The 60,948-nt window shown below is 24.8% G+C and overlaps 4 protein-coding genes across 4 annotated transcripts in view; 2 read left to right on the top strand and 2 right to left on the bottom strand.

Moving 5' to 3' along the window:
* The first annotated feature begins 241 nt into the window (after positions 1 to 241).
* LOC145836484 (solute carrier family 22 member 21-like) lies at positions 242 to 11,704 on the top strand. Its single transcript, XM_082944282.1, has 13 exons — positions 242 to 417; positions 2,415 to 2,481; positions 2,545 to 2,712; positions 4,147 to 4,250; positions 5,700 to 5,854; positions 7,486 to 7,675; positions 7,985 to 8,108; positions 8,692 to 8,842; positions 9,485 to 9,655; positions 9,839 to 9,947; positions 10,262 to 10,361; positions 10,938 to 11,080; positions 11,487 to 11,704. Exons 1-13 carry the CDS (start codon positions 242 to 244, stop codon positions 11,551 to 11,553), a joined length of 1,725 nt encoding a protein of 574 aa, XP_082800408.1. The 3' UTR covers positions 11,554 to 11,704.
* A 9,355-nt stretch (positions 11,705 to 21,059) lies between these two features.
* On the bottom strand, positions 21,060 to 25,318 carry LOC145835393 (large ribosomal subunit protein eL30-like). The gene is made up of 4 exons (XM_082942962.1): positions 25,254 to 25,318; positions 23,364 to 23,509; positions 21,886 to 22,016; positions 21,060 to 21,158 (listed from the first exon to the last, which is right to left on the bottom strand). Exons 1-4 carry the CDS (start codon positions 25,269 to 25,271, stop codon positions 21,112 to 21,114), a joined length of 342 nt encoding a protein of 113 aa, XP_082799088.1. The 5' UTR covers positions 25,272 to 25,318; the 3' UTR covers positions 21,060 to 21,111.
* A 7,508-nt stretch (positions 25,319 to 32,826) lies between these two features.
* LOC145836483 (fibrinogen-like protein A) lies at positions 32,827 to 34,537 on the bottom strand. The gene is made up of 7 exons (XM_082944281.1): positions 34,523 to 34,537; positions 34,319 to 34,459; positions 34,099 to 34,218; positions 33,740 to 33,836; positions 33,557 to 33,653; positions 33,345 to 33,418; positions 32,827 to 33,071 (listed from the first exon to the last, which is right to left on the bottom strand). Exons 1-7 carry the CDS (start codon positions 34,535 to 34,537, stop codon positions 32,827 to 32,829), a joined length of 789 nt encoding a protein of 262 aa, XP_082800407.1.
* Positions 34,538 to 59,289: 24,752 nt separating this feature from the next.
* LOC145835955 (equilibrative nucleobase transporter 1-like) overlaps positions 59,290 to 60,948 on the top strand; it is a 6,979-nt gene continuing 5,320 nt past the window's right edge. The window contains exons 1-3 of the mRNA XM_082943725.1: positions 59,290 to 59,357; positions 59,885 to 59,998; positions 60,676 to 60,745. The gene's annotated coding sequence lies outside the window, so the exon portion shown is untranslated. The remainder of the gene's footprint in view (positions 59,358 to 59,884; positions 59,999 to 60,675; positions 60,746 to 60,948) is intronic.

Genomic DNA, 60,948 nt, shown 5'->3' with positions numbered 1-60,948 from the left:
CAAAACTACTGAATTAAACACCTAGTGTTAGCTTTTAGACAGAATTTGGGAGAAGTTACGATTAGTAGGCAAAAATTGCTTTGATTTAAAAATTTTTATGGTTTAATTTAAAGCCTTTTGAGTTTTTTTTACTTAAATTACATTGACTGAACTTGACTGAACTATTGAAAGTTTACAAAAAAAAAGCATTAACATAAAAGTAACTACTTATCTTTTTGTAGTTAAACATATAGCTTTAAAAATGGAAAAATCTGACAAAAGAGAACAAGTTAATTTAGACCTGGACGATCTTCAGGAGAAGTTGGGAGGCATCAGCAATTATCAGATACTTGTTATATTTATATCTTCAGCCATCGCTTTCGCTTGCGGACCGGCATCTCAAATCGCTCCATTTATTGCTGGGACACCTCAATTCATGTTGGTTTATACTTATAAAATAAAAAATTCAAATAACTAAACCAAATACATTAAGAAATACAACAAGCTTCATATGTTTATACTTTATCTTTTTGCTTTGTATCATATAAAAATGTTCTTATATTACTCAGCTGTAAAATGTACCTGTAGCTTTAATTAGAAAATTTTAGAGCTTATTAGAAATATACATAATGCACCTTTGTTTACAAACATTTTTACAAACAAAAATAGTTTTTTTATAAACCATTTGAAATCTTTTATTTATTAAATGTTGTCAAGTCAAAAGGTTAAGATTTTAAAAGTATTTCGAATTATTTAAAGCTTTGTAATAAAGCTTTGTAATAAAAGATAACAATTAAAAAGTTTTTTGATTATTTTGGAATTTGCATATTAGAATTGACTTAATATAGATGCTAATAAAAATTATAAGTTTAAAGTATTTAATAAAAATATGTGCATCAATCAAACGATATATAACTTATATATAATAGATAACAACTCTTTAACCTTAGTAATTTCAAAAAATTAAAACTTATAAATAAAAAGTGTTTTAACGCGCTTACACTAACCATCTAATCAGATTAGCAAAATCAATCTTCATAAAGTTTTGTGGTAATTTACTATAAATTAAAATACGCCCTTTTACTTAATGTTTTAGTTTTATACATCAAACAAACTTAAGCTAACTTTGTTTGAATAAAAATAATTTCTTACATGAGTAATGTAAGGCTTTTCATCAAACAAGAATAAATTTACTTAAATTTTATGCTAACCACATAAACTTAAAATTATTTGCGTTGTTTATAACTTACATCATAACCTTTGTTAATATATAACTAAAACTAACTTATGTTTTTTTTTAATCTTAATACTTATTAATAACAAATAATTTCTTTAAAAAATAAGCTTTGAAAAGTAGAAAAGTTGGTACAATTTATCTAAATAAAATACTCATTTTCATTGCTTATCAAAATTATTTTTCTTATTTCAACAGGTCAATCTAATTAATTACTTTTTCTTTTTCCATAAAGTTTATAACATTGAAAGCCTCTCAGTCTTAAATTGTAATTCAAGTTTTATAACACAATAACGAACTAACTATCGTAGCTTCTTAAAAAAGTTGCATGTCCGTCTAGTTTTTACAATAAAATCTTAAAGTTTACAGCTTTAAGTTTAAAGCTTGGTAATTTTTTTTTTGTTAAATGAAAGAAACTAAACTAGTTACCAGTTGTTACGATTGCAGCATTATGATTTAAGATACATATTCTCACTTGTATCCGTAAAAAAACAGGCTAAAACCTTGTTACAATAAAAAAGTCATTAGTAACTTATTTTTTAACAAAATTAAAACTAATGAAAGCTGACAGTTTTTATTTTTTGCCTTTTACTCAGTGGTTCTCAAATTTTAGAAAGAACAGTGCAAGTTTAATGCACACTAGTTATTTATTATATTCTTTTTTATTACGTTTCCTATACTAAACAAGTTTTAGTAGTTTTTTTAATAATTTACTAAAGCTTGTAAATAAGCATCTAATCTAGATATGTTAAACACATAACTTGAAAACATTTCTATTGCTTTTGAATGCTTCTGTACATGAGGAGTAATTTATAGATATAATACACTAAAAACACTGCTTTAACTAATTAGAATAAAATTATAAAAGCGCTTTTATCTGTTGATACAATTAAATCAAAGTATATGATCTATTCTAAAATAAAAATTGTAGTCAAATGAACTTATTAGTTTAACTTTTGTAGTTGCAACATTGCAAAACCGTTTTGTTTATTCCAATAATTTTTTACTATCACTTTTAACTAATTTTTAAAAAAGTTTGTAGATTTGTTTTGAAAGTTTAGTTTCGTCGATGTAATACTATTAGCTTGTATCAGCCTGAATTAACATTTTTGTTATCTGTATATATTTTGCGGTAAATCTTAAACTAAGTCAAGAAAAAAAATCAAAAGTTCTAAACTTTTAAACATATATATTAAATTAGGTGTTCAGATTACAACATAGACCTTAACAGAACAAATGTAAATTGGACAGCAGTAGAATCAACTTCCGTAAGTTTAAGTAAATTATTTCAGTAAAAGTAAAAAAAATATTAAAAATCAGTTGAAAAACAGGCTTTTGATCGCTGTAAAAAGTACAGTTTAATAAGCGGAAAAAAATGCAAAAACTCCATATTATTAAATCAAAATGAGACAAGTTGCATTGATTTATCAAGCACTAGTGACTGCAAAGACAATTTTCTGTTCAAAAATGACGTGTTTAAAAATTCTGTCATTACTGAGGTTGTTACGTTAACTTTGTTATACTACAAATAGTTAAACTAGCTTGTATAAAAATAAGTTCAGTCCTTTCTGTTTTTTACATTTTCTTAAAACTATTCTAGATATGTATAGATAGAGTGTAAGCCTTTAAATTTTAGAGTTGAGCATTATGTTTTAACAATTTTGTTCTATGTCTGCGTGCTTTAAAAAAATATTAAATCGTTTCATACAACAACATTCCTTTTTTTAGTTTTAATAAGGTGTTCTCGAACAGTGACTAATATCATAAGTTTATGCTATTTATTAAAATTTTTCTTTTATAAGATCTAAAACTTGTTTTAATGTAAAATATCTTAATTACTTTTATAAGCTAAAACTTATTCAAAACTTTAAAAAATATTAAAAAGAATATAACTAATTAAGTTATTTTTTACTCCAAACACTTCTATTCTATATTTTTTAAATGCATGTTCATTTATATATACTGTTGGTTGAACGATAGAAAAAAGTGCTCAAAAAGTTTAGTCTAAAGACCTGGTGTACGAAAAAACTTTTCGGTTATCGAGTCGTACACCACATATATAAAACGGTCTAGTTTAAAAAGTTGCATTTGTAAATTTTATTCTATCGTTTTTTAACCAGCATTGTAATATCAAAATAAATATTGTGTTACAGGGGCGTAGCGTGGGGAGGGACACTGGCGCATGCGTGCCACCCAAAAAAAAAACGAAAGAAAAAAAAGAATGTAATACCTTTATTCTTATTGTTTATTTTTTATGCTTAATTTTCCTTTTTTCAACTATATTTATCTAGTGTTCGAAAAGTTAAACGAAATTTTGAATACCAATTAGTCACAAGTTAGGGAAATTACTCAGTATACTGATTCGGTTCGCAAGCGAAAATGCGCACCGATGTTGATTAAAACTCCATAAGGAAAAATTTTATAACTTCATGAACTTCATAAGAATTTAGACTCAAAAAGCACGCAATTAATGTAGTGCACCGCTGTAGTATAGCCTTATGACAGATTTTTCTACAAAAAGTTTACAAAAATACGTCACGCTTAAAGGAAAACTAAAAAATTTTAAAAGTTTTTTTTTATGCTACAATAAATGTTTAGACTACTGCTAGTTTTCTGATCTTTACTTTTGTAAACATACAAAAAAAGCGTGTCGCCCTATGAGAAATAAACTTTGTTTGTGATTTTTATTTCAAACAAATACAATCAGATAAATTAAATTTAAAAAGTATACTTTTAACTTAAAAACTTTAAAGTAACAAACAGTTACTTCGAACTTATTTTACTTAATGAATTTATTACTTATTAAAAGATTCATAGCTAATTACAAAAGGGGATTTTTTTAGAAAAAGTTTGCGCACCCCCTGACCAAAATACCACGCTACGCCACTGTTGTGTTACATAAACATTTTTGTTATCTTTATGCGTGATTTCAGTTCAATGTCGTGTGCGACAAAGAAATTTGGAACACGTTGGCCAACAGTTTGTTTTTTATCGGCTACATGATTGGCTCTGCGGCAACAGGACCCATCTGTGATTGGTTAGTTTTTTAGGTGATGTGGTTTGAATAGGCTAAAATTTGTATAGCACTGTTATTATTGTTGAATAAATATTATTGTAAAGTAATTTCACTAAAGCGTTTTTATTATTTTTATTTCATTATCTTTGACATCTAATCTCACACCGTTTTACATGTCTTTATTTTTCAAGAAAGCTAACAATTTACAAATGATTTCATTAATACTGACTAAATTATTTACTAAACACTTTATTGGTAAAAAAATTAAAAATAAAAATATTTTTTATTTCACACGGCTTATCAGTAGGCTGAAATTTTAACCTTTTTTAATTAAAATTATTTTTTTGATCTAACATTGATAACTTTAAACTAAAATGCGAACTATTTAAGTTTGAAATAGTTAAAGTTTTTTTGACCAGTTAAAATCAAACAAGTAGTTATAAAACAAATAAAAACTTAATTAGTTTTCTCAAACATAAGATGTAAACAAAAGTCTTTACTTTTGATTTTTTGTTAAAATTTTATAATCATTAATGACAAATTTACCTTGTATTAACTATAGTTGAGTTATTAGCTTTAAAAAAAGAATTAAGTAAGATAACTTAGATCAAACATTTATTACCATTATAAATAGTATATCGGGCAAAAAAGAAGATTTGTGCAAAATTGTCACCTGTGCAAAAATGACGATTGTGCAAAAGTGACACTCTGTGAAAAAGTTTCATCAGTTCTATTTTCCAGTATTTAATATTATATATTACAACTATTTTAAACTAAATTATGATAAAAGATTGATTTAAGTTATAATGTGTTTTAAATAAGTAAAGTTTTACGCCTTAAGTTCTAGAACATTTAAGTGTAAAATTATTTAAACTTTTTTATACAAAATGTTTAAAACTAGCTTTAATTGTTTACGTTATCTCTATGTTTAACTGTTATAACTAAAAACATAATCGATATATCTTTGCTAAATTAAAAGGACTAGTGGTTGATCAATTTCTTTTGAGTTTTGTTATAGTTTGGACTTTATATTGCTTGGAAACAAAAAATATTAATCTAGAAGTCAATTAAAAGAATAATAATAATAAGTTTTATAAATTTGGTACGTTTTTTTGATGAGTGTTAGCTTAATTACTTTTTTCTCAAAGTTGTTTGTTGTTTATATAATAGCATCATGTTAATCATCTTAAATCAAACTCACTATATTTAGTGTATTTTTATAAACGATATAGTTATAAATTTGTTTCGTTTTTTATTTTTTAACACAATAGCATAGAAGTAAGACTTTTTTTAAATGGTAGAAAACTTTGAACGCACTGTAAAAGGTTGATTTAAGTCTTTTGAAAAATCTTAAATTTACTTTTCTACAAAAAATGTCAACTTAAAGCTTAAAAACTTTTTTGGTTTAATTTTTAAAAACAGTTGTTTGGATAGACATTCAAAAGTTTATTTATTTTAATTTGCTTAAAGGTTCGGTCGTAAGAAAGGAATATTTTTGTGGTGGGCCCTTTACTGCATATTCCAATGTGCAATTGCTACAGCTCCTAACTTCCTGGTGTACACAATTTTGAGAATTTGTGTTGGTGCACCCTACGTGGCAGTCTACATATCCATCATTACTCACAGTTTGTTTGCTGTTGATATGTACAATACTATTTTTTAGTTCGCAGTATAAAGTTAGTTCAATTTTAAATGCTTACAAACTGAATGAACTATATCATGGCTCATATATTTTTTAGATAATTGCTTTTTCGTAACTTTTAATTTATATTTGAAACTGTTTTAATTTCTAGTGATTAAAATGTATAAAAGCTTATGATTACTTATATGGTTTATCTTATCCTTGCACTACAAAAGTACTTTTAAAGTAGCACACTAAAATGTCTAAATTATAAATAAATTTATTCTTTGAAGCAAGTTAAATATCAATAGCAAAAACTAAATTAAAAAATACTAAATGTTTGTTTATTTTTTAACGTTAGGATTACAATTTTAGAGAGATCGTTTACGACGAAAAATTCATAATTGGTTATCGCTACACCTAGTCTATATTATAAGTAATAATTATCTTAAAAAACTAAACCAAAACTAATAAACTTAATGTGTAAAATATAATAGAAAATTTCAATAAAGTAAACTTTAAATCAAATTGTTTACTAACACATTTTCATAAAAAGTAAATACAATTGTTTTAAAAAACTTCACATTGTAGAACATTAAATTTGTTTAATGAGTAAAAAAAATTAAAAAAAAATTTGTCTTAAAGGAATTCCATCAAATATTCATTGTGTATAAATTTCTGATTAGATTGAATTTAGACTAATCAAATAAATAAATAAATGAATATATAAAAAACTTGCTTTGTTGCAAGTGTTTTTTCAAATGTGACATTGTCAAAAAGTCTGCATTAATTGTATTAAAACTTATTTATAACAAAAAAAAGCCCTTTGTTTATGGTATAAATTAGTTTGAAGAAATGAGTACAAAGTTTCCAAAACAGTTATTTTTAAATGTACAGAATACCTTTAGGCGGAAAAAAGTTGAAAACTTTCAACCACTAAAACAAAACTGTATTGTAATTAAAATTTTTAGAATATTATTTACCGCAAAACCTACCTTCTTAATTATTCGATGCTTGTAGTCATTTTTTTATAAGACGATTTTAAAGGATGTTTAAAAACAAAATTAGAAAAAAATCTAAACTTTTATTTTAATTTTAAAGTATACATTTTTGAGGTTATTAATATTCTTAGTTAGACATTTATTTTTGACATAAACATTTTAAAACTACGTATATGTTTCATATTTATGCCTTTGTCTATTTAATTCCTATATTTTTACTTTAAAATTGCTACTCTTGAAACAGTTGAACCGTTTATAACCGGGTGAAACAATTGTACAACTACTGAAACAACAAAAACTCTGAAAAATTAACTAAATTTACTACGTGTTTTTTATTAATGAAACTATTTATATTAAAAAGACGAAAAGTCAAACCAGCAAGGAACTTAAATCATAAAAAACACAACAGTTCCTCTAAGAGTAAAATTTGAAAAACTAATATAATAAAAAATTCCAAAACAGTGATTGAGATGTCACTCACAAAGTATCAAACTTACCAGGCCATAAAAAAAACAAAAATAAATAAATAATAAAGATACTGAAACAAAAAATATAACTAACTGGTAATAAAACAAAAGCTACCAATTAGAACAAGATAATCGTTGTTTAAAAATTAATGAAAAATATCCAACAGTGATTGAGATGTCACCTACAAAGTACCGAACCTACCAAGCGATGTGGATCTCTCTGATGGCCACATTTTCCCACACTGCACTCCCATTGGCTGCCTACTTCTTCAGGGAGTGGAGACAGCTAGAATTAGTGACGGGTCTCTTCGTACTACCCTGCTTGGTTCTGTTCTTCTTCATTCCAGAGTCTCCGAGGTTATTTTCATTTTATACCTAAGTTTAATATTTTAAAATACTTTTTAAATTTGGTTAGAATTTAAGTCCCAAAATTTTTTTTAAAGCTATCAAATTTTGTAATAAAAAAATGCAACTATAGTTAAATTTTATTGTTTTAAGGCTAGTTTGAAGTTTTGTATCTATTTGCTTATTTATGATTGTGAAAAAAATAAATTTGTCTAGATCGCAACAAAATTTTAAGTTCTCCACGATTTTTGTGTTTTAAGGTTAAAAAAAAGTTACTTACCTAATGTTTTCAAATTATTTATAGTTTATTTATTTATAAAGATGGCTTCTATCTGTCGGAAGAAACACAGAGGCAAGAAAAATAGTTGAAAGATATGCAAAATCAAACAAAACTGTTTTAAACGATTTAGATTGGGAAAATGTTGTTGAAACTGAACGTAAAAAGGTAAAAAACATTCTTTTAAACTTGTTTATATACTTTAACCTGTTTATTGATTTGAACTTTTTAGGTATTCTTCTGCTAATTTATACGACAGTTTAAAATAAACTAACTACCCACACATGTTTTAATTATTTCTTTATTTTCACCAACAGTGTTTTTTTATTTTGTCATTTAAACTTAAGGTTTGAATTTTATGATTTAATTTTTTTTTAATTGAATGAATGTCTTATGTATTCATTGCTTCAAAGATTATAGTCTACGTGAAATACTATTTTATTATAGTTAGAAAGTATTTTGTGTCTATAAATTCAATCAAACTATAAAAACAAGCAAAAAACAAACTCTAACAAACTTGGATTATTTAATCGAGACTACATTAGTAAACTTAGATTTTTTTTCTACAGTTTTAATTGTTTATATTTTGTTTTCATTAAAAGTTATTAGAAACTATGAAATGCTAAGCAAAAGTATTTAACTAATAATCTTAATTATTGATTATTAAATTAAGCATTTAATTTATAGAAAACAGGCATCTGAAAACAATTAATAAACTTGTACAAAACGATTAAACATAACTAAATTCCAGAGAAACAAAGAAAAGTTTGGACAAAAATACTCAATGTTGGACCTTTTCAAGCGCCCGAGAACAAGAGTGATATCAATAGCGGTTTCATTCGCTTGGTTCACAGTCTGCCTTGTGTTTTACGGTCTCATACTAAACGTACATAACCTTGCTGGTTCGTATAATGAGTTTTCATGCATAGTTTATATAAAGTTGTAACAGTACGGTGGTAAAAGTTTTTTTCAAGTTTTGACTAAATAAAATAAAATTAGCTTGCATTCCAGAACAAACTGTTTAACAACTTTTTAAAACTATACTTTAAATAAATTATAATTCAATGTTTTTAGAACTTTGGTTTTGTATTTTTAACACGTTCACACAAACCTTATCAAATGTTTATCTACCATCAAAAAATATCTTAATTATTAAACAATAGCTATTGTATAATTAAACATTTCGAACTAAAAAAGTTTCCTTTTTGTTATGAGTTAAAGCAATTATAAATTTCGTTTTACACAAACTGTAATCATCACAACAGTTTAAGTAATTTAAAACTAAAAACAATGCTACTAAGCTGTTATATTATGTACAAAATTTTTATTTTTATTGACGAAACTGAACTGTACTTGTATGAGATAGAAAGCATACTTAATTTTTAAAGTATTTAAAACAAAAAAAGCAGTTACAAGTTTTTTAACTAAATAACTAAACCTACTACGTTTTTAACGAAAATGTTTCATAGAAAAACAAAAAATAATAATTCTTCATATATGTACAAAAAAAATTTTTTTTTTAATAATTTTAGCACTTATTTTAGGTGATATTTTCATCAACGGCCTGTTGAACGCGGGAATCGAAGTAATTGGTAACCTGTTGGTTCTCTTCGTTAAATACACAGGAAAGAGGAACCTGACCACATTTTCCTACCTCCTGTCAGGATTCGCTTGTCTTGGATCAACATTGATCACCACTATATCACCATCTAGCGGTTAGTTTGAAAAAAAAGTTTAAAAGTTATGTATCAATATTAAGTCTGGTATAATAAATTATAAGGTTAAGTTTCGATATTTAGTTTTTCATGACAACTTGGTTAATCTTGAAAAATTATACTCGTTCTTCAAAGTACGTTTCAACTTTATGGCCAAAATTTTAAACAAAGTTTATTAAACAGCTGCTAAACAACTAAGTAGAATTTTTGCCATCATTGGAAAAATGGGAGCTCAAACTTCATTCGCAATTATATACAGTTTGACTGCAGATGTGTACCCCACTATATTGAGGTTTTATACTTGGTTGTTATTTTATTTTTAAACTTAAGTATTTATAATAGTTTGTTTAAAAAGTTATACTTGAGCTCTAGTTTAACTTTGAGTTAAGTATTTCAAGTATACGTTATAAGTTTTATGTAGTATTTTTTTCGAGTATTTTGATGATTAAACTGGTAATATGGATAGAAAAACTTTAACTAACTTTACTATTTGTTGCAAAACTATTGCTAGTAAACAATAAAAACTTTAAACTTATAAGCACCTAATAAATAACTTAAACTGTTTTATTTTCTGATCAAACTGAATACCTTTTATTTCCTTCCAAGGAGCACAGGTATTGGTTTAGGGTCAATGATGGCTCGCATTGGTGGAATAGCGACGCCGTTCACCATTCAACTGCAAAATTCTGTTCCCTGGCTAACTGGGGTTTGTATTTGAAATTTAATTTTTAAGCATTAATTTAGTTTTTTGTTTTTTAGTAAACACAATCACTAAAATACTTTCACGAAATTTTTTTAATGAATATCTCCAAGCATTTCTTAGAGGCCTAGATTTTTTGGTCGTCGTAACTACAGGAAATATAAGTACAAAAGTATTAAACCAATAGAAGAATATATAAAAGTTTTGTAAGATATAATTATATGAGTATACAAAACTAAACTTTTGTTCCATTGTAGTTCTAAATACTTCATATTTGTTGACATTTGTTTCATAATATGATAGTATTATCTAGAGAATTTAACAGTAAAGCTAAGATTATATACCAGAAGACATATTGTCATCAGTATTAATCGAAACAAAAAAGAAACTTTTAAAACAATTTGGTTACAAACAGTTAAATTAAACCAGCTACTGAACTTACTTATCACAACTCATTGTAAAAAACCAACGGATAGTTTTACAAAATAAACAACTGTGTATTAATAAACTGACAAGGTTATAAACCCTTCATTCAGTTAGAAATAAATGTAATTAAATAAACATGTAACAAAAATTAAACAGGTAATATTTGGAATAATGGGATTGTTGGCGGGAATAGTTTGCATGTTCTTCCCCGAAACTGAAAATTCTGTTTGTTTGAGCACACTTGACGAAGCTGAAGAATTCTTTGTGGAGAAAATGACCCTTTACAACAAAGTTTTTAAGTTAGTAGATATCTTAAATAAGTTTATACTTAAAAAAAATATACTTTGATTAAAGTAAATATCAATTTTAAGTTAACCTAAGCTTCTAAAATAGTTAAGAGTTTATAAAAGAACTGATTAGAATTAACTTCATTTTCTAAAGGATTTTGAATGTTTATGCACTTGTTTAAATATTTTTCAATATACTAAAACTAACTTTTTAAACATCTTTACATAAATAAAATGTTTATAAATAATTTTTAACATAGCAATCAGGTCTTAAAAACTTACATAATTTATTTGATCTATTGTTTCACTAATATTTCAATCTATATAATACTATCATAGAGTAGAAATTAATGACATCAAAAAATAAGCATTTAGATAAGTGGGTCACAACTATATCTACTTAACTATTTTTTTAAAGTAAAAGGACAAAGTCTGAACTAGAAATGGAAGATATCAAGGAAACAAAAAAAGCTCTACTGCCTTGATTTTTAAAATCTGTTTATTTATTTATTACAATTTTATATTCTTTTTAAGGTTTGAAAATGAAAGTATTTTTTTTTTACTTTCAAAGTATATATTTGAAATGTTTATAGTTTTTTTTTTAGTTATTTATAGAAAACTGCCTTCTGTAGAACACTAAATTACAAAAGTGCTCTTGTTTTTTAAGATTTTTTAATTTATTAATTTAAAACCTTAAAAGTTACTTTGACGATGAATAAGTATAATATACATTTATTTGTTACTAAAAATGTCTAACTTAATTTCCAACTGATGTATAATGTATATGGAATAAAGACTTAAATCTACTACTTTTAGAGCATTAATTAATTTTTAACTCATTTTTTTACTTTGAGAGTAACTGTTTAAAATAACATTAGTCTTAAATAAAATAGGAATTCCTTAAATTTATCTACATAGTTTTTGTGCAACTAGTATATTTTTTTAACTCAAATTTTTAAGAAGCAAAAAAGTTGTATTAATAGGTTCAAAACTATATTACTGCATATTTTTATGCAAAAAAGAATGAATGTGTATCATTTTTTTTAAATCGCTTAAACTTTTATTCAATTTTTTAAAGTTTAAATGCATTTAGTAAGTAAAGACTAATGCCACAATTGCTTTAAATATTTTCGAAGTATATTTAGACATTTAGAAGTTTAACAAGCTTTTTTTTTTGATTTCTTAAAAACAAATTTGCTTTTTAAACTTTTTTAAACAAAAAAAAAGTTAGATTTTACTTTATTATTTTCTGTAAATAAGAAACTCTAGTAACTAAAAAGATTTTATAGTTAGTATAACTATTCATTTTTGAATAATCTTTATTATTTTGGTCTATCCTTGTGATTACTTATAAAAACTTATGTATAAAGATTAAACAGCATTCTAATTTTCTTTTTCAAAAATATACAATGAAAACTTTCAATAATACATAATTTCCTATGCTACTTTACGCTGTAAAAAGTTTCTGAAATTAAAAGATTCTTTTTAATCCTGTCTTTAGTTTTAAGTCTTTTCATAAAAACTAAGTGTAATAGTCGTTTGTAGTAAAATATTTATTATAGAATTTAGAGCTTAACAATTCTAAACGGAAATTAAAGTTCTAAACATTATAAAAAATATTTTGTCTAAACGAACCGTACTTTAAAAAAAAATTGTTCGACTACTAATCAACCGAATTACAAAAATTTTGTTTACTTAAACTTAATATCATTTGAGATAAAAGGATTTAATACTATTCAGCATTAAAATAAAAAATATTTTGTTACTTTTTTAGTATTCGATGAATTAAATAATCTTATTTACTGTTACAATAATATCACAAAAAAACGTTTTAATCAAAGTTTAAAAAAATATCTTGAAAGTTTTCATCGCTCAAGTCTACTAAAACTAAAATAGTTAATAAATTATGTTATATATTATAGAAATTTTTGAAAACAGTTTTAATAAATATAACAAAACTATGAGTCTGCATAATCAGTTTTTGAATTTGATAAGTCAATGCTGTTGAAATTTTTAAAAACATTGTTAAGCATTTAAGATTCCAACCAGTTGAAAGTAACTCTTATTAAAATAAACAAACGTTTGAATATTATTATTCTGGCAACTATGCTATTAAGCAAGGTACATAATTCAAGTTTTTGTAAAACTAATAGTTGTAACTTCTTTACTTTTTTTAAATGGCTTGAACTTAAATGTTTACTGAACCATAATTGAACAATCTATGCGTACTTCGCTTGGCAACTTTAAATTAAAAGTTATTTATTTTTTCTGCTTGTTTTCAATAATAACAAAAACTAAGTAACGTTTTTAACACTTTCTAAACAAAAAAAAAACAAAAAATAATAATAGTTTAAAAATGTTTTTTCTTGTATAATAATATTCATATATAATGTCTATATATATACTTTTTTTCTAAACGGGTGTCCAAGATAAATGTGAACTAACTGTTAAAACAGCAAACTAATTTTTTGGTAAAGAACAAAGTGATTTAATAATTCAATTTCACTGTCGTATATATTGTAACGAAAAAACACTACTTTTCCATAAGTACTTTCGTTTTATTTACATGACATTTTCGAATGAAAACGATTTATACAAATAAAAATAAAAATACAATTTCTCCTAAGAGTTTTAAATTGTTTGTGATTTAATAATTGTGAGCAGAAAACAGTTTGTACATAAAAGATCCTCAATGGTTTCAGAAACCCTTGTTATCTCTAAGTACTAATCTAAATTTTATTCAAAAAATGATAATGTACTATATTTGAGTACCTACAACTATTGATACTATAAGCGTGAACAAAAAACATCTTAATGTAAAAAAAACACAACTAAATGTATCTGCAAAGTACAGAAAGAAGAAACTTTTACCTACAACTTTTTTTAACTATTTTTATACATGTTGAGTAAATTATGCTTTTTTTAAGCAAGCGCAATACAGTTTTTAATATTTAAAAAAAAAATTTGTTTACTACTTGATACTTTTATTAAAGAAGTTTTTATAGTTTTACGTCGTACCTTTAAATGTGGTATACAAGGTGCAATAAAACAATAACAATTTATTATTTTGCCATAAAAATACTTTACTTACTAAATAAATAAAGTATTCTAACATGCATATGCTCTTTTTACTTGTACAAAACTATAAATTTGATTAGCCAAATATAACATTAAGAAAACTTTAATTCAAGAAATTAAAGAAAAAAGCACAGAAATTTAATAATAAACTGTTTATGACTTTTGAGGACCCTGGCAAACAAAATAGTTGATGTTGGTGCAGTCCACAACGCTGGCGTTCGTTTTAAAGTCATACTCAACGCAATGGTCTTGATCCTCCGGCCGATCACCTACATGCTTGTAAACCCAGAACTTGAAGTTGTGTCCTTTTTTTGCCAGACCACCAGTGGTTTCAACGCTTCTCTGAAAGTAAGAAATTAATAAAGTGATTTAAAGAAAGTTAGTTTTGTGAGTGCTTCGAAAATACTTAATATTAGCTAAATATTTTCTTTTGTACAATATAAATAACTTTAAACTTTGTACTAAACAGTATTGGTACCAATGAAAATAAAAACTATTTATAAGACGTGTCTGGTAACCCTGAATTACAGAAAGATAAGGCAATTACTATCAAAGACATGAAACCTGATATTATCCCAAGATTTCTGGTCGGTAACTTGCCAATTGTGTGCGACAACCTGCGTGTAACCCTCATTGAACACCGAAGTGTACTGGAAGTAGTTCCCGAAATCGACCACATACGAAAAAGGGGTTCGAGAGCAAGTGTATATCTGATAAGTTTGTGTTTACTGTTTTTTTTTTAAACACAGTTGTAAATATGTATGCTTTTTGGTAAAGTTGTTAACATTGAAGCTTGCTTAAAATGTTAAGAAACTTTGCTTAAAAAAACAATGTAACTGATTAGTTAAAAAAAATCATTATGGCTTAGTTGTTAACAATGGATTCAGATTAAACGACAACAAAACTTTATTAAAAAACAAAACATTCAAACCATTTACCATAAAACTTCTTATGTATGGCAATGGTGTTACTGCTTTACACAAAGTAAGTTTTTACAACTGTTACTTGTTAAAAGAAAAACTCCAAAGCAACCGACTATCGCAATAGTTCCATCTCCCTTCTACCTCCTCGGTGGGACACCACGGCAGAACGGAAACAGCCTCTGACTTCTTCACTTCCCGTCCCAGGTGATCGGGAGTCGTCAGGTTGGAATGTTTCCTGGTGCAGGTGTCGCGGTTACGGACGCCGACGACTTCCACTAGCTCCCACTTGTGGAGGTCGCACCTTTCGGTGTTCATAATCCATACTTTGAGGTCTTTGGCCGCTGAAAATTAAAATAATTCTTGTTTCTTAATTAGACATGGCAACGAAATTGAAGCTGAAGAATTTGATGTTTAAAAAACCCACTCGGTCATTGAGATACACTTCACTTTTTTTTTCAGTTCTAGAAATTTTTTATGTTTTTGTCGTTGTTCAAATTCAAATTTTTTTTATTTTATTATGTTTTTTTCTCATTTTATTTATAGTGGTTTAAGATATACTAAGAGTTGACTTACGTTTTTACACTACCTGTTAATACTGCTGTGTAAAACAAACAATTTATTTTTAACTCTATGAACTTACTTACAATCTCAACTTGACATTCAGTACTTGAAATCCACTCCATTAAGACCTGTCAAAATACAATAAAAAATAAACTAAAAATTACTTACCATAATTTTTAAATTTTTGTGTTAGTGAAAGCTAATACAATTGAGTACTTGACATGTTTTTTAGCTGTTTTAAGTGTTGTAACTAACAAATAAATTCATTTAGATTAAAAAATTGCTTATCTACAACTTATAAGCACAATTTACAATTAATAAATGAAATATTGATTAAGCACAATACTTAAAACTAACAAAAAGTGCCAACAACTTTACCGGAGTTTTTAATTTTTTTAGTATTGCTTTTATTTATAAATAACTATTAAAATCTTTAACAACATATCCGTCACAAAATTAAATCATTTAAAAACATAAGCTTCAGTTTTTGTTTAGTATATGCACAGTATTTTTTTTTTTTAATTATCACTTTTAAAGTATGATTAAATGTAACAACGTAAGTTAATATTCAAAAACAAAAACTTTTATTTTAAGCAACATTTTTAATGTATACTTCGACACTTTTATGTAAATTAAAACTGTTGCTGTTATTTTGTTAAATAGAAAAAAAAAAACTTGAAGAAGCATTTACTACCAGAGAAAAGTCTTGAAGTAAATTACACCAAGTAATACAATTAAAACTTTAGCTGAGTTAAAGAAACATAAAATAGGTGTTTTTTATTAATATTTACTATTTTGTTTTATTATATTATTTAGTTTAAAAACTTATTTAAAGAATAAAAAAGTATTTAATTTGATGTTTTTACAAACGATAAGTTAAAAATGTACTTGTTACTTAATTATGTTTATTATAAATCTACTTTTTTTAACGAGTTATTGTTAACTAATAATTATTAGTACCTTATTCAAGTATAATCTAATAAAATTTAAACAATAACTATTTTTAAATGTATCGAATATTCTAAGCAGGATTTTTTTGTCAAGCTCTATGTTTATATTTTTACCATCAAAAATCATTAATCAAGACTTGTTTTAAATGTTTTTTATGGGCAAACATTGATACGTAACAGATATTAATTATTTGAAACAAAGTTTTTACTGGTTTTTATAATGGGTATATAAAACACTTTTAATAGTAATAAAAACATAATAATAAATAAATAAATAAATTTAGCATCGTTAAATTTAGCCTAAAGTTATGAGTAGTCTCAATTTTGAATTATTCAACAGTTTTGAAAATATTGACTTAAACTTTCGTTTTTCAAAAAAAAATCTAAACAAACTTAAAGTAACTAAAAATGTTAAAATTTTTGTAATCGCATTACTATTTTAAAGCTTCTATGGCCTAATAAAAAGAAATATAAAATGTTTGATTCAAGAACGTATTTAAAACGAATGTTATTATCAGAGTAAAAGATTCAAAAACTAATTTTCGTTAATCTAACTACTAACATTACTAAATATTTTTAGTTAAATTTTAAAACTATTATATCTAGATAGAATTACTTGCACAAAAACTAGTACAACTATAAACTAGTTACTAGAATTATAAAAATTTATGTGTTTTAGAATTTGTGTTAATTGAAGACTAGTGAAACATATAGTTTGATATATGAAGACAAGTGTTTATTCAAAGCACTTAATTTTTTGAATTTGTATTATACAACAACAAAAAGTTAATAAAAACGAGCAATCTTTTTAATTTAAGATATAATAGAAACTAGTATACAAACTTTTTGCATAATGCACAGATAAAAATAAAATAAAAAATACAATAACTTTTTTCATCAATAATTAAGCTAATAAAGTTTGCTAACTAAAGCAATCAAAACATGACTAAAAAACATTGTTTTTGACAACTTGAATAAGTATAGCATTCTTTTTTTTATTTTTTTAAACTACAAGTATAAGCGCTTCTACAATATTCAAACTACCATAAACATCTTTAACTTATTTATACAGATGTTTTACTCTTGGTTAGTAAGTTAGAACAAGTAATAAACAAGTTTACCTAGTTTAATATCTGTATGTAGGCTACAATAATAAATAAACTCATTTTTGCTAAGTACCGGCCAAAAATCTTAAACTCTGTAAGCATCTGTAATTTTTAAGATTTTTTATCAGATAAAGTATAATACATGTTTATACTATTTAAGATTTATTTATCCCTGCTGATTACTTTTTATTTGTTTATAAACTTCTTTTAATATATCAATATCTAAAAGTCACAGTCAGAAATTTTTTAAAACTCTTAAATATTTTATACTTTTTAAATAGTTTTACAATTCATTTATATTAAACTTCTGTTTTTATAACTAAAACAAATTAGGTAAAACTGTAACAACTTAAAAGACATCAGTTTGTAGTTATACCACATATTTGAACGTTATAAAAAAACAGATAAAAATGAAATTATTATAACTTAACCTTTAAATTCTATTTTCAAAGATTAGAACAGATAAAAAAAAACTAAAACGTTTTTTTCTTAATTGTAATTTCCTTTAACTTGTGCCTGAATCTTCCTTCTTGCCAATCAAACACAATCGTGAGGCCGGCTTTCGTGACTGCAAATTTTACATGATCGTTTCTTCATTACTTTTGGAGAGATAAGATAATCGATTTATTCTTTGAAATACCGATAATAAAGATTGAAAACTTTTATTAAGTTTAATAGCAAAGAGAAAAACTGTTGAAAACTTGATTGTGCACTAATAATATGTAGATTATTTTCAAAGAATCATTCGATTGTTTTTTATATTTGAAGCCGTGAAAAAAAATAATAAACGAACGTTGACTGTGGATAGGATTCCAGATTTTTTGGTTACAATAATGAAAGAAATATTTCAAAGAATTTTACAAAAATATTTTTTTAAATATGGGTATAGATAGATATCTAATAAATTTAATATTATTGCATTTCTTGTTTCTGCCATCATCATTCAAAAACATATGGAACTCTATGGCTGTGCTTTATACTTTAGGTGTCTTAGCCCTCCTTTATACATTTAAAAAACTAGATAAATGTTCGATTTTTTATAATATTTATGCCATAAACAGGGCAGCCACTTATTTTCTCAAAATTTTCTACAGGTTAACAAATTTTCTTCCGGGTTTTTTAAGAATACACATTTTTGGGTCTATTTTCAGTTAAATGTTAAGTTTAAGGTAAAACTGTTTAAACAGTATAAAAACATTGAAAAGGTACTCTAAAGCTTCTTTGAATGTGTTTTTTAAGGACAAAAATTTGATAATGACAAGAACTTTTATCTATATGATGGAATTTTTATTTCAAATAGAAATTTTACTACTGAACGTGTTGAAATTATTAAAAATCTTAAATTAAATTTATTTAGTGGTGTTTGTTCAAACTGCAAGGTATTTTTCAAAGTTTCCAGGTAAAGTGGCAACCCTGGCCATTAAGTTTCATATCCATTTAATAAATTTTTAAGTAAGTTGTTCCTTTGCCATTTAAGTATGATTAAACGTATATTGCATAGTAATAAGACAAGGATAATTCTCTAAAATCGTGCAAGAAAAGTTTTGTCTTAGGTGGGCAAGAAACAAAGAAAAAAGCCTTGTATACGAAAAACAAATGTTATTAAATTAATTTTAATATATATGTACGAACTAAATTAAAATATGCTCTTGTATACAAAAAGATAGTTAAGTTACGCTACTGTATTTAATCAAATGCATTGAAAACAGCCAACATTATAGATATTTGCTATTTCTCGCTTAGTTACGCATTTTTGCTATGTCTTAGTTCGCAAGGCATATTTGATTGTGTAAACTGTGCTGTCTATTAATTTGTTCGTAGTTCAAAGCTATGAAAGGTTTGCTCAAAAGTTTATCTGTACGTCACCTTTTAACTATAAAAAATAACTGGAGAGATAATAATTGTCCTGAAGTTCAGTTCTAGAGCTTATAACATGAACTATTAAATTAAGTTTGTTAAGTCTACAAATTCTTCTTTTGGGGGCAGGAATATTTCAAAGATATATTCCATTCAGCTCAGAGAAAACATTCAAATGTAACGTACTTTTAAAATATTGGGTAAACAAAAACTGTTCTCAAAACTTGTTAGGTTTAAAGTAAGAAACTGTGTTAAAGAGTATGAAAACATTTAAAAGATACTCTTTCTACTTTAAAATATTTATTATTTAAACAAGATATTGATGACAATTTCTTTTTATTTATGTGGTAGATTTTTTAAATCAAATTGAATATATGAAAACTGTTAAAATTCCGGGTTTTATGAAGTGTTAAGTTCGATTTTCCAGGTTCTTTTCGAAATTTCTCATTTTTTCTACCTAAATTGTCAAAATCCAAGTGAAGAAGCAACCCTGGGTTAGTTATTTACTTAAATGCTGCCTTTTCGATAAGTATTGATTTAAAAAACATATATAAGTTAACCATAAAAACATCATTGAATACTCTTACAAACAAAAGCTATGTCAAAGTTCTTTAATTTATTAGATGCTTCAATCAGGATTACCAAATGTTTAGGGCAAGTTTTAAATGTAGACATTTTCTGGTTTGTATTTAGTTTAAAGTTAAGTTCAAAACTGGGCTAAATAGTGTAGAAATACTAGCAACTTCATGTGTTTTACAATTAAAGTTTTCATGGCAAGAAATTATCTGTATGAATTATTTATTGTGTCTATTCAATATTTTCCTATTAGCCTTAATTGTCAATTTCAAGAAACCCTGTTCAATTTATAAATAGCCGGTCAACTTCACACCAAACTGGCGTTTTAATTAATAACAATTTGTAAATGCAGTCAGGTTTAACCAGATTTTAGGATGTACAGTCCCTTTCATGACAGCAAGGTTAACTTCTTCCAGTTTTTCGTTTATTGAAATATAAATACTCTTAGAATATATTTAGTTTCAATAAATTTGCTTATATTTTTATATCTTTAAGTTTAGAGGGATATCAGTAAATTGAAAAACTATACTCAGCATGTAATTTAATGAATAGTGCAGTTTAATCAAGAGTGCAGCTAGGGACAATGATTGATTACAAGTGCCAAAACTTTATTTTTTATAGATCATAGATTTTATTTAATATAACTTTATCTGATCATTTAAATTTACTTAACGCTAAAATCATTTAACATGATTTGACTTTGTGCCATTCATATTCTGCTTTGGTTGTCAATTTAAGGTATATAGATCTATTAATGTAACATTTAGATAACTTTATCTTACAAACCTTAACTATTTAAATAAAACTGGCGAAGTTCGAGAAGTTTTATTGCAGTGGCAGTAAATCAAAACGGCTTATAGGACAACAGCAAATAATTATTATAAATATACTACTGTCACCTTCGCACTATATTTTATTTACTATTAAGTACAACAACAAATGTAATTTTTCATAATTTATTAAGCGAATTGACTAAATAAAAACTAATTAGTTTATTTCTGCTCAGCTGATGGCATGCTCCTGATGATATCACTGTCACCTGTAAAAGAAAGTGTTTATGATTTTGTATGAAACATTATTCATATACATTTACCTTTAAAAACATTGCAAGAAATAGTGTATTTAAATGTATATAAATATATTAATTAAACAGAGTGAAAAACTTAATTCAAATTTTTCATATTGAAAGAGAATTTAAGTAGTATCTGAAATGTCTTAAAATTTAAATATATAATTTGTTATCTTTCAAATTTTAAATTAGGTTTTGAAACTTGATAAAAAAAATAATTATGGTTGCATAGTTTTTATACATCAGAATAAAAGATTAATCTAGTTTTAAACCTTTTCATAATACTAATTATCATTTAATTGTTTATTACTTAGTACAAATACTTGATTAGTTCTTAAAATTAAAATAACCATAGAATGTATTTTTAGCAATAAATGTTTTCTTGAATAAGTGACAATTCATTAATATATAAAACAGGTCGCCACCAGACAGTTAAAAGTAATTTTTAAGCAATAGCATTTAAGTTGTTTATAAAATGGAAAAAATAAAAGGTCATGGTAGAAAACATTTAACTTATTCTTATAAATACATATGAAAACTTGAATTAATAATTTTATCTCAGCAACTATAAACAAATCAACCAAATTAAAAAAAATTAAATATATCACCTGAAACAATGTAATCAAAGTGTTGATAAACCATAACAAAATCTTAATGTCAGCAACAAACTTATTAATAATCAACTGCAACAACTTACCGGGGTCGGTGATGGCAAGGGTGCACACCCTAAAGTATTTACCGCAGGCGGTTCCCAACTCGATGTTGTTGCCGGTGTAGTGGTGCACTCCGGTCTTGGCCAGCATGGCGTAGTACTCGATCTCTGACCTCCTGTTGGTTGAAAAACATTGGTTAGTATATGCATACAGATTGTTTTTGTTGGCGTATAGTCAATGAGAGGTTGCAGTAAGTTTAAATATTATCAGCTCTTTGATTAGTTGACTTAACAAAACATGTAAGCTAAATTCGTTATAATATGTGACATAAGTTTGTTTGAACAATATTTTAGGATTTCACTATCCACAAGGTTATTATTTGATGGGTAATAAGGTGAGTAATCATTTTAAGTGGTTGCAAAATAGTTGCCATTGTTTTGAAAATTGGCAAAAAAAACTTGTGATAGTATGTGAAGCTTTGAAAACTTCAGAACTTAAATTAAACTTTTTTCAAAAAATATGGTAAATGTTTAGCACTAGACCATTCTCGGTTAATGCCACATGAAATAAAAATATAATTTGTCATTGAGGCAAAAATGTTGAAATAAAGTTTTAAAGTTTAATAACATGAATGTATCATACAGCTAAAAACACTTGCAACAGAAAATAGCAAATGAAAATTAGAGTATTGAATTTAATTTACCTCACTTTTTTACCAAACTGCAACATATATACAACCTGGTCTTATTCTAGAGGAACATATTTGAACAAGTTATGTGTTAGATAATTTCTGGTCAAGTGGTAAGTTAAGTTAATTTTTAATATTGAAGACCTTATTTGACTATTTAAAACTTATTAATAAGACTAATGCATCCCTGGTGGTGGCCCTGAGTAATAAGTCTCCAGAGGTTGCACAATTAAATAGTTAAATCTTTGTCCTTTGACATTACTAATTTTGCTGAGGTTGTTTTCCAACAATTAGTAAATAATTTATTGGTGAGTTTGAGTTGTGGTAAAATGAATAAAAATTTCTTTTTGAACAATTAGTGGTTCAAACATTCATTTATTATTTCAACTGAAATGTATTAATTAACCTTCTTTTTATTCTCATTTTACAAGTATTTTTCAATGCTTTTAAATTTCCAAATGTGGATCACACAAAAACATAGCTGCTGCAAGAAAATTGACTTCAAGTTAAAATATCTTAGTGATGTGTCTCAGATTTCTCTCAACATCATATATAAACAAATATTTTAGTAATTTAAAATTAAAACAAAGAAAATAAACAAATATTAAATTGTTTTTAAGATAGCTTGATTCTTATTAATGCTTAGTGTCTAACAACATTTAGTTAATATTATTTTTAAAGAAACATATTTGTAAATTACACCTAAATATTATATTATTATTTATAGCAGTAATATTAAACAATGAATAACTTAATTACACCTCACAAAAAAAAATTAAATACCTAAATAAGAGGTATTAATCAAAAACCCAAAATTAATAACAAATTAAATACCTGATGGCGGGGATGTTGTTGGCAAGGATGATCAACTTGGCTTTTCCATTCCTCAGATCCTTGATGGTCTGGCGGAAGCCCAAGTGGTACTTTCCACTCTTCATGACCAGGCGGAGGCGGGAGTTGATGTTGTCAGCTGACTTCTTCTGCAATAATGGAATAATACTTGTTAGAATGGTCATCAATAATAAATATTAGCATTAACCAAATATCAGATTGGTCAAGATGATCATTGAACATTATCATACAATTAAATTTGTTAAATATCTGCATAATCTAACTATTTACTTGAAAACTGAATGCTCTCACATAATTGATTATTAAAGACTATGGAGTATAAATTACAAGCAGCTAGCTAATCTAATAACTAAGCTAAATTTTAGATTTGAAATACTGATTAAGGAATGCTGATGAATATTATAATACTTAGAGATTCAGGTTCATAAAACCATTTACTACAGAATTTCATTTATTTAATACCTATTAGTAACTATTTTTGAATTTAAATTGGTTTCATTTTACCATTTAAATAACAGCATAATTTGCAAGAGTCATTAAAGAATTTTTTTAAGCCCTGCTTGAATACTTATATTTATACACAATTTTTCTTTGTATTTTATTTAAGCGCCATTATTCTGGCATTAATTTGCAATCTGGACATTTCAGTCTATTATTTTGGTGTGAAAACTACCAGTAACACTAGATTTACTTATTTATACTATCTTTGTATATGAACTATATTAACAATTATCATACTAGATGGGACTTTCGTGAATTAACATGGAGTTACAAAATAGAGCAAACAAAAACTTAAACACTATGGCAATTGTTCATTTACAAGTAATACATAATCTATGTTTTTAACAATAACAACTTTATTAAGCATTACATTAGTTTGACTTCTTAGTTCCATCAGACCAAACAACCATTTAGTATATGGCAAAAATATCAGGTAAGATGGTTTAACTAATAGTAATCTAAGTAAATATGAAGAATGATAAAACAAATTATTTTTTCATCATATAACATTTTGGTACTTTAATTCTAATATCTTATAGTTTTTATTTAAAACTTCTCAGAGACTTTAATCACAATATATTCTTTGAGTTCACTGATTAGTAATACAAATGTTGTCCAAACTTTATTTCTATATTATTCACATACTATATAAACATTATTTTACAAACTTTATCTTTAGAAACATTTAATAGTCTGGAATTAAATTACAAAGGACAATGTCTATTTATATAGATTTACTAAAAGCAGATAAAATAATCACAACTGACCCTGGGACATCACCAGAATTAAATTTTACTGAATAGTTTATATCCTTTTATATTTTACAATATTTTGAGTAACTACTGCAAATTTTTCATATTATTGTCATAACAAATTTCATAATTCCTACAATATACACAACTATAATATTATATAGATAAAAATTTACTAAATAAGAAATAGTTTTATAAAAATGATAGATAATATTGCTCATTGACAGTTATAAAATTAAATTATGTAATTTTTTAATTTGAATTTAAAATCAATAATTGGTACTCAAAATATACTGAAGATTCATTAAGAAACTAATTATGTAACATATTCTTTTGAGATTTACTAATCAACTAGTAATTTTAAAGAAAACCCTGTATTATATTAAATCTAAGGCTTGTAAAGCACATCACATATTAGTATCATACATATTTTTCTTGTAATTAATTTGCATATGAAAAAAACTTAAAATAGATAACTACTATGTTATATTTGTTTTATTTAAAGACATATTTATGTTGAAAATGAAGATAACAATTGTTCTTATTATCATGAACCTCATGCTTCTCTTGGAAATAAGTTAGAATTAGTCTACAATTAGTTAAATAACAAAAAACTTACTTGCTTCTTGACTGCCATTTTAATTTTCTTCAATACAAGGATCACAGCTCCACAAAATTGTAAGAAATTTTTTGTATAACTTTTTGGTGTTTTAATTTATTTTCACAATGACTCAAGTACAATTAACATTCATAAGCTGCATCATAGATTATCACTACCAAGGGCTTAATTAAAGGTATTGTAAGATTAATTTATAAACGTTATATAAACACATAAAAAAGCTATACTCATAGTAATAAAATAATACATTTTAAATTTTCCTTATAAATTTTTATTTAAATTTTATTTCAAGTAATTTTTTTTACCTACAAATTGTATCATTTTATCTAATTTGTATAAAAGTATAACAAAAAAAAAATTTTATTACTAGTCATTTTTAGTTTACTAACAGTATAAATCCATTTCTACAAATTCTAAAAATTATTATAATTAATCTTTTTTTGACCGATTATGCTATAACTCAAATATTACTTATAAATATCTTTGTAATTTTTTTTTTGTTTTAATATTAAAATTATACACGTAACTATACTAATTTAATTTTGACTGAAATATGCTTATAAGCAGTCTACATTATAAATATTTTTACAAAAATACTTTACATACATAATAGCCATATATGCCATAGTTTTAGTATAGCGTAAATCTCGCGGTTATCAATACTATATAGCTACTGAAACTTATATCTTAAAGCATTTAATCAAGACAAACTAAGATCGAATTAAAATAAGTTTTAAACAGCTGTATTTAATGAATAATAACGACTCTGCTTTTTAAAATATGATTGGAGAAAACACTAGCAATTTTTTTTCGCTTTGGCGTACAAAAAATTAATTAAGCTTTATACTAACTGTAGAATAAAGATTTATCTACCAAATATTATGCAAATAATTGTTAAATTAAGGTCAACTATTTAGTTTAAACAATTAGCAATAATTTTTAAACATAAAAGATATAAAGATTTGTCAACACTCAACACTGAATAAACATTTGTTTAATTAAAATTAAACCCTAGTGCTTAAAACTATGTTGCGATTTTCTTATATTAATCTTGAATCTGTGCTTAGCAACATATCGCCACACAATAAATCAGGCATAAGTTTTTAAGTTAGACAAACGAATGTTTCTGTATTTATGGTTAAACCAGTGGTATTCACAGTCCGTGCAAAGAATTTGTCTTACTGTGCACGTAAATATTAGTAAGGTGATGTTTTTTTATGAATTTTTTGGTTTTTTAAAGGAAAAGGAGACATAAAAAAAAAAAAGTTTTTTGTCACATTATTTTCGCATAAAAAAAATGAAAATTAATAAATAGCTATTTTTCTGATATAAATAGTTTATTTAGTTATACTATAGTGGGCAAAGAATTTGTCTTCATAATTGTTTACTACGCAAAACTTTTGAAAAGGTTGAAGACAACTCGGTTAGGCATGTGAAAAATACATTGGCAACCTTTTGCTTGCGACATAGACCTTTGTGGACTGCTGTACTATTGTAAGCTTATACTAAAAAGGTATTTAATTTGTTAAATCTCAGAATGGAAATAAAAACATAAGAATAGCACAAAAGTTTACTATGAATTAAGTTGATGGCATATCTTTGAAATTTTATTAAAGTTCTTATTTGAATACATAAAAAAAAATTTAACTTAAAACAACTCAAAGGCCGGATCCGATGCTACATATCTCTAAGTTTTTTTAAATTAAATTGAACTTTTATTTTTAGTTTTTATACATTTAATGTTTTTAAGCAGTTGATATATTAATATGTTTTACCATAATCCTTGCATATCACCAAAAAAAGCAAAGTATAATATACTTTTAAGTTAGCTTATTGTTTGGTTATCTTTTGAAATAGTAAAAAAAATATTTTTACAAATTTTACTTTAAGTGTAGAAATTGTGTAAACAAATATTTTTTCTTACTTTAAGTAAATCAATAAAATAGAGCTGAAGCAAAAAATTCTTAAAGTAAATTAAACAGCCTAGCTTAATTTTGGTCAACACAAAAGTTTGATTGATAAGTGTTAATAATGTTTAAGAACATACACTTAAAAATCAAACAGATATAAATACTTAAATCTCATTTAAAAATAAAGTTAGTAAATTGCATAAAATGGTTTAATGTATATAGTTGATTTTGGTGTAAGCACAAATTTAAGTTTAAATTAAAGTATAAATAAATTAAACTAGATATGAATTAACAAATTTTGATAGCATTTAAAATAAAGTAAAAAAGTTAAACTTCATCAAATTAGATATATAAACAAAAGCTTATGACGATTCTCTATGTAAGAGAAACGTATAAAAATAAAATAATATAAGCACTATAAAACTGCTATTATTTATAACCGAGTTAAACGATATTATTTATAAACAAGTTTTTGAAATTCTATGAATTAGAAACTAAAGAGCATTAATAAAATTAGATCATAAACTTTAATAAATTACTTAAACTACTGTTCCTTATTTTGATTTATCTAAGATCTAAGTCAAAGGTATTCACTTTTATAAAAGCGCTGCACAGTGCATTTTTGGAAAATAAGTTATGTGCACACTAAACTATCACGAACTAGTTTCTTTAGCGCTACTTTTTTTTCTTAAATGTCGTAAAATATAAATAACGTGTTAATACTATTAAGTTTCGTTTAAGTTAGCTTTTCCAATAGAAAAAAGACAAAATAAACGTAAAAAAAATTCATCTTAATTTCTTTTTTAGTTAACAGAAGAATAAATTTTATGCGCATTACTATGCACAAGGGCACACTGTGATGACAAAGTTTTAAAAATTTTGCAGAACTAACTTGACTATAAAGTTATTATAATAAGAACTGTAAATGTTGTTTCTGTTGGCACAAGTTCATGTTGCTGAATTCTTTTTCGTTAAATATAGTAGTTAAAAGTAAGACCGAATAATATTGCATAGAAATTTATAATAAAAACAGTACTTAGGTCTAAATCTTTAACTATAGAATGTTTGTGATTCATAGACAAAAAACTTATAGCCATAAAAATATTATTTTGGTTAATCGTCGAATCGAATGAATTGAACACATTTTTTTCAAAAACTGCTGTTACAAGCTAAATACAAAATGTATTTGACGACGTAATAGTTCTGATTGATAGCTGCTAATGTTAGAATGTCATTTTTAAAGGTGATACATTGTACAGACTAAAATCCTAGTATAATTCTTATGATCTCAGGAAGTTGAAAGCTTGCAAAGAAATAGAGTTTATATTTATTAATCTTGAGCTGTGTACATATAGCACAGTGGGCTGGCAAGTGGCCATTGAATATTTTCGCGACTAAACAGTTAAAGCAAGATTTTTATTTAGTTGTTTAGAGCGGGGTTTCGTCTTTTAAAAACTGGGTTTGTTTCTGTTCTGCTTAAAGTATACTAAAAGTTATGTAAGCTTAAATGTAGCCAAAGTTTGCTTTTTTTAAGTTTAAAAAAGCCTCAAAAAATGCTTAAATTTTTGTCAAAATTAAGGTCTACATCTACTGTTAAAAAACACCTCATAAGCTTTTATACAAATACTTTTTTTTAAGTTTTTTCATTTCTTTGGTTTAATGTTAATTAAAAAAAGTCAAAATTCTTTAAATATTTAAATGTAAAAGTATATTATTTCTTATTTAAAAAATCTTCTATTCTCGCCGAAAATTCATTGATGATTTCTGGTAATTTAGGGTATTCTTCAGGGTTAATTTTCTCAATTCGCCACCGTAGAACCACCATAATTTTTTTTATAAATAATTTAGTAAAAATGACAAGGAATCTATATACAAATTTACAGACAAATCTATTATGTGGAATATAACTATTTTTTTAGGTTTTGACAAGCGATATTTCTGTTAAAAAAATTGATATAATATCCTATTCCTGGTTTTTTACTGTGACAAAAAAGACCATTTTGTATGTTCTAGAAGGTTCTTAATGTGTATAGATTCACTTACTTTTGTTTACAAACCATATAAGCTCCAAGAATGATGAGAACAGTTAGTATTGGTCAAAACATGGTAGCTTAGTATATGTTTTCGTTATTAAAATAGTTTTTTTTTACCCTTTTATAGCAAATTAAATGTTTTCTTGAAAAACCGTATCCCACAGGCCATGGTGGAACTTCTACAACAGGTAACGTAGTCAAAACTTTGCTAAACACCAATAATAGGACTCTGCTGACGAAGAATATTTCTGATGTTAGTTTAAAAGAAAACATTTACAAAATTATTATGTATGTTTCCATTATTTTATGGCCTATAAATTCTAACAGAAAGATTAATGTAGAGAAATACTCAGTTTTATTTCAAAAAACAATGATGCTGGTCAAGTCGGTTAAATAGATTCGCTTTACTCCAACTGCGCATACTGTTCTTGCACATAGTGCTGAACTAATTGAGCAAAACAACGGTAGAGGTTTGCTAAATTACACCGAAAGTGGATTGGAAGCTAACAACAAGTTTCTAAGACAGTACAGAAAGAACTTTTCAAAGAAAACTTCTCAGTATGAAAATTTAACAGACTGTTTAAAACGATTATGGGACAAGAGTGACTACGATGTTAACAACACTTTAGACAGACTGAATTGAACTTATTGTAAAAAAATCGGACATACTGCGCGAAGTTGTTTGCAGCTAAATGAAAAAATTTCATCATGTAGTTCAGAATGGGAAACTGTGTTACATATGCTTTGTGCTACTGAATAGAGTGTTTTATTTATTGGAGAAACTTAATTTCAAAAAAGGTTAAAGAACTTACTGTTTGACTTATATTTTCTAGTAAATTTAAAGTGCTTTTTTTAATCACAGGCTAAATTATTTTGTTTTTTGGACTGTTTTGCAACGAATAAATGTTTTTATTGTTCAAAATGTTCACGGTTTTTTTCTTTTGATAAACTAGTACAAATGTAACGTTATTAATAATACAAACTTTGATATACAAAGATCAGCCTTAAATTAAAAACAAACTGTATTTAGAGTATAGTTTCACCTGGCTTGATATTGAAAATTCATTCATATTTAAACTAAAATGGAAGTAAATGTGACTCTCTTGAGGTAGCCAATTATAATTTTCTTTTTTTTCTAAATTTCTTTATTTAAAGTTTCATTAAAAATTAAAATTTAACCTATTTTTTAAATAAAAACAAACATCATTATTATTGTAACACTAAGTGTAACTTTAAATTGTATTATAGTGCTTCTTATGACAGTTTTATGTCAATGGCCGCTTGATCCCCGTTTTCAGCCCACTGTGTATAGCCAGCAAGTATTTTAATGCTATAGCTTTGAAGATAACGCTTTTAATAACTTATTTTTTTAAAATATTTGAATCGATAAAATATTCTTTAACGTCTACTTCAAATACTTTTATTTAAACAAATTTTTCCTAAAGAACACTTGAGAAAAGTTTTTCTTTGTTAAAAAGTATATTCCTTTAGCAAGTATGTTAGAGTTAACTAAAACATTTTTTTATAACATTTATAACCATGTTCTTACTTTAAAGTCGCTAAATATCGAAATATAGTTTATGTTTAAACTTTTATTCAAAATGAAAATACTTTGTTTGTTTTTATTTGTATTGTACGTTTGTTTTTTTATTATTTTAAGATACAAATACTAAACACAAAAAAAGTTCGGCATTTTAAACCTAAATTTTTATTAAAAAAATAATTTAAATCTATGTTGAACTCGTTAAGATATCGTAATGTTAAACGTAATATCGTTTCATATTTTTAATAATTGGTTTAAATTTTTTATTAATCAATTTATAATTTTCAAATAAATAATATTGAAAGCTATGTTTACTAGTAATACAAAGTTGTATATGTAAATATATTTTCGATGGTTAATAATTTTTTTATTTACATTAAAGAATACTGAGTTTATATATTTTTACAACTTGTTATAGTTTGAAAATAAAAGGTTCAAGTTTTGAAGATACACCAAATAACGAATAAGTTTGTGAACAAAGTATGAAGAACGATTTAACAATATTTGTAAGTGTTTTAAATTTTGCTTTAAATTACAAATAAACCAATAAAAATCGATTTTTGTTAGCTTGAATTTAAACTATTAATTCATTAAGAGCGTTTTCTTATGATAGTAAGAAATTTGATCTTTATGGATAACCAATGGAATGACTACTATATATTTCAGCGTTAATTTGTGCTGAAATTTTATATTAAAATATTTCAGCAGTTGATTTTTGTAACTGTATTCACTGCTCATTTTTAAGCTTAATACACCTCCTATTGTTTTTTAGTTAAGAATTAAAGCTCATAATATTTAATTTTTTATTGTTTAAAATTTTATAACTCATTTTAGACGCGTTGACACAATACATCGTATAAATATATATTATATTATTTTAAATAAAGATGTTATAAATTTATCTCTAAAAGCACTTGATTTTTCAAGTACAAGCAGTGAATTTTTTTAATTTAGAACTATGATAAATGTTCTATGTACTTGTTAAATGTGAAGATTAAGTAATTTTTTACCTGTATTTATTGGTTACGCTGTAATTTACTTTAACTGCATTTGCTCGTTTTTTACTTTTGTTTAGAATATTTAAAATTTTGAAAAAGTAATGAAACTTTTTGCTTATAGTTACATCTTACAGCTTGAAATATAAAAACTCGTTAAAAGATAAGCGAATTTAAAACTGTTTACTTACAAAAACTTTGAATAAATAGATAATTCACTTTACGTACAAACAACTTCATCTAGTCATTTTTTATGTTATAAAATTTAATAAACACTTGCTAGTAAAACTAAATTCCATGACAAACTTTTAAAATCTAAAATTTTATTCGTCTTAAAAATGATATTTTAACTCCAATTTAAAGCCTGAAAGAGTAAAAAACTACAAAACCTTTTTAAATAATTTCGTATTTAAACGCAAATATTAAGTATTCTTAAACTCTTAAAGACTAAAAACTAAAAATGCAAACAACTTCGATATTTTGAAAGTTTTATATAAATTATCTATATTTTACCGTTGGTTTTATAAATGCTTTCAAAAAATATATACATACATACAAATGTGATTGATATTTAACTAATATAATTTCTTTGATAAAAAATTACAGTATGTATTCCCTTAAAGTTAAAATATGACTTGTTATTTATTTTATTTGATAAAACGATTTACTTCAATATAATATGTTTATCTATGTAAAAACTTTTTATCATATGTTACTTTTTAATGTTAAATTTTAAAATTATAGAAAGAAAACTAAGCTTTGTGTAATAAAGGATCAAGCTTATTAAACTTAAAATAAGTATATTCGAAAAAAAAAAAAAAAAACTAATCTGAAATCTAAATCAACGGAGTATTTTCTAAAAACAAAATTTCTTGTTGTCTGGAATGGTACAAGCAGAACAATTAGTTGTTAGGTTGTGAGAAGGCTAACTTGTACATAAATTTAAGAAAAAAGTTCAATTAAAGTTTTTAAAATACAAGTAGTTGAAATTTTCAAAGTATTATGTTATTAAGCAGAAAAGCAAAAAGAAAAAAAAAAGTATTTACTGATTTAAAATCAAATCTAAAAAATAAAAGTTCACATTTTTCAGTGTCAAGCAGCAGGTCTAACCATTAATTGTGTTTTTGTTATTGAAACAGAATTACTCAAATGTCCCCACCATATAAATTTTTCATGATCACGAAATAATTTTACGTAAGGTCCATTAACGTTTTCCCAGTCACATTTATTCCACCAATTGCCACCTCCACCATCAGCAGCACAGTTATTTTGCCGACTGCTGTGATCAGCATCATATGTGCTAAACTTCATATGGTTTGAATTTTTCAGTGCGTCACCTTACGGATAAAATTATTTTTAGAGACATATCCATTTAAAAACTTTATTTAATTTTTCTTATAAAAGTTTTTGACATTATATAAGCACTATGAATATAGCTAAGTTGGTAAGCTATTGCTGTTTTTAATTTTAATTTTTATGTTTACACTTGAAACCTCTAAAATTTATTTATATTTTGGTTAGTATATTTAAATTTTATTTCCTTTAAAAACAAATTCATACTTTTAAAACTTCAAATTTTGAAATAACTTTGAAAACAACTAAGTATATACTTCCATTTCCAGAGTAAGATCCTTCTTTAAGTGAAAGTCTGTAATATTCCTCTGACCCAGCTACACGAAAGTTTCTGAAAAAAAAAACTACTCTTTAGTATTTCAATTTCGACTTAGTAAATGTTCTGTACATATTTACAAACTTTTACACAATTTTAGCTGCTACTCGAAGCATTTTCAAATAAGTAATTTACAAAAATAGTTAAACTCACTTGTATTCTGTGTAGATGTTTTCACCATAAATTGAACTCATTTCCACTCTCAAGTCACAATCTGAGTCTTTGGTCAACTTATTTAGATGTTTCAGGCCTAAAAAGTATTAGGTTGACAGAAAACTTTTTGTGATAACATTTTAATGGTTTTCCAAGGAATCTTTTTAACAAAAACAAACTCACCCAACCAAAATTCGCCATTAACGCAGCCAAATCCCTGTTCGTAATCATTCCAGTTTCTATCAAAGTCCACTGTTCCGCCAAATCTCCTTTGAAAAACCTGCAAAAAGTTTTTATCACTTAGAAACACCAATAGCCTTAATAATAACATATCACTTTTAAAAATAGCTAATTTGATAGTTTTTCTTATATTTTAACTTTTTTATATATGTTTTAAATACAAATTTAGTAATTACAAACTGTGTATAAAACACTTTAATACTTAGATTTATGAGATTTACAGTTATAAAAAATATATTATTTGAATAGAATGTTTTAAGCTAATAAAATTAAGTCACCAAACATTTTTACAACAAACTTACGGTCCATCCACCTGCGGAACTTTTCATTTCACATCGAACTTCCAAAATTTCCCCGTCAATTTCAATCATGTAACTGCCGCTTGTTAAGCTCGGGTACAAATCTTTTAAGTCTTTGCAACTCTTTATTTTAATCGAATTCCTTACCGAATAAACTAAAAAAAAACACGTATGTATTTATTTTAAATTACATTTAAATAATAGTATTTAATAAACCTAAAACTTTGTTTTGTAAATCGTCTATTTTCTTTGATTGATCCACTTTGATTGATTGAATTTTTGCTATTGCTTTATCTTGTTCCGCTAATTTATTCATTTGGGCATTCATGGTTTTTTTCTGATCGTCTATCGTCTTGTTCAGCATCTGCGTGTATAAAAATATCATAAAATATTTAATTAATAAACTGTATAAGCTAAAAATATTTACCTTTTCAAAATTCATTTGCCCTGATATAGTTTTGTTTTGCTCACTATTTTTTTTATTCAAAACATAATATTTTCCTGCACAATGTACTGCTAGGCAAGAAAAGCAAATAATCATAAAAACATTAAATACTGCAGATGCTATTATTATCTTTTTCGATTGAAATACCATTTTCATCTTTTTTACGAAAAATTTCTGATAAAAAAAGAACTTTACTTTTTGCAGATTGAACTATTTAACAACAATTCAATTATTATTTCTTATATCCAGTTTTACTGTTTGATAAATGAAAAAAGTTTTAAAAATATTTATTCCAAAAATTTTTTGAAAATAAAAAAGAATATATATTTAAGAACTAAATAGTTAAAGATTTTTATTGAATGCACACATGTGCACACTTAGGTTAACATTTAAATTTTAGTGAAGTTAAAAAGGTTTACAGTTAAAAAATGGTCAATATTCTTGTAAATAAGGGCTTATTTTTTAGTTTTTTACAAACAGATGAAATCTATTAAAATAATGTTCTAATAGTTATGATTTCAACTAAAACAATTTTGTAATAATTACGCATTAGAATAATAAACTTTTTTTATTCAAAAAACTTCTAAAAAATCAAAAATAAGCAATAAAAAACTTGTTTAGTACGACTATACTTATATTTAAAAACTAATTTAAAAAAAAATATTTTTAAGAAAATTCAACAAAATTAACTGTTAAAAGCTATAAACCTTCAATTCATTTGATACCTAAAGATATATTTTTTCAGTTTATATAGTTGCTTTTAAAAAACATGAGGTTTAGTTTTAAGATCATACAAGTTCAATCAGAAAAAAGCAAATATTATTACTCAATTTCTTTTTTCTTAATCTGTTAGAAGGGTTGTTAAACTAAGTTTAAATTTAAAAACCTACTGCGGTTTAAGCAACGGTTTGTCATTAAGAAATATATGTTAATATTCTTCAACAAAACATAACTTATTTTCTATAAATAAAACAACTTCTTTATTCATAAAAAAAAAGCTTTACTGGTTGCAGTGATTTTAATTAAACTACAGTGTTTAAAAAGTTGCAACAATGCTAAGCATCTAGTCGTAAAATACAAGTCTACTTTAATATAAGTTATAGTTAAACTTGTATAATTATAAACTTATGTTTTATAACTGAAATGATAAAAAAAAAGCTGTTTTGAAAAAAAAAAACATTTAAATAAACAAAACAAACAAATCTAAAGATATTGAAAAAGTTTAAATGATCTTGTTTTTTGAAACTTGTTACTAACTACATTTTGAAGGATGATTAAAAAGCAACAAGTATAAATAAAACAAAAAAACTTGTTCTTTTGAAAACTATCTTTTTTTATAACGAGAGAGAGGAAAATTACTAAACAGCATAAAAGTTTTTGTAAAACTACAGTAAATTTATTTAACCATTAGAAGAAGGTAATAAAAATCAAATTAAAAAACAACTGGCATTACTGACTTAACTTAAAGATACTTAAAGTATTTTGCATATTCACATAAAAATACACAATTAAAAACTATAAAGTTTAAACGAGCTTTACAAAAAAATATTTCAATAAATAACTAAATTATCTTTTTATTACTTTATGATGCTTTTTGTTCGATTGTATTTTTTAATTGTTGTTTTAACTAAAGTTGTATATTGTTTTTTTCTTTATTCTTACTAAGTGTTAAAACATTAATGTCAAGTGTTTTATTATTATTCTTAACGGATATTCATTACAATTAATTTGTTAAATTAAACGTATGACTTTTATTTAATAAAGCATTTTTTATCTTAATTGTAAGGTTTTGAAGAACTTAAATGAATGAAATAATTAAAGAACTTTTGCTTAATAAAATAAGTATCCTTTGTATAAATTAAAATAAGTATCCTTTGTATAAATTAAACACCTTTAGAATTCTTTTTTTTTGCTTGTTATACAGTGTTTGTAAAACAATATTTATAATATTGTTAAGGACATATATTTCGAAGATACATTGCTTAAGTTAACATTAAACAAATTAAAAATTAAAAATCCTTACGAATTTCAACTTAAAAATATTTTTTCAGTAAAATATGTTTGAAACTTATATTTTAATGTAGTTTGTAGGGCTTACTACTTGTTTATAATTTTGTTAAGTTTTATTTTTGTTTGTACAAACTATTAATGAATTTATTTAATTTAACGGTGTTAGTCATACTTTTACTTGTATTTTCCACCTACTTTTCCTGATTACAAATAATTTTACTATAACTTTACAGTGAAAGTTTTATTTTTTCTGCTTATTTTCCACTCTGTCGATATAAATGAAATATTTTACTTATTTTCTTGTTTTTATAAATATACTAAAGTATATAAAAAATTTAACTACCAACAAATGTACTGTAATTTTCAATTTTTTAATGTAATCTTACAATTAAAATTAAAAATAGTTTTGGTGATTTTCCACTTTCTCAAAATTAATGAAAAAAACTTTTTACTCTTGTTTTAATAAGTCTTTTAAAGTATTTCAAAAATTTTAAATACCAACAAATTTATGTAAATTTAAAATTTTTAGTGTAATTTTACAGTAAGAATTCAAAAATTTTTTGGTGATTTTCCACTATCTCGATATAAGAAAAAAACTTTCCATTGTTGTTTCATTTATGAGAAATTCGCAGTTTTTAAATTATTTAAATTGTATATGCTATTCAAGTTTTAATTTTAAATAAAATATCATTTTATTTCATCCGTTATATTATTATTAAAAGACCGTAAAAAAAGTTTGATTACAAATATACCAATGTTGTAAACTTCTTCATACCTTCCTATTTAAAACTGAATTTATAAAAAGCTGTTTCTAGGAGTTCAAAGCTTTGTTGAAAAAAGAGTTTTATGTTTTTTAGTTTAAATGGTACGAGTTGTTTCTCTAGTACTTATATCAAATTAAACAAATTATGTCGAAAAGATTAAACTACTTAACAGTAATGACTTACTGCATAAAAGTTTGCAACTTAAACATACAGACTAACTTAAAGATTCGATACAACTTAAAAAATCCGTCACTAGTACTAATTGTTTTCATTTTGACTGTTAAAAAAAAAGAGCTGTTAATAGTTACTAAACTATACAAATAAAATTGTTTCATATCAACCAAAGTAATGGTTGATCATGCCAATTCGATCATCAGACAACAATTTTGTTAAACTTGAGCTTGTCTCACGGCAAACGAAAGTCCAGGCTTCTGCTCTGCTGACTATCCCCGAAGTTTTTTGTTGATCGTACTAAAACGAGCGTACCAGATGTCTTGCCTTGTGGACAATGTTTTAAACGTTGCACGGCAAAGACAACGCTGACGTCACTGATCATTGCCAACAAATGGTTGCTTCATGTGAAAGCATGATAAACCGTTTGTAAATTGACGACTGCAAGTTTTACGGTTGAGACTGACTGATGAGTCCTAATAAGGACGAAACCGGTCTCAGTCTACCAAAACTTGTGGTCTGATGATCGAATTGGCATGATCAATCATTTTCTTAAACTTGAGCTTGTCTCACGGCAAACGAAAGTCCAGGCTTCTGCTCTGCTGACTTTCGCCGATGTTTTTTGTTAACCTAAATAATGGTTAGAGTAAGAATGTAAAACTAGCTTTTGATATATACTTGTAAAAGCGTTTTATTTAGTAAATTAATTTGAAACTGACATTATAAAAAGTTATATAACTAGTTAATGTCGTATAGTTCTTATTTAAAAGCTTAACAAAAACAAAGAGCTTTAAAAAAATTGTAACTGGACTAACTAAAAAAAAGTATAAAAAATTTTTTTCTACCGTTTCTGTTAAAATAAACTTATTCTTATACATTTAATTTACAAATTGTACTAAAAAAGCCACTAAATGCAAATAGTTAGCTTACTTGTTTACAGTTTTTGAGTCTAATAACACAACGTATTATTTAAAAATATATATAATGTTAAATAAGATTGTTTAAAATTAAAAAAATTAATTCATGCCTACAGCTTTAAATGAAAAATATATTTAGTAGAATATGTTAAAAGCGTGTATTTTTAAAAGTTTATAGAGTTTACTGCTTCTTTATATTTTTCTTAAGTTTTATATTTTTGTATATATTTAGAATATTTTAGTAAAATAAGCTGATCAAGTCAAGTTTTTACTTGTATTTCTACCTAATTTTTATGATTACAAACAATTTTGTTGTAGTTTTTCAACTTTTTAGTGTAATCTTAAAGTAAAAATTGTAAATTTCTAGATGGTTTTCCACTTTCTCAAAATAAGAAAAAAAAAACTTTCCACTGTTGTTTTTAAGGAGTCATTTAAAGCTTTTAATAATATTAAAAAATTATATCTTTTACTCATATTTCAATTTTAAGTAAAATCCATTATGTTTTTCTAAGAAGTGTTATCAGTAACAAATCATAAAAAAAAGTTTAGTTAAAATTAAATCATTTTCTTAAAGTTATTTAACCTTTATGCTGATTAAAACAAAACTTTTACAAACCTTTGCTAGGAGTTCAAAAATTTGTAATGATAGTTTAAGTACTCAAGTTTAAAGGATAATTAAATTAGTTTCAAATTAATTAAGTTTTGACGGAAAACGTTAATGACAAACTGAATAAAAGGTTATAAACAAAACATTACATAAATGTATAAACTCAATACTATTTTTGAAAATTGGTATATAATAAATTTGAGTAGTGAATAAATAGATACTTTAATATTATTCTTAGTAATCGACTAAAATGTATAAACAACTTTTTGTAACTCTTAAAAGTATAACAAGTATAAAAATTTATCAAATGAGTTTCTTCCTACTGTCTGTGTTAAACAAAGTATATTTATAGTACTTAACATTTAAAGCAAATATTAAATCAAACAAAAAAGTACAAGTTTAATGGTTTTTTTTTCATTAATCTAACTGAATGAACCTTCATATTCTTAAAAAATAATTAGCAATGTATAAAATTCTACTGGTCACAACGTCAAAACCAAAAATTTAAATAAATTTGAGTAAAAATTTTTTAATGGTAATTCACAGAAAGTTTTTAAAGCTAGTTTAAAGCACTAGTAAGTTTTTATTTCAAAATAAAGACAGTTTTTTTTATAATAATTGAATCCCTCGTTAAATTTTTAAATAATTATTTTGAATAATATTAAAATAACTCGTTAAAGTGTTTTTTTTAAATCTTTGAAGTAGAAGCAAACTAAGTATATCAAGAGTCTACTTTAATTATAGCAGCGTTTTAAACATTTTAAGATAAACAAAGTAATTTCTATTTAATTATTATAAAAAATGCTTAATAATTGTCATCGGGAATTTGTGCATTTTATTATTTAATTTTTTATACAGTTTCTACTTACTGTTTAAAAACTTACTATTATAACTTTTAAAACTACTAAGAACAGATATAAGTTTATAAAAAAAAGCTTTAATTATATATCTTAATTTATATATATAATTGTTTATTTTTTTCACTTTGAAATGCTGTTATTTGATAATTTTTAATACTTTTTCTATGTATTATACAATAAAAACAGCAGGTAATCAATGATAAATTTATTTTAAAATTCAAAGTAAAAACTAATAGTTTATTTTACTAGATACTACTTTAGTTTTACCGTTTAAAGAACTCGGTTAAACCAATTTTTTATAAAAGAAATATAACAAAAATATTGACATTTATGATTTATAGCAGCGTAATAGATTATGTTTTCTTTGAGTAAGCTTGTACAATATTTAAAACAAAAACTTGTGTTTACTGAAAACAAATTAAATAAACTTAAACAAGTTTAACTTTTCAAAACAAAACTTTAATAGCTATTTGCAGGTATCTTTGTTAGAAATACTTTACAGGTTTCGTTTAAAAAAGGTAAATACAAGCCTTTAAAATTTAAATAAGATTTTTTGAAGAGTATAGCAAAGTAACTAATTGTTTTGTTGTACTTTTACTTTAACTGATAGATTTATAGACAATTTCAAGTTTAATTAACTATTGTCTAACACACTGCTTAGTTTAAGCCATAAAACAATACCTTTAAAATGGTTTGAAGGCAAAAATGTTAACATACCAACTACTTAGAAAAATAATACAAAAATTTTTTTAAGTTTAAATTGTTTGCTATTTAGACGCTTTACTTATGATTTTCATTAGATTTGTTTTATCTTGTTTTAATTTTTTTAAGTTTGAAAAAAATTGTGTAGCCAATGTAAATTCTTACACACAGTAATCTAGTTTTTTTTTGTTTTTTTAAATTACCAAGTTTCCTTAAAATGTATAAATATCAATTTTTTAAAAGTACTACTATATAAATTAAAGTAAAAAGTTACATAAACTTGAATTTAAATTGTTTTTATTCAATTTGCTAAAAAGAATAAAATTCTACATGAATAAGATTTTATTCAACTGGTGATCTCGTTTGATTAGGTTCAAGCGAGTAAAACATTGTATCCTTAATAACATTTAAATATTTGGATTGAAAAAAATAAATGACTAATAAAACTAAAATGCAACTCAGAAACAGTTAACCAATTAAATAAACAAGTATTACTTAAAATTAAACTAATCGCATTTTAAAGTTAATTACAAGCTATAAAAAAACAGTTGTTTTCAGTAAACAATCTTTTTATATATTCCATTTAAATTAAAAAAGTACAATTACAATAATTTCTAAAAATAACTTATATATACACCTTTATTTATTACCAAAAACGATGTTTCAATTTTTAAACACACTTACCTTAAGTTTTGTTGAATAATTAATACTAAAATATTAAAATTTTGACACATAAAAATGACTATACATTTATATAACTAAGTTCAAAACAAAAATATTTTTGATACAACAGCACTTTTTAAAGTTAAGAAGAACAAAATATTTTAAGTATAAGATAAAGTAAGCCTTTGTAAAATACTTTGCTGTATACTAGTTAGGGTGCTTATAAGAGCTCGAGTTTCAACTTAGAAGAATTTTAAATAAAGAAAAAAACACAAAAAGCCTTTTCGTAAACTTAAAGACCGTCGAATAAACATTCTGAGCGGCATTTATAACTTAATAAAAAACTCCTTTTTGCTGTAATTTGTAACACAAGGTATCATGATAACCGAATTATTTCTTTTTATTCATAGCAAATTTATGCTTAAGACTATTTATGAAGTTTTTATAGACCTAAAAAAAAATCAATAAACAGCTATAACAAAATACTTAATACAGTGGTTATATGAAAATCAAAAATTTGAACAAGTTTAGTTGAAATTTTCATTGAAACCTTCGTAAGGTCGTTAAGTTTTATTATTGGTTAAGTTGGTTTTTATTATTTTTTTTTTACATAGTGATTTTTTTGTAAATATAGAATATATTTTATCTCTCTAAAGCTTAATCAATTATATCAGTCGCATTTTACTTAGAATTTCTTATCTACTATTTATAGTTTTAAAACTTTACTGTAATTTTACAAAAAATTTTTTTTATGTTTTGTATTTTTCCACTCTCTCGTTAAAAAAAAAATACCTTTTTGCTTTGAAAAATATGATTATACTTTAGTTTTGTGTCTTGGTTTTTTTTCAATTTCCTTCATAGTTCAAATAGTTTTGTTAGTGATTGAGTACAATAAAAAAAAGTTTATTTTTGCTTAGTTCAGCGACTTTTAGATTATGTTGCTTTGTTTTTCAAATTATAAAGTATTTCTAAACACTTAAAATGTTATATCATTTAAAAAAAGTTTTGTTTTTAAAGTAGTAGTTTTTACAGTAGATCTAGTAATAAAAACTTATAATAAGTATTTTAGTTATGTTTTTAATCATTGTAGTGAAAAAAATTTCATTTAGTTAAACCTTATTTAATGTTTCAGTTTTGTTTTTCACTTGTACTAACAAACAATAGTTGTCATCTCATTGTATTGTATGTTTACTACTGTTTTACTACAGATTTTAAACATAGTTTTTAAATTTACAAACGCTTTTTAAACTGAAATTGTTATTAAGTTTAAAAGTCGTAAAACGTACTTAATATTAGTCTGAACAACATCTTTAAACAACTAAAGTAAATTTTAATGATTATACTTTCATGGAGCGTAATAACATTTTTTTAAAAGAACTGATACAAACTAAATATAAAAAGTATTGTTTGAAAACTAGTAAAGATGAGCTAAATTAATTTAAAAAACAAACGAACTCAAGCTTTGATAACTATTATCAGGTAAGACTTTGTCCTTAAGTTTATAAAAAACAAAATAATTAAGCATGTTTGTACGAAATTAATACAAAAAAAGTTGTAAAATTAAAATGCATTCCTAGTTAACAAGGCTTTATAAAGTTTTAAAATGTTTCACTGTACTTTTTGTATAAGTTAAATGATTTTGAAAAAATATTTAAAGTTTGTTATAACAGTACTTAAGAAAATTGATTTTTTAAAAGTGAAAAAAAAATAATGAACAGCTTTTTTAACACATGAAAAAAAACTATCATTTTCTATAAAGTATAACAGTATTTATTTGTAAATTTACTTTCTTTTAAATGATGCTTTAAATTTTAACCAAAAAGTGCATCTATACGTAGAGGTGTTCATTTAATTTAGTTTTAAAGTTATGTTTTTCTGATAGGTTTAAAAATTTATATTTACTTTTAAAGCGTTTTTTGGTATAAATAATTGAAAAAAAAAACAGTTTTTACGGATTGAGTTGTAAACACTAAGGCTTAGCAATAATACTCGTGTTGTCGTATTACAATTGTCTTAAAACTTACTTTTAATTTGACTTTTATTTAGTGATTTATCGTGCACAGCATTTTGAAATTGAGGAGCATCTGTTTATCCAACTACAACTTTTATTGATAGAAAACATAATGTTTGCAATCAAATAAGAACTTTTTTTTGATAGTACAATTAGTAAAAACATTTTTTTTTGTAGAAATTTCTTAATAAAATAATAATGGTATTTGAATCGAAAAAGATACTAATTGCATCTGCAATATTTAATGTATTTGTAATAATATGCTTTTCTTGCTTAGCAGTACATTGTTCAGGAAAGTATTATGCATTGAATAAGGTGATAAGTGAAAAAAACAAAACTATATCAAAACAAACGAATTTTGAAAAGGTAAGTATATTTTAAGTTTAAACAATTTAATAATAAAATTTTAAAATTTAATTTTGCAGATGCTGAACAAGACGATATTAATGCAAATGAGTAAATTAGCGGACCGGAATAAAACAATAACAAAAATTCAATCAATTAAAGAGATTCAATCAAAGAAAATAGACGATTTAAAAAACCTACTTCTAGGTTAATAATATTGATTGATTTTTAGTTTAAAAAAAATATTTATGTGCTTTTTCAGGTAAGTCAAGAAGTTGCGGAGACATCAAAGATGTTGACCCGAGCTTACCAAGCGGCACTTACAAGATTGATATTGAAGGGGAAACTTTAGATGTTTACTGTGAAATGAGCTTTTATGGATGGACCGTAAGTTTGTTTTCTAAATATTTGGTAACTTACTTTCAGTAAGTTAAAATGCATTTGTAATTAACATTAAAAACGAGATATAAAAGCATTTGTTAAGTCGACTGATTCAATAAACTAGTAGATGTCGGTGTTACTAAGTGAAAAAACTTTTTGCAGGTTTTTCAGAGGAGATTTGATGGAACAGTGGACTTTTATAGAAATTGGAATTCGTACGAGCAAGGATTTGGCTGCGTTAATGGCGAATTTTGGTTGGGTGAGTTTGTTTTTATAGAAAGAACCTTTAAAGACACCACAAAAAATACTTTCTATCAAAATTTTTTGATCTATCTAACTGAAATTTTCAGGTCTTAAATACATAAACAAGTTGACCAAACACTCAGCATGTGACTTAAGGGTTGAATACACTGATTTTGGTGGTAAAAACGGATACGCACAATATAAGTGAGTTTATTTATGCTTTATAGATGGCTAAAAAAAGTTCTTTTTGCTTTGAAACTTACAAACTTGGTTATATGACAATTCAAAATAAAAATATTCAAATAAAAAAAAACTGTTAAAGAGACTTCACCTCAAAAAGTAATATACATTAAAAACACCTATGTAGGTCCTGTTTATATCTATTGTATACAAGCTATTATTTTAAGTTTCAAGAATTTTTTAGGTATTTAAATATGCTAAAAATTACTATTATTTAAAACTATACTACTATATTTTCGCACTATTTGTAAAACACTTAAAATTTTGAAAAAATTAAAAATGGCTTGTAGTTATTAATAAGACCTCCTACATATTTTTTTTTTAAATATATTTTAAGTTTTTAGATATGGTATTTTGATTATTTTTAAAGTGTTTGTATTGGGGAATTTGAATAGTCCGAATTTGAAGAGTCGTGCACCCATCAAAATTATGAAGCAGTAACGTTCAAAATTTTATAAATATATCTACAGAACATTAAGTAGAATTTAAAACACTAAATTAATTGTTTTTAGGAATTTTCGTGTGGCTGGTCCAGAGGACAATTACAAGCTTTCATACAAAGAAGGATCTTATTGGAGTACAGCAGGTATATAATGAGTTGTTTTCAAAGTTGTTACAAAATTTAAGGTTTTATAACTTTAGCTTTGGTTTTAAAAAAATAAAGAGTCAATGGAAAAATAAAACAAATCTTTTTTATTAAACTTTGAAGTGAAAGTATCAAAGTAAATATTTAAAACAGCAAATTTTTTAATTACAACTATATTTAAAGTACTAACAGAAATTCAAAGAGTTGTACTACTTTTTTTTTATAAAATCAAACTACTAATTTATGAAGTTTGCAATTTAATGTTTTTTCAAAATACTTTATCCTTTAGGACACAGCTTGTCTTATTCAAACAATATGGAATTCAGTACCTTTGATAATGATCACGACACAAGTAGTGGTAACTGTGCTGAGTATTTTCGTGGAGCTAATTGGTGGGGTTATTGTGGAGCTCAAAACGTTAACGGGCCCTACGAGGAAAATATTGAAAATATAAACAAATTTCGATATATATGGTGGGCAACTCACCAAAATAAAAATAATCCTCTGAAAAAAATACAACTAATGGTTAGACCTGCTGCTTGATACTAAAAAAATGTAAACTCTTTTTTTGAAAATTCCAGTTTAAATCAGTATAATTTTTTTAAATTTGCTTTTTTGGTTTTTGTCTCAAAAACATAATATTTTAAAGATAACTTTTACTTGAATTGTTATAAAATTTTATGCTTAAAAAAAAAGCATTCTCATAGCCGATTGTATAGTTTGTAACACTAAAGCTAACATTTTTTTTTCACCATTTTTGTGAGTATTTTGTTAATTTTGATTTTAGTTTATTTAGTTCTTTTTAGAACCAAAATAATAAGTTTTTTATCTTGATAAGGTTGAAATGCTTGATAAAATAATAAATTTAGTTTTGCTTCTATAAATTATAAATACTAACAATAAAGCAACATATGTATTTTTTTGTAAATAAAACATTTTAAATTTTAACTAATCCTGCTCACAAATTTTAAGTAGCAAATCAAATTCTAATTAAAAATAAAACATATTAAGTTATTATTTAAACTGTAAAAGAATTACGTTAGCTAAGTTTGAATTAAGTTTGCTAGTTTGCACACTTTTTTAAGTAGCACTTACATATCTAATGGTAAAATGTAGCTAATTATTTTAAGACTATCAACATATTTAAGCTGCTTACACTTTGAATTTTTAGTCAATAGATGTTTTTTTAAAAAAAGTTTGTCGCTTACTACTTGATTTTCAATGCAAAAAATTATTTTAAAGACTTGTTCAATTGAAAAAAAATTAGGCAAATAAATTTTTGAATATCATCAAAAAGTAATATTTATTGATATCATTATTACGTTATCTACTGTTAACTTTATTTGTTTGTTAAACTTTGTAATATATATATTTAATGTTATTGAAAGTAAATTAGTTTTATTAACAAACACTGGTAGAAAAAACTGCATATTTTAACTAATAAAAATAAGTTTAAGCAAAAAGTTTAGTTTAGGATAAAAAAGTAGTTAAAAAAGTGACAGTTTTTTTTTCTCCAAATAATTATCTTTTAAAAACTTTAAACATTATAAACGTTAATGAAAATAAACTAAAGCAGTTAGTTTAAAAAAAATACTCAAAATTTAAATGATTAAGAAAAGTTATATATAATCATATTGATTTTAATTCATGTTAATGTTACACTACAAAAAATACCTAAAACAAAGTAATATCTTATGAAATATCATTATAAATTTACTAAACAAACTAATTTCTTTACAAACTTTAAATTTTCTGCTTTGTACTTGTGTTGTGAAATTGACAATTAGTAAAAACTTATTTTTAAAGAAAAAATAAAATCTAATGCTAAATAATTAGATTTAAAACTGATTATTGCTAAAGAATAATTTGGAAAGTTTTTCAAATGAGGTTTCAATAAAAGTTAAATATTAATTTTTATAAATCTGTAAATATTTGTTTACTTACTTAGTTTTCTTTAAAATTTTTCTAATTTAAGTCTCATTTAAACTATATATTTCTGTTTTCAGAAAATTTGAGGGCACTTATTTTAAATTTAGATTAAATTTAGTTATCTTATTACTATTTTTAAGCTTATTAACTCTCATGTTTATGTTAGTACTTACTAAAACAAAATGTTTTAAAATTTTAGATAAACACTTTATAAATTTGAAAAAAAGAGTGCTTTTTTCTGAACTTTCATTTGCTTTAAACATTTTGATTGAAAACTAAAATACAATTAAAGTTTGATATGTTTTTTAGAAAAATTATTAGCAAAACATTTTTGAGGACTGAACAAATAAATTAAAAAAAATACTCTAGATTTCTTTAATTGTAGTTAATATGTTGATTTGTCTTTTATAAATTAACTCTAATTATGCTTTTTTCACTTAAACTAGAACAGTTTGATAAGCATGTCGAATTAGTTGAATAAACTTATAAACTTTATGAACTTTATCTAGTTTGTTTAAAAAGTACAACATAGCAATTAAAGTCTGTATAACGTCTTAACAAGCATTGTTTCTACTTTGTGCTGAAATAAATTTGTATTTTAACCAAAGCCGTTAAAAATAAAGTTTTATTAAATCTAGCTAGAATGTTTTTTAATAATTTTTGTTTTCAGTCCATTAATACTACAAGGAAAACAACTAAAGTATTAGAAACTAAGGTATTTACTACCTCAGAATAAAAACAAAACTCATATTTTGGTAAACTTGTTCACAACTACTTAAGTATAAATTATAAGTCATGTACGACTTTGGTATATAAGTTTACAATTTTTACAAAAAACTATCTGCGTATGCTGCTTAAGCTTTAATTATTTTTTTTAAGAAAGACAAATTGTTGTTACATTTTTAAGTAGTTTTCTTTAAACACAAGTTTTTTATTTCATTATTAAGTAGTATAATTTCACTTAAGAAAAAAAAATCTATTGTATTAGATTAAACTACGCTGATTTTGAATTAAACCATTAACTCTAATTTCTAATGCTTTTTATACAAACTGAGCTCTTAAATTTTTATATACTAAATTCTTATGTCAATTCTATTCTTCAAGTAAAAATGTTATATTTATCGTATTGTAATTTTTTTAATATATAATAATATAACTTTGAACTTCTTAAACTACATTTTAAGTTTATAAACAATTGTTTAAATTTATCTAGTAAGAGCTTTAGAAAAATTAAAAAATATTGTTGAAGCCTGTTTTCATTAACTTAATGTATGTTTTTAGCAGTTGAAAGGTTATCACTATAACGTTTTTTTTTTCAAGTAATTTTTTAATTAGAAAGTCAGTAATTAATTGCTTTGATAATAAAAAATGATATATACTTAATAAATTTCAAATTGAATATCTATAGCAATTTAAGTAGAACTTAGCTTGTTTAATTTAAAATACATCTTACTCTACTAAGTTGAGTTTTAGTAATTATAATCAAAAACTCCAACAAATTTTATTTTAGTTATTTAAATGTACTTTTAAAATTAAGCTTTAAACTAGCACAAAACCTTTGTTTCAAATTGACTAACAAAAATCTGTGTACTTACAAAAAAGGTATTTAATAGAACATTTTGTTGGTAACTGCTAAGAATTTAAAAAACGATCGACGGTTCAATTTAAGCGTAATAACTATTTATATAATTTTATGTTTGATGTTAAGCAAATTTAATACAATATGTTGTTTTGTGAAAAGCTAAATAATAAAAAAATAAATTAAACTACTGTTTTTTTTATGTGCTTCAACTTTATTTTTAAAACTTTTAGTCTTTTTAGAGTTAGTTCAGCAAAACCAGTACGATAATAAAATATTTTTAAACCATTTTTTTGTAGTTTAACAATTTTTAAATTAAAACAAGTTATATACTTTACTATGGTTTAAAACTACATTTAAATTTTTTTTCGAAAATTTAAAATACTTTAAAAAAACATAACGTAAAACTGCTTTGGCATGTTATTACTTTTAGAAACGTTTCATTAGTAAGTATAACCGTTTTTGATTAATTTTGATGCAGTTAAATAATCTTAACGATATAAGTAAATAGACTAACAACAACTGTTTTTATAAATAGTTTAACATTAATAAAAAAAGTCCCAATAATAGATTAGAAAATCTAAAACAATATTAAGGTTCAAAATATTGAAATATTTTTTCGTTAAACTTTGATGAAGTAAGTTATTACTGTTACCTAATTTACAATTTCACTAAAAATAAACTATTAGTGACAACTGAATTACTAAAACTGAAATGCTTTAAACGTAATTTGCAAGTCAATGAAATTTCTAAAGTATTTGTTTTTATGTACAAAACAATCTAAGTAATATGATTCAGTTGTAAACAATGTATGTTTTTACCGCTGTTTACTACTATCACAGCTGAGTAAAACAAAATGGGTTTTATATAATAATATAACATTAACATAAAATATTAAAAAAAGAATTTATAAACTGAAAAGGACTTATTTAAACGATGGTATATTTTTTCTTTTGTAGATAAAATGGGTATTAGTTAAAAACGTAACGATGATAAAACTTTTTTTGAAAACAGTTTTAAAATTAAAAATGACTTATTTAAACAATGCTAGTTATCTTTTATCGATAAAATTGAAAATGATTATAATAGATTATAATAAAATTTTAAATGTTAAATTTAGTAAAAATTAGATAGTCAAGAAAAGTAGGAATGAAAAACAAATGAAAATTTAAATAAGATATTGTAAATTTATAAGAAAACTAAACAACAAATTAAAAGAAACTGAAAAGTATTAATCACAATAAACTACACAAAACTAAAAGTCATCGACATATTTTATTAGAAAAATAATATTAAAGAAAATTTGTCTTAGATTTTTACTATGTATTTCAGTCTGGAATTTTGGAAAAATTACGTAATTAAAGTCGTACAAAGACATGTTTAAAAAATATTGGTCAAGTTTAAGAAATTAGTTATGATGAAATCTGTATACAGTTATAACAAATAATTTTTAAATAGTGTATTGCACAAACAAATAACAACCACACTAGTTTATCTAAAACTTGAGTAAAAAAAAAAATTACTAAAATTTTTTGCTGAAATAACGCTAATAAAGTTTGTTTAAATGTTTATTTTTTATTTCTGTACAAGTATGTTTAAACTTTTTAGTTTTGTATATTTGATAAGGTTTACTGTTTATTATTGTATTTTTGATATCTTTCTATTGTGCTATTTGTGTGAATTTACAACATATGTTATCTATTTTAAAGTTTAATCAATGATATCAGTCGTATTTTACTTAGAATTGCTTAGGTTTTGATTGTTTTGTAACTTCACTGTAATTCTACAAATTATAAATTTTTTAATAACTTTCCACTATCTCGTTATAGAGAGAAAATTTTTTTATCAAAAACTGTTATTTGCTTTCTGTATTAATTGATTTTTGTAGTGTCCTTCAAAAGTTTGTTAAAACAGTTTTGTTAGTGATGTAGTAGAAAGCAAAGTCTAATTTCACTTAGTTCGGTGTCTTTTAGATTTAGACTATGTTGATTTTGATTTTTCAAACTCTAAAAACCATACCTAACAACTTAAAGTTCTCTCCCAATCAAAATATTTTATTAAACTGTCAATTCTCAAAACAGAGCTAGTACTAAGTTTTAAGTGATTTGTTTCTTTGACAAGTAAAGATTAACTGTTGAAGAAATTCTTTAAGGCACTGTAGTTTAATTGAAAACAACTCATGTAGTTTAACCTCAACAAATATTTTCGTTTTGTTTTTTGTTTGTATTTGCTAGAAAAGCTTCATTTGTTTTTTTTAATAAAAAATAGGTTTTGTTCTGTTTTATTGCAGCTTATTTATAAAGTTTTTAATGCGCAATCGTAGTTTCAATTGCTGTCGTGTTAAGTTTTAAGCTATTAAAATTATAAATAATCTTAGTTTTAACAACAGGTTTTAATAGAACAAATTTTTAATAGAATAGCAAAACCAACAATACTTTTTGTTTAGACTGAACTTACTTGTAGTAAATCAAAAGTTCAACTAATTTACACAATAGTGTAGTAAACTTGTTAAAGGAAGTTTTAGTTTTTTAAATATGTTTTGAATATTAAATAAACTGCGCATTTATTTACAGTAAATTGAATAAACCTTTAACATATAAATTAAAAAAAAAATGTAATAGTTTTTACTTTTAAAACCTGGTTTTGAAAAAAAAACTGCATTTATGTATTAAAAAGTAAAAACTAGAGCTATTCAGTAAAACTTGTACAACTTTATAAAAAAACTAATAATTTAGTACGAACAAAACGTTTTCGTAAGTAAATTGCTAAAAAACTGAAAGCTGTATTCTGTACACTGCATTTTTGAAACTTGCATTCAAATAATTTGCATAACTGCTGCTTTTAGAAGTCTAAAATATAAAGTTTTAACAAAAATGAAATTTTCCATTAGTTATTGTAAGTTACAAAGAATTTTTTTTTCCAGAAGTATTTTAATAGAATAACAACGGTGTTCGAATCAAAAAAAAATTTAATTGCATCTGCAATACTTAATGTTTTTATGATTATCTCCTGTTCTTATCTAGCGGTACATTGTACCTGAAAATATTATGCCTTAAACAAAACTATACCAGGCCACACGGATTATGAAAAGGTAGAGATTGTATTTAAAATAAGTTTAAAAACAATAATAAATGTGCAAACTAACTATTATGTTTATTACCAGGTTTTAGTGGGAAAAAATCCGACCGTGTGAAATATTAAAAGAACAGTTAACTTGCACATTTATTATTATTAAAATAAGCTGTTTACTTACAGAAAATTGAAAAGTTTTTTTAATTAAAACAAATAAGTATAAAAATCTTTGTATAAAAATTTTCAAATGAAATTTATATACCCAGATATTGAACAAAACTATATCAGGGCAATTGGACAAATTAGCAGACCGGTATGAAAAATTAATGATTCTAGCAAAGAAAATAGAGGATTTGTAAAACAAGCTTATAGGTAAATTAATTTTTAGTTTTTCATGTAGCTTGTTTTAAAAAATATAAATGATTTTTTTAGCAAAGTCAAGGAATTGAAATGACATCAAAGATAAGATTTCGACCCAAGCTTACCAAGTGGCACTTACATGATTGAAATTGACGGAGAAACTTTTAGGGTTCGATGTGAAATGAATTAAAGTTCTTTATCAGCACATTTAAAGCTGACGCTCAGTACATTTGTGATCGTTTCTGTCTTTGCTAATGCGTTTTATAAATAAAAAAATAGATTTATATTAAACTTAAAAGAGAAATGTTAAACTTGTAGATGCTAAACATTAAGTTTTGATAATGAAAACAGCTTAAAATTAGTCAATGAAGATTACACAATAGAATTGTTTTTTGGTAAAAACATCAAAAAATACTCCTTAATGCTATTAGAAAAAAAAAATCTTAATAGCTAAATGAATCAACTTTAAGAACTAAAGGTTTAAAATTTGATTTATGCAAAACCAGTTCAAATCTAGCGCTATCTGACAAATTTATAGATAGACGTATCTTTTAAAGTTGGTTTGAAACTCTAAATGCGCTAGAGTCTTTTTTTCTAGCGTATACTTATAAAAAAAACTATACGTATCTTTTTTTGACCACTTTATACAAATTTTTGTAACTGAGTTTTTCTCAAACAAGTTTATTCATTAGGAGACGGCTTGTGACAGACTCGACTATGAATAATTATGAGTTTAATACTTTTGATGCTGATCACGGCAATTATCAAGCTGCTAACTTTGCTAAAGAAATGAACGGCGGTAATTGGTGGGGTCCTTACGGCTGGCAAAACATCAACGGAGATTACGATGGAAACGGTTTAGATTCATGGAAAGTGTTATCGTGGCTTCACTAGAAATACTTGAAAAAAATACAGCTAATGGTTAGGGCAGCTGCTGGAAACTAAACAAGATAAGTGCATCAAACAAAATCAATAAATGATAGATAAAGTTTTTTTTCTTTTGCTGAAAACTTTGTACTTCAGAAAATTACTGTTTGATATTTTTGGTAATTTTCAATAAAATGCCTAAATTTTTTCCTTACCTTTGTGAATAAATAAGAAATTTCATCATAAATATTTTGCATCACATCAGCTTTTGGAGGTTCGTATCATTATAGATTTTTGTCTATGTTGCTTTTATTTTGGTATTTATAGTATTATTTCTATAACAAGATAACTTCAAATTAAACAATGTTGATATGTTTTACTTATTATAAACAAGCTTATATTTTTATCTAAAATTTGTAAATGAATCTTTTTAAACTAACATATGACAAGAACAATTTTCATAAAAACTAAGATATATTCCATTGGAGCTTTTTTTGGAAATAAAACAAAAAATCAATGGTGTTTATTTTCGTTAATAAAAGCCTTAGTTAAAACTTAAGAAAGAATATTTACGATAGTTTTTATGTTTAAAAGATTATGATAGTTAAACAAAATATTGTTTTGTTACTTAGAACATATTTATTAATTATTGTTTACGTAACAAAAGGTAAAACAAGTCTGAATGAGACAAAACTTAAAACATATATTAATTTAAAGTATATTAAACATTAACCTAAAAGAAAATTTCAATTAAATAACATTCTACTGCTTATAGCCTATAAGTTATAGATTGATTTTGGACGTGAAAAATAAGTTTTACAAAGTTGTCAATTTTTATGCTTTTGTAAATTTCAATTAAATTTTAACTGATTATTTTATATAAAACAAAAGTTTAAACTTATAAAAGAAACTTGTTTTTAATTTAATAGTTTTTCTTGAATAAATTTTACGCAGAAAGTAATATTAACCAATGTTGTTTACAGGTGAACTGTTGCATTCTTTTTTTCTTTTTTAATTTAAACAATGATTTATAAAAATTTTTTGTAAGTTTTATAAATTAAATTTCATAAACAGAGATCAACGGCACATAAGTTTTTATAATTTAAGCAATAAAATTCGCTAAAAGCGTAAGGTTTTAATACAAAAACTTGTAATTAGAATAAGCTGTTAGTTTTGTTTTCCTACAATTTATTAGCGCATAAAACATTAAAAAACTATTAGAAAAAGTCAAAACAAACAAAAGCAGTTGAATCAAGTTAGTCTGAATCAAAAGTATTTTATATTTTATTAATAATAAAACAGGACGTTTTACAATAAAAAAAGTAGTATTATCTTACTTATCATTAAGAATTAACTTTATTGTTTTGTTGTGAAATTTAGCTTTGCTTTTTTGTGTTTGTATTATAAAGTAAGTTGTTATTAATTTTTTTTTTTTAATAATAGCTAGAATAAACTAAATTTGATGATGAAGTAGAAAATAAAACAACTAAAACTATAAAATATTTTCAAAACAACATTTTGTTGTTCGCATGAGAATGCAAGTAATCTACTTTTTTTTTTTTTTTTTAATTTTAATAAATCTATTAATACTTGCTTACTTACTAAGTTTTTTGAACTATTTTTGGTTATGGGTATTATTAGACTAATATAACTATTTTTAGCAAACTAGCTAGCACTTATTTCAAATTTGTTTTAAAATAGTTATTGCTTAAAATTACTTTTAAGTCTTTTAACTCTCGTGATTATGAATTAACTTTCAACGACAAAATCTTTAACATTAATTGAAAAATTTATAGATTACAGCTATTTGGTATTAAAATATTATTATACATCTGAAACTACCAAAATTAATAAGTTTTTAACGAAATTTTAAAGTCAATTAAATATTTTTAGATAAATCTTAATCGTAGCTGACTTTTTTTCCAATTGAAGCATGACCTTGGATTTTACTGGAAAAAACCTTTAAATTATTTATTAGAGCTGCCATTAATGAGTAAATACTATGATTTTAATGATATCACAGTCAAAAAAATATATGAAGTACTATGTAGAATTTAGAAAAATGTTCAAAAGCTAATTAAATTTGGCGTAACAAAAAATTGACCATTTAAAGCTTAATAAAAATAAATTATGTACAACAATATTAACTAAAACTATTTATATAATGGTCACATGCTTGCTTTCTCATCAGTTTTAGAGTTAGGTTGCAAAACTGATAAAATCTTGTCAACGTGCTAATGTGGTCTTTTTTTAAAAATGGTCCATGAGTATCAGTGAACTATGTATTAATTAGTATTCAAACCTAATATTAAAAGTAGATCGTACTCAAGCTGCACGATGACCTTACTTTTCAAATTAAACTAACTTGTTTAGCGTTGAAACTTTTTGCATAAGATTCTGTTTAAAAAAAATTCAAAATAAAAACAATATTTTCAGTTAATTTTATTAGCTTATAAATTATACGGATTAAAAAGGGTCCATCACGTTCAATCTCTTAAAGACCTCCCGTTGATAAGACCCAGTTGATGTATCCAATGGGTGAGCGCTCGTTCGGCTTCTCTCCTCCCAGTTTCGTCCTCGGAACGCTTCTCAGCCGAACAGCTTTGGAGGCGGCCAAGCGGAACTGAAACTCATCACCGCCACTTTCCAAGAACTCGCCGCAATAGTGGCAATGTCTAAGACCGACGTAATCTGAAAGTGTCACCAGCACTCTGTGCTCGCCGCCCTTCAAGTTCACTCTCAACGAGTAAGTGGACCAGTTGTGTTTTTCACCGTTTTTGTTGGATTGGTGGAACACCGAAGCGAAAGTCACTTTTTTGTCAGAGTTGCCTATAAAAATTTGCGGTTCCACCTTGAAATCGTGTGTTGTGATCAAGTTTATCAGCACCTCCGTGTCGTCTTCATCAACAACCAGGTCGTAGTCTAATGTATTTTATTTTGCGATTTCAGCGCAGGCCAAGTTTCGTTGAACTCTACACAAGTTTTAATACGCGGTACTTTGAGTATGTTTTTTTTTAGTCATAAGAATGTACAGCGCTTTCGTAGAAATGACTTTCGGTCATGAGATGGTAACTTCCATGCGATCGTAAACCACCGCTGAACCGCCACGCACGCCGAGCAGAACGTAACAATGGTAATCGCGTGATAATTGAAACCTCTTGAAGTTAACCACCATCTGAGAATTGGTCTTCACACCGTGGTCGACCACGTCGCTCACTTTGAACGGCACGTCGGTTCTAAAAACTGGAAACTCTTCGAAACAACCGTTTGTGAGGCTGGTCAGCACAGTGGTGGCCGGCACCTCTTTACAAGACTCGTACTCGCCTTCAAAGTGCAGATCGACCAGGGCTTTTTCGAGCATTGGGCCGACAACAACGTCGTTCGCGCTCGTCGAGTAAACCAACTTTGAGTTTTTCCACGGCAAACTGTCAACGTCGACCGCGACCCGGTGAAGTTTTTCGATCTTGTGAATGTTGAGTTCAGTATGTCCACTGCCTCGTCCGAGGTTTTGATTGGGCGGCACCACTTTGTTGTATAACTCACTATGCTTGCCAACGTGGCCATCGCGGCAACGAGACAGCAATTTCCTAAAACTTTGCTTTGCACGGAGCTTTTTTCGCTGATAACGTCATCAAAGTTTGTGACATTTTGACGTTGTGACATTTTGACGTTGTGACATTTCAACGTCCATTGCAAGAACTCCGTTGTAGCTGAAGCTATTTGACAACGACAGTGACAAAATTGAGTAAGCTAGAAGTAGTTTTACTATGTAAGGCTTAAACATTTCTGAAAAAATAAATTTTATTAAATTGTTTAGCTGGTTTTCTATCTATTTATGCATACAAATTTACTTACTTAACATTTATAAATTCTATGAATAATAAAAAAGTTAAATAAAGGTAAAACTGATTTAGATACCGGTAAGAAAGTTTTCGATTGAAAGCTGCTAACAAGTTTTTAATTGTGAGATACAAAGTAAATATAAAAAATATTGAATAATTATTATGAAACAAACACTAAAAGAAAAATTATTTAGAAACTGGTGAAAGTACTTTTTTGAATACTTGACAATAAATCCAAGTCAAATATTTTAAGTGTTGAAAAATATTTCCAAAGGGTAATTTTGATAAATACTTTTTTTCATTAATATAGTAGAAAAAGTATAAAATTGTTCTTAACTCAGATCGTTTATAAACATTTTATAAAAATGTTTAACATTTTAAACGATAAAAAAATCTTTTATGTTGAACTCACACAAATTATATACGAAAATGTAGTAAAAATTAATATTATAGCTTATTAAAGACTAACTATATAAGCTTTAATCTGAAACTATTAATTTAATTCTTTAATTTAAAGAATTCAGTGTACAAATGTAGTAAATTTGAAAACTTTAGGTGTTACAAGTGCTAAAGTAATTTTATATCCATCACTTTTGAATTGCTTTAGTATTTTTGAGCGTTTAAAACTAAATACATGATATTGTTTATTAATATTTTATTTTAGTAATTTTAATATCCTAGTATTAACTTCTATACTAACCAGTGTTATCTTAAAAAGTATGCATAACAAAATAATAGTACCTCTACATATAAAACTTCTTAAACTAAAATCTTAAGGAACAAATTCACAAAATAACGTACTAGTACTAGAATCTATATGCATATGATTTTTCACTACTTAAAATATATATTAAATCTTGTTTTAAAAACAGTTACCAACAAACCATAAAACTAGAATAAGCAAATGTATAAATTCAGTTTACTTAATTTTTAACAAAGTTAAGTTGAAGTATACTTTATAAAACTTAGAAAATTTTAACTGTAAGTTTTTTCAAGTCTTTATCTTTTTAATCTAATGTATAGAATTACTGAAATAGCACTTTTGTGAACGAAAAAACTTTTAAAATTGTTTTCATTATAAAAAAAATTAAAATGGTATTTTTAAAACAAACATCAGTTAGTTTGTTACAAAAGCATTTTTATATATTTGAAAAATAGGTTGCTTTTAAAATATAAGAACATATTTAAACTCTTGTTTGCTTACAATGAAATTTCAACTAGTTTATTAGCTCAAGTACACAGTAAGTTTTTTCAATAAAATAAAATAATATACTTTTGGTGTAATAAAACTGTAAATTGTAAGATTTCATAACAACCCAGAAAAGCTTGAACGGATAACAACGAGAATTTAATGATTTTTACACGATAAAGTTCAAATAAGTTTTTTTCACATTAAATTGCGGTTTCATAATGCGCTTTGCCATATACTTTTTGAAATTTCTTTTTAAATTTAGTTTTAGCTCCCGTAGTCAATAGTCATCTAAATAAAGAAAGTCATGCTTATGTCAGTTTTGTTTAGTCATATTAGTTTTTTAAATCTTCAAAAAAAAAACTAATAACGACTTGATTTTTTTTTGTTTTTTATAAAAAGCATGTTTTGTATGATGAATGATGTTTTCTATAAAAGCCGCATCATTATCATAGAACACATTAAAAATGCATAAACGACGTAATACTACACCAAAACCAGCGTAATTTCTTCTAATCTAATTTTAAATTAACCTTTTAAACCACCATATTGCATTAAAAGAACTTTTTTATTATTTTTAAGCTTTTAAAGTCACTCGTGATTTTTTTCGGTATTTTTCTGATATTTCAACACACTTTTGTTTAACTTGAACTCGAATACACTACAACAGAATTTAAAAGGTAAAAAAAGAAGTTTTTATTAGTTTTAATGCTATATAAATCCAAATGCAGCTAAATATATAACAAATTTTACTTACTGTTAGTGTAACTTTAAAAATAACAACTAGATAGACTGATTTTTAACTTACTTAGAGAATTTTCTACAGGCACAAAAATTATCTAAAGTGTTTTTGAATTAATATTACAAGACTTTAGTTTTATGTTTTAAAAGTCATTGTTTTCATTCTTTATTACACCCGATATAAAATTTAAAAACTGATTTTTCTACAACAAAACGTATCGTAAAGTTCGATATAATAACTAAGTCATACAGTTAATTATTTCTAATGCAATAATAATAACAGCACAATAAAGTTTCAAATCGCATTTTATTAAGTTTAAATATAGATGTTAAATACAATTAAATAAAAAAAATACACTAAAAATGTAATATTTTTAATAACGCAAAAGTGATATTGTTACTTTTATTTGTTCTAAAAGTTAAATTAAAGAGCAGCTCTTTCTATTTAAACTTTTTCAGTCAATTAAAGAAACGCATTATTAAAGTATTTTTTCTAAGGCTTTATATTTTTAATGTATAGAATTACTGAAATAGCACTATTGTAAAAAAAAAATCAAAATAATTTTTCTTAAGAATATTTTAAATATTATTCTGGAAAATAAACATCAGTTAGTTTAACACAAAAGTATTTTTATATATTTGGAAAACAGGTTGTATTTAAAGTATAAGAGCATATTTAAACTCTTACTACGTTTGCTTACAATGAAATTGCAACTAGTTTATTAGCTCAAGTATACAGTAAGTTCTTTCAATTAAGTAAAATAATATATTTTTTTTGTAATAAAACTGAAAACTACGTATTAGTATTCACAATAACCCAGAAAAGCTTGAACGAATAATATCGAGAATTTAATAAACTCTTGCACGTCAAAGTTTAAACAAGTTTTTATCAAAGTAAACTGCAGTTTCATAATGAGCTTTGCGATATACTTTTTGAAATTCTTTTTAAATTTAGTTTTAGCTCTCGTAATCGATAGTTGTCTCAATAAAAAAATCATATTAATGTCAGTTTGATTTAGCCATATTTTTTTAAAAATATTCAAAAAAACTTATTACGCCTTGGTTTTTTTTTGTTTTTTATACAAAGCTTATTTTGTATAATGAATGATGTTTTCTATTAAAGCCGCATCATTTTCATAGAATACATAAAAAATGCATTAACAACTTAATGCTACACCAAAATCAGCGTAATTTTTTTAATCTAAGTTTAATCTAACCTTTTAAACCACCATACTGCGTTAAAACAACTTTTTTATTATTTCCAGACACTATTTCCATGTTTTTCAAAGTCATCGGTTGTCTTTTGTGGTTTTTTTCCGATATTTCAACACATTTTCGTTCAACTTGAATTCGAACACACAAAAACAGAATTAAAAAAGGTAAAAAAAAGAAGTTTTTATTAGTTTTAATGCTATATAACTCCAAATGCAGCTAAATATATAACAAATTTTACTTACTGTGAGTGTAATTTAAAAAATAACAATTAGATAGACTGATTTTTAACTTACTTAGAGAATTTTTTACAAGCACAAAAATTATCTAAAGTGTTTTTGAATTATCATTACAAGACTTTAGTTTTATGTTTTGAAATTCATTGTTTTCATTCTTTATTACACCCGATATAAAATTTAAAAACTGATTTTTCTACAACAAAACGTATCGTAAAGTTCGATATAATAACTAAGTCATACAGTTAATTATTTCTAATGCAATAATAATAACAGCACAATAAAGTTTCAAATCGCATTTTATTAAGTTTAAATATAGATGTTAAATACAATTAAATAAAAAAAAAACACTAAAAATGTAATATTTTTAATAACCGAAAAGTGATATTGTTACTTTTATTTGTTCTAAAAGTTAAATTGAAAGAAACAGCTCTTTCTATTTAAACTTTTTCAGTCAATTAAAGAAACGCTTTATTAAACTATTTTTACTATGTTTAATATTGTTAAAACGTAAAGCAGTTTAACGTAGAAAAATAGAAGCAAACACTTGCTGCATGATTTTCTAATTGAGGAAAGTTCAAGGTTTTTTAATTTTAATTTATAATCAGCAGGAGGTTTCAATTACCACCCGAATTTAACTGCGTTGGTTACCAATCTTCAGGAAACTTGTGAAAAACAGTAAGTTAAAATTGTATTTTATAATATTACACATTAAAGGTAACAACTCGGTAGAAATATTGATGAGTATAGCTAAAACACGAAATAAAAAATAAATTAATACTCGATAAAAATAAATATAAAGCTTTAAAAAAACTATGCAAATTTTGATGGAATTTAAATTCTTAAAAAAAAAAAAAAACACTTTAATATAATAAAAGAAA

The sequence above is a fragment of the Thalia democratica genome, chromosome 5 (assembly GCF_965202585.1).
Source record: "Thalia democratica chromosome 5, ktThaDemo2.hap1.1, whole genome shotgun sequence".
Classification (NCBI taxonomy): Eukaryota; Metazoa; Chordata; class Thaliacea; order Salpida; family Salpidae; genus Thalia; species Thalia democratica.
Note: the sequence above shows the minus strand (reverse complement) of the source record. Positions and strands in the feature narration are given on the sequence as shown.

What these genes read in the sequence shown, in the direction of transcription:
- LOC145836483 (XM_082944281.1), bottom strand. An exon ending in GTTCCGCAGGTGGATGGACC is followed by an intron (nt 33,837 to 34,098) that starts GTAAGTTTGTTG and finishes AACTTTTTGCAG; the next exon opens with GTTTTTCAAAGGAGATTTGG. An exon ending in ATCTTACTCTGGAAATGGAA is followed by an intron (nt 33,072 to 33,344) that starts GTATATACTTAG and finishes TTTATCCGTAAG; the next exon opens with GTGACGCACTGAAAAATTCA.
- LOC145835393 (XM_082942962.1), bottom strand. An exon ending in AACAACATCCCCGCCATCAG is followed by an intron (nt 22,017 to 23,363) that starts GTATTTAATTTG and finishes TTCAACCAACAG; the next exon opens with GAGGTCAGAGATCGAGTACT. An exon ending in CCTTGCCATCACCGACCCCG is followed by an intron (nt 21,159 to 21,885) that starts GTAAGTTGTTGC and finishes TTTCTTTTACAG; the next exon opens with GTGACAGTGATATCATCAGG.
- LOC145836484 (XM_082944282.1), top strand. Translation starts at nt 242, where the DNA reads ATGGAAAAATCTGACAAAAGAGAACAAGTTAATTTAGACCTGGACGAT. An exon ending in GCTGGGACACCTCAATTCAT is followed by an intron (nt 418 to 2,414) that starts GTTGGTTTATAC and finishes ATATTAAATTAG; the next exon opens with GTGTTCAGATTACAACATAG. An exon ending in CATATCCATCATTACTCACA is followed by an intron (nt 5,855 to 7,485) that starts GTTTGTTTGCTG and finishes AATATCCAACAG; the next exon opens with TGATTGAGATGTCACCTACA.